We start from the raw sequence: 72,089 nt of genomic DNA on the forward strand, positions 1-72,089 counted from the left end.
TTGCTTTCATTCAATACAATTATAGCATGGATAATAAACGATTATCCTGAAACGGCAAATATAATAATAACTATTTTATCATTGCCTCTAGGGCACATTTCCAACACGAGTGGGGCCCTCACGCTCAGATATGGCGGGAATGAGACACGACGGTGCCGCCTGGCTCCATCACATCCTCGAGCTGATCTCTGTCCTTCAGAGAAGCATTTTTATCAATCTTTGACGGCACCGCCTGGTTGCATCACATTCTCAAGTAGACCTGTGTCCGACATGGCAGCAAATCTCCTTTTTGGTTGTGTAATGTACTTTTCATGCAGCAATAAAATGGTATTTCCTCAACTTTGTTATATACTTGGTTGGCCTTAGGAGCCTTTCACGCTTAGGGATGGCACCCGTCGGGTTTGGTTACGAAAGGAGCGACCCCATACCCTTAGCCATCATCCTAAACCTTAGCCATCACCTCTACTCATACCTATCGACAGTACAATTTTTCCCCATACCCATCACCCGTCAGGGTAAATGGGTACCCACGGGTAAAATTACCCAAATTGGCAACACATCAATTCAAGTATTATATAGTCATAAACAACAACTTGAAATAATAATGTATAAACAACAACACTTTATGCAACAACACATACTCCTAAACAACAACACATTCTGGACATGGAATAGTTGCAGGATTTTTGTATATATAATACATTTAATATGTCGATAAATAGTATTTGAGGTCTACTTTTTAGATTATATGTTGATACATGGGTACACGGGTATGGGTTATACTAAACTATACCCGTACCCACTATACCCGATGGGTTCCATATTTTCCCATTTATGTAAGCATGGGTATTTTTTGGCCCATACCCTTATCATAATAGGGTTTTACCCACTAGGTACGCGGGTAGTGGGTACCCACTGCCATCCCTATTCACGCTTGTGATTTACCTCATGTGTTGCTGGAGATGGTGCCTCTTCTCGGGTCAGTCTGAGCAGTGCTGCAAAACCCAAGTGACTGAGCTCTGACTCACGGGCCTGCTCCCGTGCACGTCACCACACCAAGGTTGTTGGTGGATTGTCTCCTCGCGTGATACCCACTAGCGAATTAACAAGAGTGCATGGCTCAACCATTTGATGGTGTGTTTCTGCCGCAGTATAAGGACTCAAGGAGCTTAACGAGCACTACTCCATGAGGCTAATTACAACGGCCGCCAGCAACAAGTTCCACCGAAGGGCTTGCAGGACCAAGCCTTGTGAGGCACCCATCCCGCAAGTCACTGCGCGTCAGGCATCAGGTTCCGAAGGAAGCTAAGTCCAAACACTTTGCAAATTCACTCCAATTTCTTGAGATTTTCTCCTTTGTTATCTTGTTGGGCACCTCTGTTTCTTCCTTGGAACGAGCCACCCACATGTCAAAGGGGGGTATTCTGAGCATCGCGCCTCAGGAGCTCTTACCACCCCGAGATCCCTACACCCTCTGGCCTTGTTGGACCATGCCACAACATACGAGCGACGGTCGTAGTACGCTCGAGGGCTGGGCCCAAGCGACGTAGAGCAATAAGGCAATGTAAAAAAGGAGAAACGAATATCACAAGAAAGCAGAGGATAAATAAAAAGGGATTAAAAGTTAAGGAACTTAAGGTTGCGATTACAAAATTAAATTGTCTTTACGCCCCCATGGGTCTGGGTGATTCATGGTGCAGCAGGAAAAGAAAGATAAATCTTCAAGCAGAGGACGCACCATCTTTGTCATCGTCGTCAAAGAGGTCCGCACCGGGGTTGTCGCCTTCTTCGGAGGGCTCGACCTGTAGGAATCACTCGATCACGGAGTCCACGTGCTCTCGCACCTCATCCGTGAGCGGGCCCTAAACCTCGCCAGGCACCGGCTCCACCACACGAGCAAAGTCGAAGGTAGGATCGTGGCGGCGAAGGTTAGAGAAGATACACGTCGCCGCATAGTCCAGGAGGTCGCAGACGCCTCCCTCGATGGCTTCATCCACCTTGGAGACTCCCGACTCCAGTGCCTCCACCACCTTGGTGAAGAAGTCGAGGTAGCCGCCGTCATAGTTCATGTGGGATAGGGCCAGGACATCTTCAACAAAGCGACTCAGAGATCCGCCGGCGCACATGGCAAGGCTCAAGAACAACTTGGCGCATTGCGCTTGCATCATATGCGCATGTGTTGGATCGTCATTGGCTTTCTGCATGACGTCAGAGGCTTCACCAACTTGCGCCTAGAGCGTCGTTAGCTCTTCTTCGACATCTCCTTTGCCCTTGAGGGAAATTTGGAGGCCCCCCTCGGCATCCTAGAGCTGGGACTTGAGCTCGCCGACCTCCTTCTGGAGCTCGTTGCGCTTCAGCTGGAAGCAGGTTTCCTGTCGCTCTATCTTGCTGTGGTACTCCTCCAGAGAGGCCTCCCGGTCCCTGGCAACCCTGGCGTCGGTGTTGGTGTTGACCGCAGCCTCCCTCCTCTCGAGCTGGGCATTGGCCTTGGCATGTGTTGTCTCAAAGGTGGACCTGTCGGCAAGGACCTTGCTCTCAAGGGTCGTGAGGTGCTTGGGCTCCGCCTCCTGGTCGGAAGTGGTCCGAGCGGCCTCTCGGTCATGGATGGACATGTCGGCCTCCCGGCCAGTGACGGACTCCTCCCACTTGGCTACGTGCCCCTCATGGGTGATGTACTGCTGCTCGTGCGCACCTGCTGCATCTTCCTATGCTCGAAACTCCTTCTCATGGAGGGTGATCTGCTGCTCCACCCTGCGAGAATGGGACTTGACCTCCACGCGCCGCTCCTCAGCCACCTCCACCTCATGGACGACGCTCTCACACAACTCCTCATCATGGGCGGTCTTGCTCCATTTCTCCTGGGTCGCTTCATCTTGTCGCTCGCCCAGCTTGACGGCCACCTCGAGCTGGCGCCACCCGACGGCTAGACTCAGGCACTTGGCCGCGAGGCGCCCCTCCGTTGCCTGGAGGTTGGCCTCGAGTGCGTCAAGAGCGGAGCGAGTGCTCCCAAAGGCTCCACGCCTAACCAGGGCGCTACCGCTGATCCTTTGAAGGACCGGGCATGAGGGCGCCCCGGACCCACCTCTTGGGGCGCCTGATACGTCTCCAACGTATCTATAATTTTTTATGGTTCCATGCTATTATCTTGTCAACTTTGGATGTTTTGTATGCATGAATATGCTATTTTATATCTTTTTTTGGACTAACCTATTAACTCAGTGCCAAGTGTCAGTTTTTGTTTTTTCCGTGTTTTTGACATTTTCCACAGAAGAATATTAAACGGATTCCAAACGGAATAAAACCTGCGGGAGGATTTTTTCCATAACAGAAGATACGCACGGAACTTGAGAACCAAGGCAAAGGACCTCGGGGGAGGTCACAAGCCCCCTAGCCGCGGCCTGAGGTCCGCGCCTAGCAGGCTTGTGGGCCCCAGTAGCTCCTTTGCCCTATTTCTTTCGCCTATAAATTTCCTAAAAATCTAGAACCACCAGAGAGAGCCACGAAAATACTTTTCCGCCGCCGCAAGCTTCTGTCTCCACAAGATCCCATCTAGGGACCGTTCTGGTGCCCTGCCGGAGGGGGATGCAAAGATGGAGGGCTTGTTCATCAAAACCGTTGCCTCTCCGATGATGCGTGAGTAGTTCACCACAGACCTTCGGGTCCATATATAGTAGCTAGATGACTTCTTCTCTCTCTTGGATCTTCAATACAAAGTTCTCCATGATCTTCGTGGAGATCTATCCGATGTAACCTTCTTTTGCGGTGTGTTTGTCGAGATCCGATGAATTTTGGATTTATGATCAGATTATCTATGAATATTATTTGAATCTCCTCTGATCTCTTATATGCATGATTTCATATCCTTGTAATTCTCTTCGAGTTGTGGGTTTCATTTGACCAACTTGATCTATAATTCTTGCAATGGGAGAAGTGCTTGGTTCTGGGTTCATAATGTGCAGTGTCCTCACCCAATGATAGAAGGGGTAGCGAGGCACGCATCGTGTTGTTGCCATCATGGGTAAATAGATGGGGTTTATATCTATTGCATGAATTTATCCCTCTACATCATGCCATCTTGCTTGAGGAGTTACTTTGTTTGTTATGAACTCAATACACTAGATGCATGCTGCATAGCGGTCGATGTGTGGAGTAATAGTAGTAGATGCAGAAAGTATCGGTCTACTTATCTCAGACGTGATGCCTATGTTGGGGCATAGTTTATGCCTAAGTAATTTTGGTGATTGATGAAAGTACCACAAAGGACTAACCGTGTGTATTAAGATTTCAGATAACACACGTCAACGTCACAAGACGACTCGCCCCCTCTTTCGTGGAACAGAAGCACGGTGTTCTCTATGATTCTCTTTATTTGAGTCATAGGAAAGCCGTACTACTAAGAGGGGAACCGTAGTGGAAAGGTTTGGGTGGAATCAATCTTGCACGCGCACACTTCACATATTTTCCCCCTTGCCGGCAAATTTGGAGTGGCTCCCGCCTTAGTGTTTCCTTCTTCTTTGCAAATGGTCCCCCAGCGGTACTACCGCTGGGCCTAGCGGTAGTACCGCTGGCCCTAGCGGTAGTACCACTGGAGTGCTAGCGGTAGTACCGCTGCAGCCAGTGGTAGTACCGCTAGCTGGCGGTAGTACCGCCCCGGGTCAGCGGTAGTACTGCTCCAGGTGCTTAGTACCGCCTGCCTAGCGGTTGTACATGGACGGACCTTTTTGCGAAGACTTTCTTGGCGGTGGTAGTTCTTATGCACTACCAGGGGCCCAGCGGTAGTATCGCTGCAGCCAGCGGTAGTACCGCTGGAGTGCCTGCGGTAGTACCGCTGCATCCACGGTAGTACCGCTAGGCACGAGCTGTGAGTGGGAAAACGGTTGGATTCCCCCCCCCCCCCCCCCGCCCCACTATATAAAGGGTCCTTCTCGCTGTGGAACCCTATCTCTTACCCTCCCAAGCTCCATTGTTGCTCCCTAAGCTCAAAAGTGACCGATCTCTCTCCCTAGCCAATCAAACTTGTTGATTCTTTAGGGATTGGTTGAGAAGGCCTAGATCCACACTTCCACCAAGAGAAAAGTTGATTCCCCCACCAATCCCTTGCGGATCTTGTTACTCTTGGGTGTTTGAGCATCCTAGACGGTTGAGGTCACCTCGAAGCCACATTCCATTGTGGTGAAGCTTCGTGGTCTTGTTGCGAGCCTCCAAGCTTTGTGTGGAGTTTGCCCCAACCTTGTTTGTAAAGGTTCGGTCGCCGCCTTCAAGGGAACCTATAGTGGAATCACGGTACCTTGCATCGTGCGAGGGCGTGAGGAGAATACGGTGGCCTTAGTGGCTTTTTGGGGAGCATTGTGCCTCCACACCGCTCCAACGGAGACGTACTTCCTGTCAAAGGGAAGGAACTTCGGTAACACATCCTCGTCTTCATTGGTTCCACTTGTGGTTATCTCTAACCTTTACTTTGTGTATGCTTATGTTGTTGTCTTTCCCTTACTTGTCTTAATAGCTATCGTTGCTAGCTTCATTACGGTTCACCCCATTGGTGTCATATTTGTGAACCCGTATGTTGTTTACCCTAACTTGCTAAGATTAATTAAAAAGTGGTTGTTGCCTATTCACCCCCCCCCCCTCTAGTCAACCATATCGATCCTTTCAATAGGTATCAGAGCCACGTCTCTTTATTAAGGGTTTCACCACCCGAAGAGTATGGAAGGCGAAGAGGGAATTAACCATGGGCAACCCGAGGCCATGGACTTGACTTCGGTCACAAGGGATGAGTTGAATACGGCTATGGCCGCCCTCAAGACGTGCTTGACCAACAAAGTCAAGACCATGCTTAAAGAGTTAATTGAGGGATTTAAAAGTCCACCCGAACCGGCGTTAGTGGTTAAACCCACCATCACCAATTCGGAGGCCAATTCCTCTAAGGAAGCGGCTAAAGGTATGCGACCTTCCTCATCTCACGAAAAGGATGGGACTGGAACATATGCCTCAGTTCCACCTCCATGGTTTATGGAGGATCCGTTCCCACACCGCGTCTTAATCCTGTTGGTCCTCCTCCTAAGCTTGTGAAAGGTGACTTTGCTAACTGGGTATTTTCTATTAAGTCTCATTTGAATCACAGCTCAACAAACCTGTGGAGAATCATCGAGCAAGGATATTATCCCCATGATCCAAGAAACCTCACTCCAAGAGAAGATGCAGACAATCAATACAATCACTCCGCCTTGTTTATTCTCCAGTCTGCAGTGCCACCTGAAGATCTTCCTCACTTGCGTCCCTTCACTTTGGCCAAGAATTGTTGGGAGCATATTATGGTATTGTACAAGGGAAGCTGAAGCATTCAACGATCCAACTATGAAGTGATCCTTGATAAGGCCGATGAGTTTGTGATGAAGGAAGACGAGGACCCTCGTGATCTCTATCGGAGGGTGACTGCTATTGCTGTGGCACTCAAGGATCATGGGAGCAAGGATGTGGATGATACATGGGTCAAGCGCAAGTTTTTCAAAGCCATCATGCCTTTCAACAAAGCCATGTCATCTGTCATTCGTCAGCGGCCAGACTTCCACTCCTTGTCTTCCAGTGAGGTGTTGGATGAATTCATTGCAATGTCAATCATGAACGAAACAACCGACAATGCGCTTGCTCGTGTTCGCTCAAAGACAACTTCACCCAACCTTGCACTAAAAGCAAAAGCAATGTTTGAAGAAGAAGAAGAGGATGAGGAAGAGGAGAGCTTCCCTGAAGACACAAAGTATGCCTATCATGAGCACATGGCTCTTGTGTCAAGGCAATTCTGGGGCAACAAGAGGAACTCAAGACCCACCTTCACCAAGAACAACTCGAGTGGTTTCAAACCCAAGCAACGAGTGAGTACATGTTATAACTGTGGTAACGTGAGCCACTTCGTGGCCGAATGTCCCTATGAGAAAAGGGAATACAACGGGGGAAAGCTCATTCGCAAAGACAAAACCAAATCATTTCCAATCAAGAACAACTTTGTGAAGAAACCCCACCCAAAAGGGATGGTGGCCCTTGAAGAGTACCCTTCCGATGATGATCATGATGATGATGTAGTGGCAACGGCAACTGTTGCTATTGCCACTACCTCTCCCCAGAAGGTGTCTCTCTTCAACGCCCCCAACGAGAACCACATCACCAAGTGCCTCATGGCAAAAGGTATCAATGAGGTAACTCCCATCATTAAGACCAACATCGCTACTGCTCCTTCATTGTTAAACTGTGTTGATGATAGTGATCTTGGGGAACTTAATGAGCATGATCTTGACAAGTTTCTGTGCACTATTAAGGGAGAATCCAAGAAGCACTTTGTTGCTCTCTTGGAACAACTGGGTGAGGCCACTGACCTCATTGAGTCTCATGAGGAGACCATCTCTGAGCTTCAGGGACACAGTCGTGACTATGCCGATGAAATTGCTGAATTATCTATTGCTCTAGAAAAGGAGCGCACTCTTCGTTTGGCTCTTGAGGAGTCATATAATGATGACTGCGCTAAAATGCAAAAGAAACTTGATCATGATGTCATTCTTACTCGTATGCTTAAGTCTAAAAAGTATGCTCTTGGGGTTGGCCATGACAGACTCAAAGTGGAGTTTGACACACTTGACAAGGCCCACAAGGTCTTGAAAGGTGTTCATTTCTCTCTGAAAGAGTCTCATGATCAACTCCAAGCAAAGCTTACCAAGGAGATCTCTACTTGTCCTCCCTTTGTGTTAATTGATAATGCTTGTGCAACTAATCCCTGTTGTGAGCATGTACATCTTGTGGAGGAAAATGCCAAGTTAAAGGAGAAACTTGAGAAGGGCCTTGTGGCATGCATACAAGGTGAGAAGAGCCTGAACGATCTCTTGAGCACTCAAAAAGGTGTTGTAGGGAAGGAGGAACTTGGACTTACCTCCAAGTCAAAAGGTAAAAGGAGAAACAGGAACAAACGATCTCCTACCCTCATGGACATCTTTGTCAAAGAGGGTGAGGGGACTCAGATGGTGAATAGGAACAAGGTGGACTATGGAAACCACAAGAAGGGAAACACCATTCCTACTAACACAGCCGACAAACTCAATTCTTCTTCTGTCTTATGTCGTGCTACTGATGGGCATGTTTATGCCAGATTTGTTGGTTCCTACGATGAGTACATTGAATGGGCTATCTGGGTTCCTAAGACCCTTGTCTCTAACATGAAAGGACCCATTAAAAATGGGTACCTAAAGCCAAGCCTTGATCTATTGCAGGAGTTTGCTTCCGGTGGGGTGTCATGGTTGCTCGATAGTGGAGCAACAAATCATATGACCGGAAGCAAGGACTTAGTGGTGGATGTGCATCCTTCTCCATCTATGCCCACCCATGTCCAATTCGCCGATGCATCCTCGTCAAAGGTATTGGGATTTGGTAAGGTGGTCGTCTCTCAAGATTTATCTATTGAGAAGGTCATGCTTGTTGAGTCACTTGCCTACAATTTACTTTCGGTTCGTCAACTTGCAATTATGGGTTTTCCACATTCTTTAATCTTGATACTATGGTCCTCCTGTGGAGCAAGACTCTTAAAATAGCCTATGTTGGATATGTCGACAATGGTCTTTATGTGGTGAACTTCTCAAAGCGACCCACTAAGACCGCGACGTGTTTAATGGCTAAAGTTGATGTGGGCTGGCTTTGGCATCGCCGTTTAGCTCATGTCAATATGAGATCTTTGCAAAGTCTTCTAACAGGGGACCATATTCGTGGACTAACAAATGTTAGTTTTGCTAAAGATCGTGTTTGCAGTGCCTGCATTGAAGGAAAGGTTCATGAAACTGCTCATCGTCCAACGACTCTCATCTACACTAAGAGGTCATTGGAGCTCCTTCATATGGATTTGTTTGGCCCTCCATCATTTGATAGTCTTGGAGGCAGAAAGTACTGCTTGGTGATTGTTGACGACTACTCAAGATACACCTGGGTATATTTCTTCAAAAGGAAGAGTGAAACTCAACAAACTGTCATCAACTTTGCTAATGAAGCTCAACGTCAACATGAAGCAACGATCTTGATGATTAGAAGTGACAACGGCACCGAGTTCAAGAACTACACGTTGGATGAGTTTCTAGGTGATGAGGGAATAAAACATCAATATTCAGCACCATATACCCCTCAACAAAACGGCGTGGCAGAAAGGAAGAACCGGACCTTGATAGACGCTGCAAGAACAATGATGGCGGAATTCAAATCTCCATATAACTTTTGGGCAGAGGCCATCAACACAGCATGTCATGCGTCCAATCGGCTCTATATCCGCAAAGGCTTGAACAAGACTCCTTATGAGATTCTAACTGGAAACAAACCCAATCTCAAGTACTTCCGGGTATTCGGTTGTAAGTGTTTCATTCTCAAGAAAGGTGCACGTTTAGCTAAATTTGATTCTAGAGCTCATGAGGGCATCTTTGTTGGTTATGCTACAAACTCTCATGCTTACCATGTCCTCAACAAGTCCACTGGACTCATTGAGGAGACGTGTAACGTGGAGTTTTATGAAAATAATGGCTCCCAAGTGGAGCAAAGTGGTCTTTGTGATGTAGGTGATGAAATTCCTCCCCAAGCCATAAGAAGAATGGGGATTGGTCAAATACTCCCCATTGAGGAACCCCTTGTGGCCGAAGGAGAAGGACAATGCTCTACTCAAATGGAGCCATCACCTCCACAATCCCCACACGCTTCCGATGAACAAAGAGAAGACTCTCAACAAAATGAACAAGCTCATGGTCAAGATCAATTGCCCAACAATGATGATGTGTCCCATGGTATTCAAGTTCTCACCCAAGGTTCCGAACCTGCTCATGATCAAGATCAAGTGCAACCGCGAGATCCAGACCAAATAGAAGCATGAGATCAAGACCAAGAGCAACCACAAATACAAGAACAAACAAGTGAACCTGCTCAAGTCGAAAGTCAAGATGATTAGGATATTGTCTCACAATTCCCTTCTGCAGCACCAACAGCCGGTGCCAAGGGAGGCTCAAGACTTAAGGGCAAGCAAAGTAAACAAGTCGATGCTCCCCCGTTATCCAATGAAGAACTCTTGGAGCGTCGAGCAGCCAAGATTGCGAACAAGCTGAGAGTCAAGTCACATCTTATGAAGAATGTACTTGGCAGTTTAAAAAGGGGAGTATCCACCCGTCAACAGATTTGGAATTATTGCGAGCATCACACATTTGTTTCGTATTGTGAACCTCAACAGGTACAGGAAGCGCTCGATGATGAGGATTGGCTCATGGCTATGCATGAAGAACTTAACAACTTCGAGCGCAACCAAGTCTGGGATTTAGTGCCAAGGCCAACGGAGGAACATAATGTCATCGGGACCAAATGGATATTCAAGAACAAGAAAGATGCCAATGGGATTGTGATTCGAAACAAGGCAAGATTGGTGGCTCAAGGCTACTCCCAAGTTGAGGGTATCGACTACGGTGAAACCTTTGCCCATGTTGCTCGTCTAGAATCTATTCGCATGTTGCTTGCATTTGCTTCTCATCATAACTTCAAATTACAACAAATGGATGTGAAAAGTGCCTTCCTTAATGGTCCTTTAAATGAGTTGGTCTATGTCAAACAACCCCCGGGATTCGAACATCCCAAGCTCCCCAATCATGTGTACAAACTTAATAAGGCACTCTATGGCCTTAAACAAGCCCCACGTGCGTGGTATGAGTATCTTACTGAGTTGCTACAAGATCGTGGGTTTGAAATTGGGAAGATAGATCCCACTCTTTTTACTAAGAGGGTTAAAGAGGATTTGTTCATATGCCAACTATATGTTGATGATATTATCTTTGGCTCTCCTAACATTTCCTTCAATGAAGAATTTGTTGCACTAATGACTGAGAAATTTGAGATGTCCATGATGGGAGAGTTAAAGTTCTTCCTCGGGTTCGAGATTAAACAAGGCCTAGAAGGGACCTTCATCAAACAAGCCAAGTACACTCAAGACATGCTCAAACGGTTCGAGCTTGAAGATGTCAAACCGGTCAAGTTCCCCATGCCAACAAGATGCAAGCTTGACAGTGATCCCAATGGTAAAGCGGTGGCTCAAAAGGTATATCGCTCCATGATTGGATCCCTCCTTTACCTTTGTGCATCTAGATCGGATATTATGTTGAGTGTAGGGATATGTGCACGGTTTCAATCCGCACCAAAATAAAGTCATTATATGGCTGTTAAGCGAATCTTTCGATATTTGGCTCATACCCCAAACTTTGGCCTTTGGTATCCCAAAGGAGCAAACTTCAATCTAGTTGGCTACTCTGACTCAGATTGGGCAGGAGATTGTGTGGAGAGGAAGTCAACTTCTGGAGGATGCCAATTCCTTGGTCGCTCACTAGTAAGTTGGTCTTCAAAGAAGCAGAATTGCGTCTCTCTATCATCCACCGAAACTGAGTATGTGGCAGCTGCAAGTTGTTGTGCACAATTGCTATGGATGAGGCAAACTTTAAAGGATTATGGTGTCACTTGTGACAAAGTGCCTCTTCTATGTGACAATCAAAGTGCTATCAAGATTTCCCTCAACCCAGTGCAACATCGCAAAACCAAGCATATTGATATTCGCCATCACTTCATTCGTGAACATATCAAGCTAGGTGATATTGAGGTTCACTTCATCCACACTGAAGAGCAACTTGCAGATATTTTCACTAAGCCCCTAGATGAAGCAAGGTTCCGGGAGTTAAGTCATGAGCTAAATATCATTGATTCAAGTAATGTGGATTGAAGCTAGGCACGTTGCACCTTACTATGCATTCTATCTTGTTCTAGATGTAGGCATGGACATAGGGGGAGTGTTGTTCTCTCAATGAACTTTTCCTCCCCCCATTATGCATAAATCGATCTAGTCTTTCACTTTAGCCATTGTCAAATGGCACTTGTGCTTCAAAGACGAGCATTGGTCATGAACCCAAGGATAATTCTTCGCGGTGTCATACCTTTGTCTCAAACATAGGTGGCCTCGGCCACCGCCCCCCCCCCCCCCCACCTTTCTCTCATATAGAAGAAAGGATATAAAATGACAAGTCAGTATATCTTGCTGGTACTATCTTCTTTTTCACTAACTTGTCATTTGCTCACGTTCTTCTCTTCTCCTAGGTCCCGTTATGACATTTGTAGCGGTACTACCGCCAGGGGTAGCGGTACTACCGCCAGGACCCCAGCGATACTACCGCCAGGGGTAGCGTTACTACCGCCAGGACCCCAGCGGTACTACCGCTAGAGATAGTGGTACTACCGCCAGGATCCCAACCTACCACGACCTAACTAGGACATTTTTAGGGCTGACTCAGGGGGAGCGGTACTACCGCCAGGGGGAGCGGTACTACCGCCAGGACCCCAGCGGTAGTACCGCTGCAGCCAGCGGTACTACCGCCAGGACCACGGTGGTACTACCGCTGGCCCGTACCCCTTGGGCTATATAAAGGAGGGGGAGCCCGTTTTTCCTACCTCTTTCTTCTTCCTCACGGCTCCTCCCTCCCCAACCCCGAACTCCCCCTATTTGGATCTCTATCTATGGAGCTCCTTCTCTCCGTTGAGTTGGAGGGTTTGCCCCACTTCTCCTTCCTCCTCCAAGTGTCATGGACCCCGGTAAAGCTCCTCCCCTTCTTCTCTTGGTTGATGTTCTTGTTCTAGGGTTAGGAGCATTGGTGGTTTGGATCCATGTCTTTGATTTTGTGCTTTGTTCTTGGATGGCATGAAGGAGGTATTCGAGGGGAGTGTAGGTCCTATGAATCTTTGCTTTTGTATTGTCATGCCCTAGGATTTACATGTTTTAGATCAAGCACTTGGACTATGTTTGGATTAGATCTCAAACTTGCATTCTCTTGAATAGGCATGTCCTTATTTAGATGGTACTTGTGATCCTCATATGGTTAGGGCTGTGGTGGAGTTCATAGTGATTATACACAACCCATAGCCCTCGTAAAATCCATGTAGCCATCTCTATGGGTTCTCTTCATATTCAGATCTGAAAAATCAAACCCCAGCGGTACTACTGCCAGGGGTAGCGGTACTACCGCCAGGAGGATTTTCTGTGTATTCTTTTCATTTGCTTGGCAATGTGTGTTTACATTTCTGCCTTCTCTTGTTCATTGCCTTGACTCCTTTTGTCGCTCTTTTTCGGTGTGTGTTTTGTGTCACAGGTGGTGCTCGCCGCTCGAACCCCCCACGGGACACGCAGTCAAAGCATTATCGCAACCCAGAGGCTCCAGAGGGCTCCGCCACTTCAGGTCTGCAACCCAAAAAAGCAGGCCTTCAAGAAGACCGCTCACAAGGACAAGGGGCTCAACGTTCGCACCATGCCCCCTAAGGATTTTCTGCGGTTCCGCAACCAAAACCACTATCTCCAAGAGCGGGCTGTGATCAAGGATGTCGAGCATGTTTGGACAAGGGATCACTGCAGGATCTACCGTGATATCATCAACCATTTCAAGAAGAACTTTGTCCCCATTCAGTGGATTGACCTGGCTCACCTTCCGCGGAACATGGACTACTTTGGTGATGCTCTCTCTCTCTGATTGACAAACTGGGCATCAAGGAGATCATCTCTTTCAAGACAGACTTTGACCCCAATGTTGTTGCCCAGTTCTATGTCACGGTTCACTTTTCTCCTAATGACGAGCGCTCCATGGTGTGGATGACTGGGACTCAGAAGATGACCGGTTCCTGGCGTGAATTCATGGCATTCCTCAAGGTTGATTTCCAGGGAGCTGACACTCCACTTGGGTCGCGTCCTCATGCTGCAGCTCCCACTGATAGGGCCTCCGCCAAGGACAGATTGCAGCAACTCTATGTGAAGAAAGGTGTGCTCCCCAGGCATCTGGACATCATGCATCGGATTTCCGCAACACCCTCTTTCCTCGCATTGTCAACTTCGACGAGGTACATGGCTCTCTGGCTGAGATGCTACTGCTCTGTGAGGAGGCTATGACTAAGGAGTCTGCCCCTCTTGATATTTCTGATGTGATGTTCACTGAGCTCTGGAACTGCATCATGATGTGCAAGGTACCCATCTACGGGCCCTACTTGTTTGCTTATATCCGTCAGAAGTGACAAGACACCTATCCACATGAGGAGTTATACATTCAGGCTGACTGCATTGTGCACGATCCTATCAAGCTTCGCGTCAAGGACAAATGGGCCAACCCATCAACTTCATCTCAGCACATGGACACTGACACAGAGACCGCTGCTGACAGAGGAACCGCCTCTCAGTCCCGCTCTTCTGCCATGCCATCTTGGGCCATGAAACTGCAGCATAAGATGAAGACTCTCTTCTGTATGCAGGCTAAGGCCCAGTATCAGACGCATGTGGCTCAGAAGGAGAACCGTCAGAGGCACAAGCGTGTCCTGAGGACACTTGATGTGGACATCTCCAGCGGATTAGAGGACGACATGACTCCAGAGGCTGCTTGGATGCGGGCTCAAGGTTACCAGTGGTCTGGCGCTGAGGAGGAAGAGGACAATGAAGAGGAGCAGGACGATCCGGAGGCTACGGACGAGTCTGGCGATGCTGAGGATGAGGAGTAACCACCTATGGCGTTAGGTGTGCCCCTTTTTGGTGTGTTGTGCCAAAGGGGGAGAGAGTCTAGGAGCTGGATTTGCTTTGAGAGCTGAACTTTGCTTAGCTTTGCTTATCTTTCGTGTTTTGCTTCGAACTTGGTTTGCTTCTTTTTTTCTATCTTTCGTGAGACATGAAATTGTGTGAGATTTATTTCCATCATATGCTCTGAGTCATATGCTCCTTATTTTCATATATCTCTATCTTTTTGGTCTCATATTATTCTCCGTGCAAATCCGGTATTGTCATCAATCCACCAAAAAGGGGGAGATTGTTGGGGCATAGTTTATGCCTAAGTAATTTTGGTGATTGATGACAGTACCACAAAGGACTAACCGTGTGTATTAAGATTTCAGATAACACACGTGAACGGCACAAGACGACTCGTCCCCTCTTTCGTGGAACAGAAGCACGGTGTTCTCTACGATTCTCTTTATTTGAGTCATAGGAAAGCCGTACTATTAAGAGGGGAACCATAGTGGAAAGGTTTGGGTGGAATCAATCTTGCACGCGCACACTTCACATATTTTCCCCCTTGCCAGCAACTTTGGAGTGGCTCCCGCCTTAGTGTTTCCTTCTTCTTTGCAAATGATCCCCCAGCGGTAGTACCGCTGGCCCTAGCGGTAGTACCGCTGGAGTGCTAGCGGTAGTACCGCTGCAGCTAGCGGTAGTACCACCCCTGGTCAGCGGTAGTACCGCTCCAGGAGCTTAGTACCGCCTGCCTAGCGATTGTACGTGGACGGACCTTTTTGCGAAGACTTTCTTGGCGGTGGTAGTGCTTATGCACTACCAGGGGCCCAGCGGTAGTACCGCTGCAGCCAGCGGTAGTACCGCTGGAGTGCCAGCGGTAGTACCGCTGCATCCAGCGGTAGTACCGCTAGGCACGGGCTGTGAGTGGGCAAACGGTTCGATTTTTCCCCACACTATATAAAGGGTTCTTCTAGCTGTGGAACCCTATCTCCTACCCTCCCAAGCTCCATTGTTGCTCCCTAAGCTCTAAAGTGCCCGATCTCTCTCCCTAGCCAATCAACCTTGTTGATTCTTTAGGGATTGGTTGAGAAGGCCTAGATCCACACTTCCACCAAGAGAAAAGTTGATTCCCCACCAATCCCTTGTGGATCTTGTTACTCTTGGGTGTTTGAGCATCCTAGACGGTTGAGGTCACCTCGAAGCCACATTCCATTGTGGTGAAGCTTTGTGGTCTTGTTGGGAGCCTCCAAGCTTTGTGTGGAGTTTGCCCCAACCTTGTTTGTAAAGGTTCGGTCGCCGCCTTCAAGGGCACCTATAGTGGAATCACGGTACCTTGCATCGTGCGAGGGCGTGAGGAGAATACGGTGGCCTTAGTGGCTTTTTGGGGAGCATTGTGCCTCCACACCGCTCCAACGGAGACGTACTTCATGTCAAAGGGAAGGAAGTTCGGTAACACATCCTCGTCTTCATTGGTTCCACTTGTGGTTATCTCTAACCTTTACTTTGTGTATGCTTATGTTGTTGTCTTTCCCTTACTTGTCTCAGTAGCTATCGTTGCTAGCTTCATTACGGTTCACCCCATTGTTGTCATATTTGTGAACCCGTATGTTGTTTACCCTAACTTGCTAAGATTAATTAAAAAGTGGTCGTTGCCTATTCACCCCCCCCCCCTCTAGTCAACCATATCGATCCTTTCAGCCTCTATGTATGATCATTGCCTTAGATATCATCATGAATTTGCGCGATTCTATCAATTGCTCGACAGTAATTCGTTCACCCACCGTAATACTTGCTATCATGAGAGAAGCCTCTAGTGAACACTATGGCCCCCGGGTCTACTTCACATCATATTTTCAGTTCCACAAGATTACTTTGTTGCACTTTTCACCTTCAAATCTCACCTTGCAAATAATCGTGAAGGGATTGACAACCCCTTTATAGCGTTGGGTGCAAGTTTGTTTGTTTTTGCGCAGGTACATTGGTGCCTTATCTTGATACTCCTACTCGATTGATACCTTGGTTCTCAAACTGAGGGAAATACTTACTGCTACTGTGTTGCATCACCCTTTCCTCTTTAAGGGAAAAACCAACGCAAGCTCAAGAGGTAGCAGCGCCCGCCCGTGAAGTCCCTGCAGAGGCCTCCTCCCCCGCACACCCCTTGCCCTTGGCAAGGGCAGCATCGCCAGCCACACGATGGGCGCTTGGTGCGGCCTCCTCCTCGCCTTACTGTGGCTATGCATACTCGGGGCTCGGTGCAGCCCCTATGTGGGCATCATCCTCCCTGTCAGGCGTAGTGCTCGCTTGGGGTCCGCCTCAGTCTCCACCATAATATTGGAGGCGCCCTCATCAATGAGTACCTCCGGAGGCATACCTCCCTTCCCAGATAGGGGATGGATGTCTTTGCGTGAGGCAGGAGGCACCTCGTGCTCCTCCTCCACCACCACTTGCTCTGCCTCAGCCTCTGGCTGGCGGGTAAGGTCTTCAAGCCCCACAAGATCTGACGAGGGCGTAGAGGCCTCCCCGGCAGGAGATGCGTGTGAGGGCGTCGCGCATTTGTCGGCCCTCTGCTTCTTGCGTGCGGATCGCCCTGTGGGATCAATAATTCAATCTACTAGCCTCAAGCACACCAAGAAGTAATGAACAAGAGAGGTTAGTAAACTTACTCATCGTTGGCGGGCCAGCGCCTCCTCTTTGGGAGGGAACTCGAGCGGCTGTTGTCGCCACTTCCATGGGCCCCTCTAGAGCTTCCTATGGAGGGTGCTCCACGAGTCTTGCTGGAGCTCGCGCCAGCTCCACCCGGCTGGCCCATCTCCTTCTTGGCCTGGAGGCTCCCTCAATCTCCCCCAGTGGGGGTCTATCACCTCCACCATCTCTTCATCCTCCTCTTCCACGCTCCTAGAGGGGGCGACCATGAACTGGTGGAGGGGGACATTGTCGTCATCGTCGTCATTGATGTTCGCCAGCAGCAGGCTACGGCGGTGTCCTCTTGCGCCCCCTCCTGCTAGTGGCGCCAATGCTGGAAGAGGGCCCGGCATCCTCAGAGCCCCCTGTGGTGGGCATCACGAGGATGGGGTTGTCACGGGCCCCTCCTGGCCTTAGGGGGTAAAGACCCACCGGTCGAAGGCCGACATCACAGCCTGGAGCGCCACGTCATCGTCGCTGGTGTACAAGGGCTCGTCTCCAAATGGTACCTCTGCATGCACGCTCTCGGCAAAGAGGACCTGTACAATAGCTTCCAGCACCTATAGGTGCAGAGAGTCAACACATAGCCTGGTGTGGTCCTGACGCCCCTCGTACTCCCAAACCGGGTGCGAGCGCCTCTGGAGGGGGCGATGCGGCAGAGCATGAATTCTCATGCCACCATGGCACTCGTGAGCCCTGCTGCATGGAGTGCCTGCAGCCTGGCGACGATTGGCCCAAGCTGGGCATCCTCCATCTTGGAGTGCCCCCAACCCGAGCTCCTCACGACGGGTCCCGTAGGCGGCACGAACAAGGGGATGCACTAGCTTACCTGCATGTAGATCCAACGTGTCGTGAGGTTCTCCACCTTGTTGAGCAGTGTCATAACGATGAACCGCTCAAACATGCGGTGCCTCATGCGTAAGGAGGCGCGCCCCATCGTCTATCCCTCCTTGCACCTCATGATATAGAAGGTGCAGAAGAGGGCCAGCGAGGGTATCACCCCCAGGAATCCCTTGCATAGGTAGGCAAAGGTGGCGAGGAGGAAGACGGAGTCAGGGTGGAGGTGGAGCACGTGGATCTGGTAGTGCTACAGAACCACTCTAAAGAAGTCCGAGAAGGGAGGGAGCGGACCTACGAAGACACGAAGGAAGAAGAAGGGGAACATCATCGTCGACAGCCCCCAAGCCGGCATCGTGCCCAACCAGATCTTGGTGACCCCGTTCTCATTGTGACCACTGGCCATCAGCGGGATGAGCTTCTGCATCCCCTTCAGATTCTTGATAATGGAGGGCAGCAGCACTGGCTCTACCTATGATCGGACAGCAACATCGCTCCTCTTCGGAACCATAGCAATGGAGCATCGATAGCGGAGGTGGGGAAGGAGAATGGCGAGCGGTACGTGCGCAAGGAAGGAGAAGTAGTGTGCAAGGGAAGCGTCTAGCAAAAGGCAAGTAATGATGGTTCCACCAAGCGCGTGCGACAGTTTTAAGGTAGAGGTGTAGTTCCCGAGGTGTCGTGGGAGAAGTGGGTACGTCCCATCCCATCGCAGCTAACACGCGTCACCTTCTGGCCCGACAGTTCGTCAGGACCCATGGCATTTCGACCCGTGCTGTTTCGTGCTTCACTTGTAGAACATGCACGCCGCAGGCCCGGGGGCTACTATCAGTCCAGTGGAACTAGGGTACCATGGCCCATCTACTGTCGGCCTAGTAATCCAAGTGGAAAAGGCCGAGTGCGGCGTCCAGCCCACTGTAGGAACTTGGAAGCACCCCATGAGGCTCCAGATTCACGAGAATCATTCTCTCCCTGCTAGGTTGTTACCCGCAAGTCTCTCTTCTTAGAGGGGTCGTTCAAATATTGCCTGACAACAGTCCTCACTCCACATGGATGACGTGCAACTCTAGCAGAGGAGGCAAGGATGGTGCCAGTAGGTGTCATAGAAGAATCTTTCCCATTTGGTTCTAAAAGGATGGCAATCGGCTGTCCTCCCGGAAGGCGATTTCCAAGGCTTACCCAATTGGTGCGAGCAGACCAATGTGACACCGGTCTCCATGAGGACATCACTTGCGAGCCCACGAGCCCGTCATGGGCGGCGCCTTTGGCGGGCCAAAGACCGTCTTTGTGAGGAAATTTTGCACGCTTGTCCCCCTTCAAATTGTCACCCTGTGGTCGCCCTTTTCCCGCCGATATTTTGGGATGAGAGGCCCATTGCAAGGATAGGAGGGGCATACAGCTACCATATAGAGGGATGGATGATGGAGCTCACATTTTTTTCCTCAGAAGAAGGCTTCTTCTTCCTCGTAGCTTGTAACACATGTGCAACACAACAAAGAGGAAAACACAAAGCAGGGGTAGGGTTTACACCGCAAGGTGGCCTGAACCTGGGTAAACTCTAATGTCCTTCTTGTGCTCCGCGTGTGTGCCTTGGTCATAGGAGAGAAGCGAGGTTGTAGGTGCACCCAGATCCCCATTGTTTGAACCGGGTTTTTGAGAGGTTTTCCCGTAGACACAAAACCAATCTCTGACACCAATTTTTGCAAGCTGCTACTGGGGAGATGTGACAACCACGACAATGATGTGGCAGTGGTGGAAGACCCCTGCATGGGGGTGACCAAGGGGGCGCCAAGCTCCCAAAGGAGATGGGCCAGCCCATCGGAGCTGGCGCGGCTACAGCTGGCCTTGCGGGGTGCCCTCACGAGGGAACTCAAACGGTCCTCACGGGAGTGGCAATGAGAGCCGCACCAAGCCCCTTCAGAAGAAGAAGCGATGGGTTGCCACGGATGAGTAAATGTTCCATGCTCATCTCTTTTGATTTCTGTTTGTTCTGCTTGGGGCCCAGATATTGAGTCGCTGAATCATCACGGCCCGTGCGTGCAAGAGGCAAAGGGAGACAACGTTTGGGTCACCCTCACCCACATCGTCTGTCGGGGGAGCCAGCGCGCCCCCACCATCCCGTGCGGGGCTTGAAGACATTGACTGCTGGCGAGAGGCCGATGCGGAGCATGTGGTGATGGAGGAGCACGAGGTGCCTCATGTCCCATATGAAGACCTGCATCCTCCTCGTGAGGAGGGCCAGCCTAGGGATAAGCCCCTAGAGTAGGAGGCGGCGGCTCTCAAGATGCCAAACACCAAAGGTGTCACCAATATGGAAATGGACACTAGGGGTCTAGGGCGGACCCCTAGGCAAGCTCCGCACCTGCTGGGGTGATGATGCCCACCGAGACGGCGTGGCAGGCTCCCCATAGTCGCGGTAGGTCAAAGAAGAGCATGTGCGCATCCCCCGGTGTGTGTCTGGAGAGGAGGACCTTGCCAAGGGAAAAGGGCCTACGGAGGAGGAGGCCTCCGCCTGGACTTCAAGTGTGGCGGTCTTAGGAAGCGGCGTCGAGATGCACCCATGCCTGGTCCTTCATAGTATCAGCAGAAGCGCCTTGGTCAGGCGTCGGGCCTTCGAGAATGCCCGCCCTACCCTCGACACGCTCGACGATGACCTCAAAGCGGAGGAGGTGTGCCTCGCGGTCAAGCGCCTAAGCCTGGCCATTGCATGGCGCCAACTCTAGGTAGCCATCAAGCTGGGCCACCAAGAGGACTAGGCCGTCCAGGAGAGGAGGAACAAGACCGCCCATGACGCCAAGGATCTTTGGGATAACGCCGCCCGCGATGTGGAGGCGGCTGACCTGCGGCGCCAGGAGGTCGAAGTTCACGCCCACACAGTGCAGGAGCAGATCTTTCTCCGGGAGCAGGAGCTCCGGGATCATGAAGATGCACTAGCGTCATTATGCCGCCCGTGAGGAGAAGCTAGCCAAGAGGGAGAAGGCCATTGCGGGACACGAGGGGACATGGCCATCCGGGAACGGGAGGCTGCTCGAACCGCCTCTGACCAAGAGGCGGAGTGTGAGCGTCTCATAACCTTGGAGAACCAAGTCTCTGCTGACACAACCGCCTACGACAAGGTACATGTCAAGGACAACGCCTTGCTCGAGAAGAGGGAGGCCAAGATCAAGGACAACGCCGACGCCCGGGTGGCCAAGGAGCACGCGGACCTCCTTAAGGAGCACCACGGCAAGATGGAGCGGCAAGAGGCCCACTTGCAGTCGAAGTGCATGAGCTCCAAAAGGAGATCACCCAGCTCAAGGAACAGCTCCAGCAGGTCAAGGCCAACCTCCACCTTGCCCTCAAAGGCAAGGAAGAAGCTTAAGGGGAGCTATACTCACTCCACGCACAGGTGGGCGACATCCATGATATTGTCAAGAAAGCCTGGGAGGAGGCGGAAGGCCGCGCGGGCGCGGACGATGGAGTCGCAGCGCACCTTTGTTTCTAGTCCTTTTCAAAGAAATTCATCGACGAGTACGTCTCAAATCAGCTATACGGTCAAGAGGCGAGGAAGGTACCCATACAACACCCAGTATAATTTTGAAGTCTTCCTCAAGAGGATGAAGGATGGGCGGGCAATCATCCACATGCACTCGCCTAAAGTTGCAAGGACCTTTGACATCAGTGAAGGCTCAATATTTGCCTTCCGCTTCAACAGTTTATGGTGCTTCTAGATGAGATTCATCTGTCTATTTACCGTCTATGGTGCTACTTTCCAAAGGTTTTAGATGTTGCATGTGAAACTTGGTCTTGTCATATAATTGGTAGCTAGGTAGTATATGTTGGGGAACGTTGCATGGGAAACAAAAAAAATCCTACGCACACGAAGACCTATCATGCTGATGTCCATCTACAAGAGCAGATTAGATCTATGTACCCTTGTAGATCGCTAAGCAGGAAGTGTTAAGAAACGCGGTTGATGTAGTGGTACAAGTTCGAGATTCAAATCACCGTCGTCCCACGATCCGTCCCACGATCCATTCCGATCTAGCGCCGAACGGACGACACCTCCACGTTCAGCACACGTACAGCTCGATCACGATCTCGGCCTTCTTGATCCAGCAAGAGAGACAGAGAAGTAGATGAGTTCTTTGAAAGTGTGACGGCGCTCCGGTGGTGGTGAGGATCTACTCCTGCAGGGCTCCGCCCGAGCTCTGCAGAAATCCAATCTAGAGGCAAAACTATGTGGAATAGGTTTGAGTTGCACGTGGCAAAGTTGTGTCTCAAAAACCCTAAAACCACCACTACATATAGGAGGAGGGGAGGGGCTAGCCTTGGGGCACAAGGGACCCAAGGGTGCGCCGGCCGAAGGGGGAGGAGGACTCCTCCTCCAATTCGGTTTGGGAAGGAGTAGTCCTCCTCTTCCTCCCCACCAGCCTCTTTCCTTTTTTTCTTTCTTTCCTTTCATTTTTTCACTTGTGGCGCCATAGCCTTCTTGGGCTGTTTCCACCAGCCCACTAAGGGCTGGTGTGCCACCCTAAGGCCATGGGCTCACTCCCGGGTGGGTGGGCCCCTCCCGGTAAACACCCGGAACCCATTCATCACTCCCAGTACTCTGTCGGTAATGCCCGAAACTTTCCGGTGACCAAATTAAACCATCATATATATCAATATTCGTTTCCGGACCATTTCGGAAACCCTCGTGATGTCTGTGATCTCATACGGGACTCCGAACAACATTCGGCAACCACACATATAACTCAACTATGCTAAAACATCATCGAACCTTAAGTGTGCAGAACCTGCGAGACATGACCCGAGACACTCCTCGGTCAATATCCAATAGCGGGACCTGGATGCCCATATTGAATCCTACATATTGTCCGAAGATCTTATCGGTTGAACCTCGGTGCCAAGGATTCATATAATCCCGTATGTCATTCCCTTTGTCCTTCGGTATGTTACTTGCCCGAGATTCGATCGTCGGTATCCGCATACCTATTTCAATCTTGTTATCGGCAAGTCTCTTTACTCGTTCCATAATACAAGATCATGTGACTTACACTTTAGTCACATTTCTTGCAAGGCTTGTTTGTGATGTTGCATTACTGAGTGGGCCATGAGATACCTCTCTGTCACACGGAGTGACAAATCCCAGTATTGATCCATACTACCTCAACGAACACCTTCGGAGATACATGTAGAGCACCTCTATAGTCATCGAGTTACGTTGCAACGTTTGATACACACAAGGTATTCCTCCGGTGCCAGTGAGTTATATGATTTCATGGTCATAGGAATAAATAATTGACACGCAGAAAACAATAGCAACAAAATGACACGATCACATGCTACGTTCATAACTTGGGTCTAGTCCATCACATGATTCTCCTAATGATGTGATCTAGCTATCAAGTGACCACACTTGCATATAGTCAGAAAACCTTCACTATCCTTGATTAACTGGCTAGCCAACTAGAGGCTTGCTAGAGACATTGTTTTGTCTATGTATCCACACATGTATCTATGTTTTCATTCAATACAATTATAGCATGGATAATAAACGATTATCTTGAAACAGGAAATATAATAATAACTATTTTATCATTGCCTCTAGGGCATATTTTCAACAGTCTCCCACTTGCACTAGAGTCAATAATCTAGTCCTCACATCGTCATGTGATTTACATTGTAATAAATCTAACACCCATATAGTTCTGGTGTTGATCATGTCTTGCACGTGGAAGAGGTTTAGTCAGCGGATCTGCTACATTTAGATCCGTGTGCACTTTGCAAATATTCATGTCCTCTCCTTCGACGTAGTCGCGGATGAGGATGAAGTGTCGTTTGATATGCCTGGTCTTCTTGTGAAACCTCGGTTTCTTTGCCAAGGCAATGGCACCAGTGTTGTCACAGAACAGAGTTATTGGATTTAGTGCGCTTGGCACAACTCCAAGATCCATCATGAACTGCTTCATCCAGACACCCTCCTTAGCTGCCTCCGAGGCAGCCATGTACTCTGCTTCACATGTAGAATCTGCTACGACGCTTTGCTTGGAACTGCACCAGCTTACCGCACCCCCATTAAGAATAAATATGTATCCGGTTTGAGACTTAGAGTCATCCGGATCAATGTCAAAGCTTGCGTCGACGTAACCCTTTACGACGAGCTCTTCGTCACCTCCATAAACGAGAAACATTTAATTAGTCCTTTTCAGGTACTTCAGAATATTCTTGACCGCCATCCAGTGATCCACTCCTGGATTACTTTGAAACATGTCTGCCATACTTATGGCCAAGCTGACGTCTGGTCTAGTGCACATCATTGCATACATGATAGAACCTATGGTTGAAGCATAGGGGACGGAACTCATTTGTTCTCTATCTTCCGCAGTTGTTGGGCACTGAGTCTTACTCAATTTTATACCTTGTAACACTGACAAGAACCCCTTCTTGGATTGTTCCATTTTGATCTTCTTAAAAACTTTATCAAGGTATGTGCTTTGTGAAAGTCCTATCAGGCGTCTCGATCTATCCCTATAGATCTTAATGCCTAGAATGTAAGCAGCTTCTCCTAGGTCCTTCATAGAGAAACTTTTATTCAAGTAATCCTTTACGCTCTCCAAAAACTCCATGTTGTTTCCAATAAGCAATATGTCATCCACATATAATATTAGAAACACCACAGAGCTCCCACTCACTTTCTTGTAAATACAAGATTCTCCAACCACTTGTATAAACCCAAATGCTTTGATCACCTCATCAAAGCGCTTATTCCAACTCCGAGATGCTTGCACCAGTCCATAAATGGATCGCTGGAGCTTGCATACTTTGTTAGCATTATTTGGATCGACAAAACCTTCGGGTTGCATCATATACAACTCTTCCTTAAGAAAACTGTTAACGAACGTCGTTTTGACATCCATCTGCCAGATATCGTAATCGAAAAATGCAGCTATTGCTAACATGATTCGGACGGACTTAAGCATCGCTACCGGTGAGAACATCTCATCGTAGTCAACTCCTTGAACTTGTGAAAAACCCTTTGCCACAAGTCGAGCTTTATAAACAGTCACATTACCGTCCGCGTCCGTCTTCTTCTTAAAGATCCATTTGTTTTGAATAGCCTTGCGGCCTTCAGGTAATACTTCCAAAGTCCACACTTTGTTTTCATACATAGATCCATCTGGGACTTCATGGCTTCCAGCCATTTGTTGAAATCCGGGACCACCATTGCTTCTTCATAATTCGCAGGTTCATTGTTGTCTAACAACATGATTGATAAGGCAGGATTACCGTACCACTCAGGAGTAGTACGTGATCTTGTCTACCTGCAAGGTCCGATAGGAACTTGATCCAAAGTTTCATGATCATCATCATTAACTTCCTCCTCAACCGGCGTCGCTTCGACAGAGGTTTCCCCCTGCCCTTCGCCACCATCTAGAGGGGTTAGAGGTTCGACAACCTCATCAAGTTCTATCTTCCTCCCACTCAATTCTTTCGAGAGAAACTCCTTCTCAAGAAAAGCTCCATTCTTAGCAACAAACACTTTGCCCTCGGATTTGAGATAGAAGGTGTACCCAACTGTCTCCTTTGGGTAACCTATGAAGACGCACTTTTCCGCTTTGGGTTCCAGCTTTTCAGGCTGAAGCATTTTGACATAAGCATCACATCCCCAAACTTTAAGAAACGACAACTTCAGTCTTTTGCCATACCACAGCTCGTATGGTGTCGTCTCAATGGATTTTGATGGTGCCCTATTTAAAGTGAATGCAGCTGTCTCTAATGCATAACCCCAGAATGATAACGGCAAATCGGTAAGAGACATCATAGATCACACCATTTCTAACAAAGTACGATTACGACGTTCGGACACACCATTACGTTGTGGTGTTCCAGGCGGTGTCAACTGTGAACCAATTCCACATTGTCTTAAGTGAGCATCAAACTCGAAACTCAGATATTCACCCCCACGATTAGAACGTAGGAACTTGATCTTCTTGTTATGATGATTTTCAACTTCACTCTAAAATTGCTTGAACTTCTCAAACGTTTCAGACTTGTGCTTCATCAAGTAGATATATCCATACCTACTCAAATCGTCAGTGAAGGTGAGAAAATAACGATATCCACCGCACGCCTCCACACTCATCGGACCGCACACATCGGTATCTATGATCTCCAACAAGTCACTTGCACGCTCCATTGTTCGGGAGAACGGAGTCTTAGTCATCTTGCCCATGAGGCATGGTTCGCACGTGTCAAATGATTCAAAATCAAGTGATTCCAAAGGCCCATCGGAATGGAGTTTCTTCATGCGCTTTACACCAACATGACCTAAGCAGCAGTGCCACAAAAACGTGGCGCTATCATTGTTAACTCTACATCTTTTGGTCTCAATGTTATGTATATGTGTATCATCGCTATCAATATTCAATATGAACAATCCTCTCACATTAGGTGCATGACCAGAAAAGATTTTACTCATAGAAATAGAACAACCATTATTCTCTGACTTAAACGAGTAACCGTCTCGCAATAAACAAGATCCAGATATAATGTCCATGCTTAATGCACACACTAAATAACAATTATTTAAGTTCATAACTAATCCTGATGGTAACTGAAGTGGAACTGTGCCGACGGCGATTGCATCCACCTTGGAACCATTTCCCACGCGCATCGTCACTTCATCCTTCGCCAGCCTTCGTTTATTCCGCAGTTCCAGCTTCGACTTGCAAATATGAGCAACAGAACCGGTATCGAATACCCACGCACTACTATGAGAGTTGGTTAAGTACACATCAATAACATGTATATCAAATATACCTGATTTTTCCTTGGCCGCCTTCTTATCAGCCAAATACTTGGGGCAGTTGCACTTCCAGTGACCCAGTCCCTTGCAATAATAACACTCTGATCCAGGCTTAGGTCCAGCCTTGGGTTTCTTCGTCGGATTGGCAACAGGCTTGCCACTCTTCTTAGAGTTACCCTTCTTGCCTTTGTCATTTCTCTTGACACCACTGGTCTTATTGACCATCAACACTTGATGCTCTTTCCGGAGTTCTGACTCTGTGACTTTTAGCATCGCGAATAACTCGTTGGGTGACTTGTTCATCCCTTGCATGTAATAGTTCAAAAAAAGCTCTTATAGCTAGGTGGCAGTGATTGAAGAATTCTGTCAGTGATAGCCTCTTGCGGGAGTTCAATCCCCAGCTCAGCTAGACGGTTTGAGTACCCAGACACTTTGAGCACATGTTCACTGACACACGAATTCTCCTCCACCTTGCAAACATAGAATTTATCGGAGGTCTCATACCTCTCGATCCGGGCATTCTTCTGAAAGATAAACTTCAACTCCTGGAACATCTCATATGCTCCATGACGCTCAAAGCGATGTTGAAGTCCCGGCTCTAAGCCATACAAGACTGCACATTGAAATACTGAGTAGTCCTCCTTACATGTTAACCAGGCGTTCAAAACATCTTGGCTAGACGTAGCGGGTGGTTCATCTCCTAGCGCAGCATTAAGGACATAATCCTTCTTCCCAGTTTGCAGGAGCAGCTTCAGATTACGAGCCCAGTCTACAAAGTTGCTTCCATCAACTTTCAACTTAGCTTTCTCTAGGAACGTATTAAAATCCAGGGTGACTGTTGCATGAGCCATTTATCTACAACACAAATATTGCAAAGTGGACTTAGACTGTGTTTAAGATAATTAGAGTTTAACTAATCAAATTATTGATAAACTCCCACTCAAAAAGTACATCTCTCTAGTCATTTGAGTGGTACATGATCCAAATTCAGTAACTCAAGTCCGATCATCACGTGAGTTGAGAATAGTTTCAGTGGTAAGCATCTCTATGCTAATCATATCAACTATACGATTCATGCTCAACCTTTCGGTCTCATGTGTTCCGAGGTCATGTCTGCACATGCTAGGCTCGTCAAGTTTAACCCAAGTGTTCCGCGTGTGCAACTGTTTTGCACCCGTTGTATGTGAACGTTGAGTCTATCACACCCGATCATCACGTGGTGTCTCAAAACGACAAACTGTCGCAACAGTGCACAGTCGGGGAGAACACAATTTCATCTTGAAATTTTAGTGAGAGATCACCTTATAATGCTATTGTCGTTCTAAGCAAAATAAGGTGCATAAAAGGATTAACATCACATGCAATTCATAAGTGACATGATATGGCCATCATCTTGTGCTTCTTGATCTCCATCACCAAAGCACCGGCATGATCTTCTTGTCACCGGCGCCACACCATGATCTCCATCATCGTGCCTCCATCGAGGTTGTCGTGCTATCTATGATATTACTACTAAAGCTACGACCTAGCAATATAGTAAACACCTCTGCAAACACAAACGTTAGTTTAAAGACAACCCTATGGCTCCTGCCGATTGTCGTAGCATCGACGTGAAGTCGATATTAACTATTACAACATGATCATATCATACATCCAATATATCACATCACGTCATTGTCCATATCATATCACAAGCATACCCTGCAAAAACAAGTTGGACGTCCTCTAATTTGTTGTTGCATGTTTTACGTGGTTGCTATGGGTATCTAGTATGATCGCATATTACTTACGCAAAAACCACAACGGAGATGTGCAAATTACTATTTAACCTCTCTCCAAGGACCGCCTCAGTCAAAACCAATTCAACTAAAGTTGAAGAAACAGGCACCCGCCAGTCATCTTTAAGCAACGAGTTGCATGTTAGTCGATGAAACCAGTCTCTCATAAGCGTACGAGTAATGTCGGTCCGGGCCGCTTCAATCCAACAATACCGCCGAATCGAGAAAAGACTAAGGAGGGCAGCAAATCGAACATCAACGTCCACAAAACCTTTTGTGTTCTACTCGAGATAACATCTATGCATGAACCTAGCTCATGATGCCACTGTTGGGGAACGTTGCATGGGAAACAAAAAATTTCCTACGCACACGAAGACCTATCATGGTGATGTCCGTCTACGAGAGGAGATTAGATCTACATACCCTTGTAGATCGCTAAGTGGGAAGCGTTAAGAAATGCGGTTAATGTAGTGGTACAGCTTCGTTATTAAAATCACCATCATCCCACGATCTGTTCCGATCTAGCGCCGAACGGACGGCACCTCCGCGTTCAGCACACGTACAGCTCGATGACGATCTTGTCCTTCTTGATCCAGCAAGAGAGACGGAGAAGTAGATGAGTTCTCCGGCAGCGTAACGGCGCTCCGGTGGTGGTGTTGATCTACTCCTGCACGGCTCCGCCCGAGCTTCGCAGAAATCCGATCTAGAGGCAAAACTACTATGTGGAATAGGTTTGAGTTGCACGTGGCAAAATTGTGTCTCAAAACCCCTAAAACCACCAGTATATATAGGAGGAGGGGAGGGGCTAGACTTGGGGCACAAGGGCCCCGAGGGTGCGCCGGCCGAAGGGGGAGGAGGACTCCTCCTCAAATTCGGTTTGGGAAGGAGGAGTCCCCATCTTCCTTCCCACCTCCCTCTTTCCTTTTTTTCTTTCTTTCCTTTGGTTTTTTCACTTGTGGCGCCATAGCCTTCTTGGGCTGATTCCACCAGCCCACTAAGGGCTGGTGCGCCACCCTAAGGCCATGGGCTCACTCCCGGGTGGGTGGGCCCCTCCCGGTGAACACCCGGAACCCATTCGTCACTCCCGATACTCTGCCGATAATGCCCGAAACTTTCCGGTGACCAAATGAAACCATCCTATATATCAATATTTGTTTCCAAACCATTCCGAAAACCCTCGTGACGTCCGTGATCTCATCCGGGACTCCGAACAACATTCGGCAACCACACATATAACTCAACTATACTAAAACATCGTCGAACCTTAAGTGCGCAGACCCTGCGGGTTCAAGAACTATGTATACATGACCCGAGACACTCCTCGGTCAATATCCAATAGCGGGACCTAGATGCCCATATTGGATCCTACATATTGTCCGAAGATCTTATCGGTTGAACCTTAGTGCCAAGGATTCATGTAATCATGTATGTCATTCCCTTTGTCCTTCGGTATGTTACTTGCCCGAGATTCGATCGTCGGTATCCGCATACCTATTTCAATCTCGTTATCGGCAAGTCTCTTTACTCGTTCCGTAATACAAGATCCCGTGACTTACACTTTAGTCACATTGCTTGCAAGGCTTGATTGTGATGTTGCATTACTGAGTGGGCCCCGAGATACCTCTCTGTCACACGGAGTGACAAATCCTAGTCTTGATCCATACTAACACAACGGACACCTTCAGAGATACCTGTAGAGCACCTTTATAGTCACTCAGTTACGTTGCGACGTTTGATACACACAAGGTATTCCTCCAGTGCCAGTGAGTTATATGATCTCATGGTCATAGGAATAAATACTTGACGCGCAGAAAACAATAGCATCAAAATGACACGATCACATTCTACGTTCACAATTTGGGTCTAGTCTATCACATGATTCTCCTAATGATGTGATCTAGTTATCAAGTGACAACACTTGCATATAGTCAGAAAACCTTGACTATCCTTGATCAACTGGCTAGCCAACTAGAGGCTTGCTAGGGACATTGTTTTGTCTATGTGTCCACACATGTATCTATGTTTTCATTCAATACAATTATAACATGGATAATAAAAGATTATCTTGAAACAGGAAATATAATAATAACTATTTTATCATTGCCTCTAGGGCATATTTCCAACAATATATGCCTATATGATCTTGTACTCTGATGATTTCAATTATGGAATCTTGGTTGCCGTAATATGAATATGAAATATATTGTGTGCTTGATATGAAGTGTCAATTTGATTACTAACTGGATTATAAATAATAGAGCAATTAGGTTGATTATTGGAGTTTCCTATTGCAGACGATTTCTTAGGAAACACCATGAGCGATGACCTTAGCAAACCCACACGGTTTCTGGAAGGTTGGCGTGTTGGATGAGTGAACAACCGCACACGATTTCCGACCGACAACTGTGTGCGTTAAGCCACCCTTTCACAAACGTTTTCACATAAAAAGTGTGTGTGATGGACAACCCTATGCCAAATAGTTTTTTCTAGGCACCATGTGTGATGGCCACCCCTAATAATGAGGATGTTATGCAGAAAATTGTGTGTGATGTACAATATGAATGGAGACATATCTTTGGAATTCCCTGTGTGGGATCCTAAGCACATCTCACATGACTTCGACAATATATCTATTTGTGATGGGCCTTCCAATCGCACACGATCTCTTTTTGCCGAGCATGTGTGACCAAATGGAGGCATCGCCGATGATTTATCCGTGTCGTGTGGGATAGCCCCCCCCCCCTCTATCACCCACACAGGCAAGGTGACGGTTTAAAACTGTGTCACCAAAAGGGGGTAAACCGTTTATATAGGAGCCGCTTGCACTAGTGCTTGTTTAGGAGATAAGCAAGGACTGGTTTGGCCCTCTCTGGGATTACAGACAAGATCTTCGCTCACGAGCCTCCGGGTTCTTAATACAGCTCTATTTTGATGGAAGGTTGATGGAGATGCTCGGGGAAGGTGTGTGACTAGACCGGGTCCCGAAGGGTGCCCATCCTTGTGAGAGCATCAACCGCCATGTTGTCAGAGCGCTTGACGTGATGCAGCTCGAGGTTGTCGAACTGGCCTTTGAATCGGTGCACCTCATCCAATAGATTGGCATCTTTCGATCCTTCATGTCGAAGGACTTCATGACTGGAGTCGTTGGGATAGACGAGTCGTCATATGCCCATGGAGACAGCGAGGCAGGGACCATGGAGGAGGACTTCATAATCGACTGCATGGTTGGAGGTTGGAAAGTGTATCTATAGCACATAGTTCATCTTGCCCCTTTCGAAGATATCATGACAACGCCGGCCCCAAGCCTCGAAGCACCATGGAGGCGTCAAAGTACATCGTCCAATGCTCAAGGGCGACAAACCTGGCAATTTGCTAGGTCTTAGTTCCCTTGACAAGAAAAATGGCCAAGACCTTCCTTCGCTAATGATGACGAGTCTCCTTGCCGAGTTGGCGACTAAGCTCAAGTAGCCAAGGGCGATCTTGGCCCCAGAGCAAAGACGTCAGTTTGGACCAGAAACCCCATGTAGATCGGTTTACTAGGCCACACAACCTTGGACCAGAGACCCCATGTAGATCGGTTTATTAGGCCACACAACCAGTTCCTGGCGCGCCACCTATCAGTGGGGCAGTACACGAAGATTTTATCCAGGTTTAGGCCATCATGTTGGAGGTAATACCTTACTACTGTTTGGATTGGATTGATGGTAAAGATGCCTTGTGAGAGGGGATTACAATCCGAGAATAGCAAGCTCTATCAAAACTATTAGATTGGATGTCTTTATTCTCCTCAAAAAAAAAAAAAAAAAAAGATCGGATGTCTTTATGCTAGCCCTTGCCCTTATCTCATAAAGGAGGAGGATGCCTATAATCTCAAAGAGATCCATTTGTTCCATTTATAATCTTCGGACTTGCCTTGTATGCTAAAATATTTTAACGTTTCAACATCAGGAAATGTCAACGCTCCTCAAAATAATTTAACGTCGACGTTTATTTGTACGAGCCCCCAAGGAAAACAATATAAATCTCGTTTATTAGAACATACAAATTGAAAAACAAATATATGTAGGCACGTCACCCTTATGTAGATTCCAAGGACATAATCCATCAACCAATTCATTCTACTCTCTTCATCCGGGTTTATAAGTCAAGCACAGATTTTTAGGTTTTCAGTTTGATTAGCAAAACATATGTAAATTTTCAACAAGACGTATATGTTCAGAAACTTCATTCAAGACGAATCTAAAGAAATATTTTTTATTGTTTTGCTGGTCAAATTAAAAATCTAAAAACCCATGCCCCACTTATAAACCCCGATAGGGGCATTATGCAATCTTGCTTCCTCTGTTTGTTTATATGTTCTTGGCGAACTACTAGTTTATGCAGAGGCAACTCCGGTTGATGTTCCCAGTAATTTAACTGCAAATGAACACCAAAGTCAAAGAGAGAAACAGCACACGAAGAAAGATGCTGGTAATAGACAACTTATCTGTCACAGCTGTGCGGATTTGCCTTGCAACTTTCAGTTTGACTAGTGGCACTATTGTTAAACGGAAAAGTCTTCAACAAGTATAATCCTACATAAGAGGGTGCAATTCAGTGCATCTCAGCACCAAAGAATCTAAGACCTTGTGGTGCCCCGCGGAATGGAGAAAACACCCCGAACCATCCTCTTCCTGTTGCTCTTGCTCCTTGGCGATCTCGGAGTAGCTCAGGACACCACCAGCAAAGCAGACGAGTTCCATGTCGGAGTGATCCTCAATCTGGGCTCGCTGGTGGGAAAAGTGGCACGGACCAGCATTTCTTTGGCCGTCGAAGATTTCTACGCGGCCCACCGGAATTACAGCACAAAGCTTGTTCTCCATGTCAGGGATTCCATGGGCAATGATATCCAGGCTGCATCAGCAGGTATGTGTCTGCAGTATGTCAAGGTCAAGTTGTCAGGATTCAGGAAAACGGAAGGACTTTGTTTTCCTACTTTCCATGGTTTGACACCTTAAACAAGAAAGACATATTTAAAGTACCATTTGACACCTTAAACAAGAGTTGCACTTAAACTATTTAGAGTTTTAAGAAAAGCATATTAAGCATTTGTAACCTTAACGAAGAGCCATATTCAGATTAGCATCTGATCAGTTCCTTTGTAGGGAAACCCTAATTATTAGGCCAAGCAGAATCTATAAAAATCACAGATGGAGAAAATATATATTTATCTTCCATTACAAACCATAACCTACAATGACATAATTCTCCAAATGAGTCAAATCAAAGCCCTTTTGATAGTATGAAAGAAGAACATGTAAACAGAGTCTGTCTAATCATTTCATTAAGGATAGAAGCAATCTTAGTTATAGGAGTCATATAAGGCTTAGGCAAACAGGCGTCAAATGATCAAGAAAAGAGAAAACGACACAAGCAGCACAAACACACAAAAACCTAAAGTCACCTTTTTAATACTATTATATATTATGCCTTGTTATGTGTTATGATCATGTTTCTACATTATTACACTAATACTATCTGATCAAAATTTCCTTATGCAATTTCAAAAGCGATTGAGTTACTGGATAATTACAAACTGCAAGCCATCATTGGTCCCCAGAAATCATCAGAAGCTGTACTCATCTCCAAGATCGGAAATATAACTCGAGTCCCCATAGTATCCTTCACAGCAACAAGCCCCTCTCTCACTTCAGATACTATGCCATATTTTGTGCGTGCAACATTGAATGACTCAGCTCAGGTGAGTAGCATTGCCTCACTTGTAAAAGCCTATGGATGGAGAGAAGTGGTGCTAGTATATGACAACACCGACTATGGTAGAGGCATTCTACCATATCTCATTAGTGCACTTCAAGAGAGTGATATCCATGTCCTGTATCAGAGTGTTATCACTTCATCAGCAACAAGTGAAATCATGATGCAAGAACTCTATAAGTTGATGACAATGCAAACAAGGGTGTTTATTGTTCATATGTCATCCAGGCTGACTTCCCTTCTTTTTACGAAGGCCAAAGAGGCAGGGATGATGGACAAGGGATTTGCATGGATTACTACAAATGGAGTAGCAAACATCATCGACTCACTCAATCCAAGTGTGATCGAGGTAATGAATGGTGTACTGGGAGTAAGGTATCATGTCCCCAAATCAAGAGAACTTGATAATTTCTCCATAAGGTGGAACAGAATGTACCAACAGGATAACCCAGATGAATCACCCTTCAATAAACTAAGCATTGTTGGACTATGGGCCTATGATACGATATGGGCATTAGCACAGGCAGCAGAAAAGGTTGGGATATCCAGTGCCACAAATAAGCAACCATGGCCCGTCAAGAACTCCACATGCTTGGAATCCATGGTTATCTCCACAAATGGTCCGGAACTCTTAACAGCAATTGTACAAAATAAGTTTAGAGGTATAAGTGGTGACTTTGACCTTACAGATAGACAGCTTAAAGTTTCTGTGTTCCAAATAATAAATGTGGTTGGGAGAGGTTGGAGAGAAATCGGGTTTTGGAGTGTAAAAAGTGGACTTTCACGGCAGTTGAATCAAAATAGCTTAAAAACAACAGGATCAGCCTCAATACTTGATCTAAATCCTGTAATTTGGCCAGGAGAGTCAACTGAAATACCGAGGGGCTGGGAAATTCCTATAAGTGGTAAGAAGCTTAGAGTCGGTGTGCACACCAGCAATTGCCCAGAGTTTATAAAGACATTCAGAGATCCTGTTACAAATGTAACAAGTGCGAGTGGCCTTTCAGTTGATATATTTGAGGAGGCAATAAAGAGGCTACCTTTTGCACTTACTTATGAGTATCTGGCATTTGACACAGCTGATACAGCAAGTACAGGAAGCTACAACGATTTTATTTACCAAGTTTATCTTCAGGTAAGAGAGACATTACGAAAGATTTAGTTTCATTTTCTTAATCTACCATTGCAGAAACTAGAAGCTGCATACATTCCACTGTTAAGAAGAAACTCTAGTAGCTAAAACATTTTACAAGATATTAACTATGTTCCACATTTTCCACCAGTGTTTTGTTCTGTTTTCAATTGAAACCAACCTCTATTTTATTTTACATAAAGGATGTCAGACAGAATGACTCATTATATTTTGTTTTTCTCGAAGAAATCAAAAGTCTATTGCATGCTAAAATATTTTCCTGTTGTTGAACAATTGATCTTCCAGTGTTTAATCATTCTTAAAAGTAGATCATCACTTTCTTATTCCTCAAATATATGAAGCCGATTCATGCCATTGCAGAAATACGACATAGCGGTTGGAGATATTACTGTAAGGTACAATAGATCATTGTATGTCGACTTCACTGTACCATACACAGAATCTGGAGTAGGGATGATTGTCCCAGTCAAGGAAAACATGATCAAGAACATGTGGATTTTCTTGAAACCATTGAGCACTGGAATGTGGTTTGGAAGCATCATATTCTTTATTTACACAGGAGTTGTTGCCTGGCTTCTGGAGTATCTGAATGGCAATCAACATGTACATGGTCCCTTTTCACTCAAACAAGTGGGGATTACAATATTCTTCTCCATTTTCGAAGAGAGTTGAGTAAACGTTACAGTTTCCTAGATCTTTGCTTAATTTTGAACAAGTATTTCAGTTGCATAGACAAAGTATACGTTGCACTACATGAAAATAAGAAGCGCCAAAAGATTCCTTCAAAAAAGATTACTAGAGTGAATCAGTGATATAACTAAACTGCAACTCCACAACTTTCAGTAAAGAAAATCCTCTGTAGGACTCTGCTTTATTAAACGTATCTTAATGTTTCTCAGCATAAGAACATAGATCTGTCTAGTCTAATTAGTACTTCCTCCATTTCGTAATTATTGTCATGGTTTTAGTTCAAATCCAACTGGGGACGAACTAATGCTAGTATGTATCTGCTTTAAAACCATGAAAGCAATACACCTGTTCTTCATAATTGCACTTCACTAAAGGAAAAATCTATAGCATCAGTTGAAACAATGATGGTAAGACTTGCATTTATCATATCAAGAAATAAATATTGAATATGCTTTCAAGCAAGTCCTGCAATGGCATGCATTGCAGTATCTCAATCAAGTCCTGAAATGGTATGCATTGCAGTATCCCAGCTTTCAGGTTTGTTTACTGTCTCAATAATATCTTCATCGTTATTGCAGAGGAGAAGCTGACACGCTTTCTATCCAGAATTGTTCTGCTTGTATGGATGTTTGTTTTTCTGGTACTTACATCAAGTTATACTGCAAGCTTTGCATCAATGCTGACTGTGCAGCAGCTTTCACCGACAGTGACTGACGTTCATGAACTCCAGAGGAAAGGAGAATATGTAGGGTTCCACCGCGGTTCCTATATAGAGGGTCTACTGGTGGATATTGGTTTTGAAAGATCAAAGATCAGGCCCTATGAAACACAAGAAGATTTCTCTGCTGCTCTTTCTAAAGGAAGCAAAAATGGTGGCATTGCTGCGCTTGTACATGAAGTCCCATACATCAAACTGTTTCTCGCGAAGTATAGCAAAGGTTACGCAATGGTGGGGCCTATTTACAAGAGTGCAGGTTTTGCATTTGTAAGTTTAACTACACCTACTAGGACGCTTTCTTTTAATCTCTTGAAACAAAAACAAAAATATCTGCCTTGAAGTTTGCTAGCAAGTCAAGTAAAATGTTATGTTCATGTGTCTCCTTCAATTCTACATACGATGTCCCCTAAGATTGATATTTACAAAATCAAAGTTAAAGTATATTGTATAATGTAAGTTACAGAATAAAAATAAAAATAGTAGGGCTATCTAATAGATATGATGAATAAATGTATTTTCTAGTGGTCTGATGAAAAGTTGAAAAAAGGGTCAGACCAGAGAGATAAATGGCAAAATGAACATGATGTCCTTTTCCAGTTTGTTTGTCCCCAATAATGAACTCTAGCTGACCGTGCCCTATGGGGTTTATCTATGTAAGTTTAACTACCATATACAACAACATGGAAGAGGCTAGCAACAACCATCACATAACAATAGATCCATCCATTTTCTATCAGGAAAATTATATGAGATGATATTCCCATTTGGCACTGAAGTGGATTATAATAAATAATCTCGGAGACCAAGCAATAGCTTGGATGGTAGCCATGCTGGTGGTCTGGCCACCAGCCTGGGATCTGTTAGAGTTATAATATAAGTCATGTACCCTTTTGTATTTATCCCTGCATATAGTCCATCACCTGTACATGTATATATACCGGCCTATGGCCTCATGGGAATACAAGTTGCTTTCCTAACATGGTATTAGAGCTTAGGTTCTTTTTCGCACGCGCAACTCGTGCTCTTCCAGATCCAATCTTCTAGCCGGCGCAGTTTCTTCTCCCGTGGCTGCCTCGGTCTCGCTGGATCTCGTCGCCAAGTCCTCCCGCCGCACAGTCGCTCGCGCGAGTCCCTGCCGTTCCCGCCCGCCCCGATCCAGTCTCCTCGATTTGCCCCGGCGCATCGCGGGACAAGGGTTGTGCCGCTGTACGATCCAGTCTCGATCTGCCCCGGCGCATCGCGGGACAGGGGCCGTGCCTGGCTGTATCGAGGGACCAGCCTCCCCACCAACCGCCTACGGGATCGCTCCCACCGCCTGGACCAGGTACCGCCTACGGAATCGCTCGGGATCGCTCCAACCGCCTGGACCGGGATCTCGCGGTTCCGACCCAGCCGACGTGGTTTCTGCCCTCGAGAACGATCGGCTCGTTCTCTCTGCTGTCCACGTGGTTTCTCATCCCGTTGACTAATTTCCTGTCCTAAAAAAAAGAAAAAAGAAAAAAGAATGTCTACTGCATCTGGCTATGTTGCTCTCCCTCGTCGTTCGGTGATCTTCGATGGTACTAACTACACCGAGTTCACTGGCTTCATGCGCATTCACATGCGTGGCATCCGTCTCTGGGGAGTTCTCTCTGGCGAGGTCTGTTGTCCGCCACGTCCGGTTCCTCCTGTAGCTCCCACTCCACCGACTCCACCGGTTCTTCCCGCGGATGCTTCTCAGGCTGCGAAGGATGCAACTAAGGTTGCTGATGAGGCTGCTATTCGCGCTTATGATGAGAAGGTTTTGACTTATGAGGAGGCTCTTCAGGTGTATCATGGTGCTCTGTCTGTTTACACCCAGTGGCTTGATGATGATGCCCGTGCTGCAGCTATTCTCACTGCCAGTGTTCTGCCTCAGTTTGCCTCTGAGTTTCTAGGACTTCCTACTGTGTTTGAGATGTGGACTCGCCTTCGTCAGCGCTATGAGCCCTCTGGTGATGCCTTATACCTCTCTATGGTCCGTCAGGAGCATGCTCTTCAGCAGGGTGACTCTACTGTTGATGACTTCTATGCACAGAGTTCTGCTATCTGGCGCCAGCTTGATTCTCTCCGCAGTGCTGGTTGTCGTACTTGCCCCTGTTGCCAGGTTGTCCAGGCCGACTTGGAGTTTCATCGCGTCTACGAGTTCCTGTCTCGGCTCCGTAAGGAGTTTGAGCCCCGGCGTGCTCAGTTGTTTGCTCGTGGCCGTATTTCTCTCATGGAGGCGCTTTCTGAGATTCGTGCTGAGGAGACTCGCTTACGTGGTGCTGGTTTGCTGGAGGTTCCCTCGGTGCTCGCTACTCGGACTTTTTCTCCGCCACCTGCTGCACCGACCCCTTCTCGCTCGAGTGCTCCGCCGCTCTTGCCCACTCCTTCTAGAGGCTCAGGTCGCCCCCGTCCACATTGTGACTACTGCAACAATGATGGTCATATTGAGTCCCACTGCTACACAAAGAAAAAACATTTGCGCAAGGCGCGATCATCATCTACAGCGACTTCGTCATCTACCTCGACAGCTTCAGCCATCGCTTTGACTGAGCAGGACATTCTGAGACTTAAGCGTCTGCTCGCCGCTTCAGGTTCTTCCTCGACGGGTACTGTTGGTTCTGTGACTGAGGCTTCCCGCACTGAGCAACCACCTTCTTCACAGTCAGGTAGATCCCCATGGGTTCTGGACTCTGGAGCTTCCTTTCATATAACTTCTAATTCTTCCACTCTGTCCTCCCTTCGATCGCTTGATTCTCCTGTTCATGTCCTCACCGCTGATGGTACTCCCCTTCCTGTCGTTAGTAGAGGCACTCTTACCACTCCTTATTTTGTTCCGGATGTTGCTCATGTTCCTCGACTTACCATGAATCTGTTTTCCGTTGGTCAACTTGCTGATTCTGGTTGTCGTGTCATCCTTGACCTTGACTCTTGTTCTGTCCAGGACCGTCGCACGCACACTCTGGTTGGGGCTGGTCCTCGCCGCCGTGATTCTGAGGGTCTTTGGGAGTTGGACTGGCTTCATGTTCCTTCCGCTGCCACCACTATCGCCAGTTCCTCCGCTTCGGTCGCCTCAGCTACTAGTTCCTTCCAGCAGTGGCATCATCGACTTGGTCATCTGTGTGGTTCTCGTTTGTCGTCGTTAGTTCGTCGAGATCTTCTGGGGTCTGTCTTAGGAGATGCCTCTTTAGAGTGTCAGGGTTGTCGTCTTGACAAGCAGATTCAGTTATCATATCCACATAGTGAGTCAGTGTATAAGCGTCCTTTTGATTTAGTTCCCGACGTGTGGGGTCCGGCTCCCTTCGCTTCGAAAGGGGGTCATAAATACTATATTATTTCATAGATGACTTCTCTCGTTAGACATGGCTTTATTTCATGACTTCTCGGAGTGAGGTGTTGTCCATTTATAAGTGTTTTGCTGCCATGGTTCATACTCAGTTCTCTTCTCCCATTCGTGTGTTCCGTGCTGACTCCGCTGGCGAGTATATCTCTAAGATGTTGCGTGGTGTTCTTGCTGAGCAAGGACTCTCTCTCAATTCTCTTGTCCTAGTGCTCACGCTCAGAATGGCGTGGCTGAGCGCAAGCATCGTCATCTTCTTGAGATAGCTCGTGCATTGATGATTGCTACCTCTCTCCCGCCTCATTTTTGGGCTAAGGCCGTCTCCACCTCCACCTATCTCATCAATTTCCAGCCTTCCGCTGCTCTACAGGGTGGTGTTCCTGTCGAGCGTCTTTTTGATCGTTCTCCTGATTATTCGATGCTTCGCTTGTTTGGTTGTGTTTGCTATGTTCTTCTTGCCCCCCGCGAACGCACCAAACTGACCGCTCAGTCTATTGAGTGTGTCTTCTTAGGTTATAGTGATGAGCATAAGGGCTATCGTTGTTGGGATCCTATCGGTCGTCGGATGCGTATCTCTCGGGATGTGACTTTCGATGAGTCTCGTCCCTTCTACCCACGCCCATCTTCCTCGACTTTTTCAGTGGAGGATATCTCTTTCCTCATTTTTCCTGACACACCTATCACACCCGTCGAGCCTTTGCCTATTCATTCCGCTCCCTCTGCTTCTCCACCTCCAGTCGATTTGTCACCACCATCTTCCACGGTCTCCTCGTCTAGCATGTCACCGGATTCTACACCTTCATCTCCGGTGACTTCTTCGTCGCCACTCCCCGATTCTACATTGGCGATTCCTCCTTCCATTGTTCCATCTTTTCCTCAGTGTTACACTCGTCATTCATGTTCTGTGGATGCCTCTGTGGATGTATCGTCATCCTCATCTCAGCCTACTTATGGCTTGCGTTCTCGTTCTCGTCCGCCTGTTGATCGTTTTGGATTTTCCACCGCTGGTGCTGCTGTTCTTGAGCCGACTACTTATCATCAGGCTGTTGTTCATCCTGAATGGCAGTTCGCCATGGCAGAGGAGATTGCTGCTCTTGAACGCACTGGTACGTGGGATCTTGTTTCCCTTCCTCCCGGAGTCCGTCCCATCACTTGTAAATGGGTCTACAAGGTTAAGACTCGCTCCGATGGTTCTCTTGAGCGTCACAAAGCTCGTCTTGTGGCTCGTGGTTTTCAGCAGGAGCATGGTCGTGATTATGACGAGACTTTTGCCCCTGTGGCTCATATGACCACTGTTCGTACACTTCTTGTCGTGGCCTCTACACGCCACTGGTCTATCTCTCAGCTTGATGTTAAGAATGTTTTTCTTAATGGTGAGCTGCGTGAGGAGGTGCACATGCAGCCACCACCTGGGTATTCTGTTCCTGATGGCATGGTATGTCGTCTTCGTCGCTCTCTCTATGGCCTTAAGCAAGCCCCCCGCGCCTGGTTTGAGCGTTTTGCCTCTGTGGTGACTGCCGCTGGTTTTTCACTCAGTGTTCATGATCCAGCATTGTTTATTCACCTTTCTCCTCGTGGTCGGACTCTTCTTCTTCTCTATGTTGATGACATGGTCATCACTGGGAATGACCCCGAGTATATTGCCTTTGTCAAGGCCCGCCTTAGTGAGCAGTTCCTTATTTCTGATCTTGGACCTCTTCGCTACTTTCTTGGGATTGAAGTCTCTTCTACCTCTGATGGCTTCTTTATATCCGAGGAAAAGTATATCCAGGATCTTCTTGCTCGTGCTGCTCTTACTGATGAGCGCATTGTTGAGACTCCTATGGAGCTCAATGTTCACCTCTCTGCTACTGATGGTGATCCCCTGCCTGACCCGACGCGTTATCGTCATCTTGTTGGCAGTCTTGTTTATCTAGCTGTCACTCGTCCGGATATCTCTTATCCGGTTCATATTTTGAGTAAGTTCGTCTCTGCTCCCACATCGGTTCACTATAGTCATCTCCTCCGTATTCTCCGATATCTTCGGGGCACGATCTCTCACCGTCTATTCTTTCCTCGCTCCAGTTCTTTACAGCTTCAGGCCTATTCAGATGCTACGTGGGCTAGTGATCCTTCAGATCGCCGTTCACTTTTTGCTTACTGTGTTTTTCTTGGTGGTTCTCTCATTGCTTGGAAGACGAAGAAACAGATTGCAGTTTCCCGTTCGAGTGCAGAGGCTGAGTTGCGAGCGATGGCTCTTTTGACGGCAGAGGTGACTTGGTTACGGTGGTTACTTCAGGATTTTGGTGTTTCTGTCACTACACCAACTCTGCTCTTATCTAGCAGTACAGGTGCTATTAGCATTGCGCGCGATCCTGTGAACCATGAGCTCACCAAGCATACTGGTGTTGATACTTTCTATGTGCGCGCTGCTGTGCTGGATCAGGTTGTTGCTCTTCAGTATGTGCCTTCCGAGTTACAGTTGGCGGATTTCCTGACGAAGGCCCAGACTAGAGCACAACATGGCTTTTATCTCTCCAAACTCGGTGTTGTTCATCCACCATGAGTTTGAGGGGGGGTGTTAGAGTTATAATATAAGTCATGTACCCTTTTGTATTTATCCCAATATATAAGGGGTTTCCTGCATATAGTCCATCACCTGTACATGTATATATACCGGCCTATGGCCTCATGGGAATACAAGTTGCTTTCCTAACAGGATCGACCCTTCGTGGTCAAATTTCCAGGAACCACATCCGTCTTTATTAATAAGCATCGAGGGACTTCACTCCTTTAAGCCATTCATTTTTGTGATAAATAATCTCTGTTGGATGGGTTGCTTCTAGATAACCTGGGTGTTTAGTTAATATGTTTTTCCTCTTCTAAAACGAATTGCACAATCTGCATTCGAGAACATATGAGATGTATGTGGGAGGTCAACCATTCGATAACACTATATCCAACACTAGTCTGATTTATCAAACAGAGTAATAGACTTTTCACAACTTCCTTCCTAAAACAACTTCAAAAATAAGTAGTCTCAGAATGAAAGACTACTGGATTACTGGATTTGTACTGCTTGAGCAACTTTTAGTACTATGGTTGTGTGAAAGTATGTTACTGCTGCTAAGCAAAACCATCATTGACCATCTTCCATTATATCTTGTTAGATAAGAATATTCAGCCCGATGGAAATTTTACTTTTCAGGCTTTTATAGTCAGATATTACGATGAATAGAATTATTTGTATGTTAGCTTGTGCAAGCTTATAATAATGATCTCTTTGGCATTTAGGCGCTTCCCAAGCAATCACCACTAAGAGCTGAAATATCAAGGGCAATACTCAACATAACAGGAGAAGATAGTATCAATGAAATTGAAAAGAAATGGATATATCAAAACAGCCATCAACATGAGGATAAAATTGATGGTTCAGGCGCTATCACTTTTGAAAGTTTTGGGGGGTTATTTCTCCTAACTGGGGTTGTGACAACCTGTTCCCTTGCTGTAGCCATGCTGATGAACTGGTACAAAAAATATCAACAAAATGCATGGAGCAAAGAAGATGACCAAAATGAATGTGGACACGGGAAACAAGGAGAAAATGGAGATTCACAGGAAGAACAAGGAGATCAGAACAGCAATGAACACGGAAATTGCAGTGATATAGAGAAGCAGACAACATTGACAGTGTCACTCAGTTCAAACACAGAGTGACCAGCTACCAGAGAGTAAGAACAACAATATAAGCTGTCGATTCACACATAATAACAAAGAAACGTCACTGACTCAGGGGAGACAAGAGTCGCATGTCATTAAGTGGATCAAGTCAGTTCCAAGCTCAAAGTACCACAACTAACTGCGGGAAAAGCCTGGCTGAACTTTGGGTGTGTGGAGTTTCCTATGGATGCAAAATCAAGTAAAGTTTCAGTCTGTTTTATTATGCTTCACCCTATTGGGCATCACCTGTCTCGTTATATCATGTGCTGTTGTACTTTTCCAGGAAAAATCAGGCTGTACACTCATTGTAGAGACTATTTCCTTAAATAATTAAAATTCAAGTTTGCGCATGGAAAGGAAGTGGGCGTGGATCATCCAATTATCATCGCTTCTTTTCGCGAGCAAGAAAATACGAGGCAGGCATTCTAACGAACACCTTGGCTGCCCTATTCGTCTGTCCTCATAAATTTTAGCGTACATCAAACTAGCATTCTGCGAATTCCCGTAGCATATTTGCAAACGCATATATGTAGTAGGGAATCGAAATTCGATCTTAAGGAGGGACGGGAAGAAAGAGTTCATTTCGGAAGTTTGCACTCGGCCGAACTGATCGAATCTCGACGTACCTTGCTGGTTACCCGCAGGGCCGCCGGGCGCCGGATGAGTTCCTTCATCCGTGGCGACGGCGGGTGATCGAACGCCTAGCGCGGCATGCGGAGGAGTCGTTGCGGTGGCAGGCGGACGACGGCGGCAGCGGGGCTCGAAGGTAGGGAAGGAGCACGGTGTCTGGCATGTGGGATTGATGAATTATTAGCCTCCTATTTAGTCACGTAGAAAATATTGTTTTCCTGTATTTTAATTTGTTGTCAACTATTCTACTCCTTAACGTTTTTGTTTGCTTGTTTGCTTCCATAAAATTTAGTTGTGCTTATGCCGATTGGATAATTAGCTTTCAGGGTGAATTAGATATGCTTCAATTTGGTGAAAAGAATCACAATATTGTTCCAGAAACCAAGTACTGTTTCATATATAATAGGAATTTGCTTCCAATTTGCTTCCATCAATTCACTATGATAATTACACATGCTTCAACCGAATCGGGAGTGTGCATCTAGTGAAAAGAAATTTTGCTCCCTTCGTAAGGTGAATTTTCTTCTTAAAGAAAATGCCTCAAATTATAATCACAACCTTTTTTGTTAGATTGAAAAAAGGCAATCACTAATATTTCTTTTGATTGTGTCACATGCTTCCTAATAGGGTCTCGTTTGCTTTCGTAAACATTGAAAATTGTCTATCTATGTCGTTTCATATTTCCAAGATACATATATGCTTCCTCTTTGCTTCATGGAGCTTGACGATGCAGCCGTGTCGCTTATTATTCCATGTGATGGGAAACAAGCAGGCCCATCGGCCATCATCTTGAGCTAAGTTGTCATGGTGGGAGAAGCCTTCATCGCCTTTGCCGCCAATTTTAATTGCCGACTCGTCTACTTGTGTCGTCATGACTCGTCTGCATGCCACTGGTGCCCCCTATCCTTGAGCTCCCCACGCATGTTGGCTAGCATGTCACCTGGCCGGCTTCGGCAACCTATAAGTACCTTTGAAGCATAAAATGTTTAGGCATGAGGCATAACAATAGAAGGTAAGAAGCAACAACAAGTACTAGAAAGAAGATTCAAAATACATGTTCTAAAAATGTTGGATGCTTAATAATAAATATTTCGAAGCATGATTCTATATTGTGGTCAGCTATGTGAACTGAAAAAATATAGGTCAGATTAGGAAGCATCGATATCTCGAAGCATCAATTTCATGTTATCTCAACATAAGCCCGGAAGCACAGAAATCTTAGAGAAGAAATTGGCAATGCTTGCTGCCAACATGCAGGCACATCATTTCGTGGTTGGCAAACCAATTCCATCCAAACTGTTTGGTTCTGTTTTTTATGCACGCATAAAACACAAGGCAAAACATGATCAAATCGTGGAATCAATTAGAATAAATTACCATCAATCAAAGGTAAACTTGGAATCAAATCAAGAAACAAAAGGGGAAGAACGAAGGTCAGGAGGCCACTGCTAGTTCACAATTCGAGGGGAGGGGTGGCGATGTCGGACACACCTTACATCCTCTGTCCAACCTGGTAATGCAACGACCGAGATGGCAAGCACAACCACCTACTGTAGGGATGTAACGGATGTTCCACTAGAGGTCTCATCGGTGGCAGCATCATGGAGGGCGGGTCACTCATGGGTTTAGGTTTGGATCTGGGCCGCATGTGGGAGAGACGAGGGAATGGAGCGGGAGAGACGAAGCAGACGAGAGAGGATATGCAATCATTTGTGCGTGATGTACGGGTGGTTAGCAACTGCTGAGAGGAATTATAGGAACAAGGGTTAGTGTTTAATTTCTCCATCGTGGGATTGAATCGGAATAGAAGGACATGGAGTGGTCTGACGTTGGCTTTCTACGAGACTACAGATAACAAGTGTTTCCCTATAAATTTTATTTCGCATTCTTTTACGGATAGGAGACCAATCCATAAAAATGAATGCATATGCAGGAGGACGATATCCAGTATTATTCTATATACATCCATTAGTAAATTTAAATCTAAATATACTTTAATATGATTCACACGACGCGTCATATTGCATGTCCGATCACAAAAAAAAAGGTAAATATGCTTATTTTTTACATGCCCGAATCCAAAAACAACATTAGTCCAATGGATCATGTATTTTTGTCCCTGTCTGATTGGTAATCCCAACCAACTATTTCTCGATTAAGGAGGTGTCGTCGCCTCCACGGAGGCAGCCTCCGTTGTGTCCTCATAGTGTGTCGTCGCCAATTCATCTTTCTAACGTTATAACATTTTGTAGCGGACGGATTGCATGATGATTCTTGTATTGGCATCCAAAGAGTCGAGATTCAAGGTCAACATATTGGCCTCCTCCGCATTGACGACGATCTTCACCCTCTTTTCCTCGAGTGTGACCTTCCTATCTTCGAGCATGGTCCTCCTCTCTTCAAGCTTAATGGGTGAGGTATGGTTAAGTGGTGAGGCATGGCGCCTTTGCTAGTCTTGATACCTTTGGAAATGAGATTGTTGAGTCCCTATGACTCACATATTACTACAACACCAGTTACAGGTACAAGTAAGGTGATATTATGACGTGAGCACGATGATTGTGCTATTTGGAGTTTCTCCTTCTTCTTCATCGATCTAGAATGGATTCCATGCCGGCAGCCTGGGATAGCAAGGATGACGTTGTTCTTTTATTGTTTGTTTTTCATCCGTAGTCAGACCCTGCTCTTCCACATGATGATTGAACATGTTAATGTATTGTTGTGAACCTGTTGTAGCCTGTGGCGAGTGTAAGCCAATTCCATATATTCATCTATTTTGTACATGTACTTGTAATGATATTCATTCTTGCAAAACGACGAGATGTGCTTCTATCCCTGTCGAGGCCCTCGTGCCAAAATAAGGATAGGATCGCATCTTGGGCGTTACAGCATGCCTTCTCCTTCCTCGCCAAGATGTCCTGGAACCTCTCCGTCAACTTGGTTGCCGCACCTTCTTGCTTAACCCTCTCCTCCTCCCACTTCTTCCCCTGTAGATTTCTTCTAACCTTCTTATGCGGTTGTTGGGTTGGGTCGGTAGGGTCACCGGTTTCTTCCTTGTTGGCTTGGATGGCGGTCTTGGCAATGAAAAGGTTCAACTTCGGTTGCCCATTCAACTTCAATCAACGATGAAGGACTTCTTCTCCAACTTCTTGTACACCAAACAAGCACTAGTATGGTACAAAGTGAAATAATGTCGAGAATGCATATCCGTCTAGTGAGCAATAAAAATAATACATGTCTGGCTAGTGATCAATAAAACTAAAGCATATCTGGCTAATGATCAACTTACTTGCTCTGTGATTTGTGCACCGCTAGGCCACCGTGCGATGATATGCTTCAAGTGCCTCCAATACTTGGACATGGCCTCTTGGATGGCGTACATCAATGGTTGAGGGATATTCGTTCACGGTTGCGTATGAGCGCGACAGAGTAGGGCACGAAATGCTTCTATTCATGGAACCATATGTGAATGTTCCTCCCAAAGGTAGTGCCATTTTGCTCCTGCCATGGAACGGATTGAGGTATGCCTCGCACATCAGCTCGTCCTCCCCGATGTTGAAGCTTTCTCCTCTTCCCTTCTTCTTTGGATCACCTCTTGTATCATTCGGATCATTGTCGTCGCTGTCGCCCTCCTCCTCCTCCTTCTCCCCATCGGGTTGCTACTCTCTGGCGACCCAATGTTGTTGTTGCTCTGTGCCATCGCCGATCTGGGTGTATGTCTGTTGCGTGGTCATCCGGGTGTAGGAATGTTGTTGGTAGTTGTCAGACTAGGTGGGGTATGAGTCTTTCACCTTCTCATCCTCATAGCCACCCCCTCCCTCGCCTCCGTCATGGATGATGTCGAGCATCTCCATGTCCGTGTCGTACGCCTGCTCCCCCACTCTAGGCATTGTAGTGAACAACGTGCGGGCACCCACTGTTCCCCGGGCGCCGGCCACGCCCGAGTGAGCTACAATGAAGAATGCCTGGAGAAGAGAGGCACTGCCTTAATGTTGGAAATATACCCTAGAGACAATAATAAATTGGTTATTATTATATTTCCTTGCTCATAATAATCATTTATTATCCATGCTATAGTTGTATTGATTGGAAACTCAGATACATGTGTGGATACATAGACAAACACAATGTCCCTAGTAAGCCTCTAATGGACTAGCTCGTTGATCAAAAGATGGTCGAGGTTTCCTGACAATAGGCATGAGTTGTCATTTCATAACTGGATCACATCATTAGGAGAAAGATGTGATGGACAAGACCCAAATCTTTGAATGTAGCATATGATCGTGTCAGTTTATTGCTACTGTTTTCTACATGTCAAGTATCTGTTCCTATGACCATGAGATCATGCAACTCCCGAATATTGGAGGAATGCCTTGTGTGTATCAAATGTCACAACGTAACTGGGTGACTATGAAGGTCTTCTGCAAGTATCTCCTACGGTGTTTATTGGGTTGGCGTGAATTGAGACCGGGATTTGTCACTCCGTATGACGGAGAGGTATCTCTAGGCCCACTCAATAATACAACATCACAAGAAGCTTCCAAGCAATGTGACTAAAGAGTTAGTCGTGGGATCTTGTATTACGGAACAAGTAAAGAGACTTGCCGGTAACGAGATTGAACTAGGTATGGAGATGCCGACGATCGAATCTCGGGCAAGTAACATACCGATGGACAAAGGGAACACTATACAGGATTGATTGAATCCTTGACATCGTGGTTCGATCGATAAAGATCTTCGTATAGTATGTAGGAGCCAATATGGGCATTCAGGTCCCGCTATTGGTTATTGACCGGAAAGTGTCTCGGTCATGTCTGCATAGTTCTCGAACCCGCACGGTCTGCACACTTAAGGTTTGGTGACGAATTGGTATTAACGAGTTATGTGTGGTGATAACCGAAAGTTGTAAGGAGTCCTCGATTAGATCCCGGACGTCATGAGGAGCTGTGGAGTGGTCCGAAGGTAAAGAGTGATATATGGGAAGTTGGTATTCGAGTTCCGGAAAAGTCCCGGGATTTACCAGTTTCGTGACGGGAGTGTTGGAAGTGTTCCGAGGGTCCACTGGAAGGGTCCACCTGCCCCGAAGGGCCCCATGGGCTGTGAGAGGGGGCGCACCAACCCCTGGTGGGCTGGCCGCCCCTCCCACCTAAGGCCCATGCGGTTGCGGCAAGGGTTGGGACAAGAGGGGAGGCGCCCCACTTGCCTTGGGGGGCAAGGCACCCCACTTGGCCGCCACCCAATCTCTAGGGGAAACCCTAGGGCGCCTACCTCCTCCTTTCCTCCTATATATATGTGAGGGGAGGGAGGGCTGCAGCAACACAAGCCACGACACAGCCTCTCCCTCTCCCTCTAGATTGTCTCCTCCTCTAGATACTTTGGTAGTGCTTGGCGAATCCCTATCGGGATAGCTACACCACCACCACCGTCACGCCGTCGCGCTAACGGGGAACTCATCTACCACTCCGCCCTCGCTTGCTGGATCAAGGAGGCGGAGACGTCATCAAGTTGTATGTGTGTTGAACGCGGGTATGTCGTCCATTCGGCACTAGATCAGGACGGATCGTGATGAGATCACCGGATGGATCGTGATGGTATCGCGGGTCGGATTGAGATTTGGATCGCAAAGACATTCGAATACATCAACCGCGTTATATACGCTTCCTCTTAGCGATCTACAAGGGTATGTAGATGCACTCCCCCTATCGTAGATGTTAGTCTCCGTAGATTGATCTTGGTGAGCGTAGATTTTTTTTTCCATGCGACGGTCCCCATTAGTGGCATCATGAGCCAGGTCTATGCGTAGATGACATCACGAGTAGAACACAAAGGTGTTTGTGGGCGTTGATATTCATATTGCTTCCCTCCTTAGTCTTTTCTTGATTCAGCGGTATTGTGGGATGAACCGGCCCGGATCAACCTTACTCGTACATGTACGAGAGACCGGTTGCATCAACTGACATGCAACTTGTTACATAAAGATGGCTGGCGGGTGTCTGCCTCTCCCACTTTAGTTGAATCAGATTCGACATAGGCAGTCCTTGTAGAAGGTTAAATAGCAACTTGCATATGACCGTTGTGGTTTTGCGTAGGTAAGAAGCGTTCTTGCTAGATACCCATAGCAACCATGTAAAACATGCAACAACAAATTAGACACTACTAGGAAAAAGCCTACTAGTAGTGCGGGTTAAACAACTAGTAGTTGCGCGGGCGCCCGCGCTACTACTACGGCGCTACAACTAACTCGTAGTAGTAGCGCAGTGCATCCCGCGCTACTAGTAGATGTGTTGGTAGTAGCGCGGGTGCCACACACGCTACTACTAACTATCTGTAGCGCTTGTCTGTGACCCGCGCTACTACTATTAATTTGAAAAACCAAAAAAAATCATGATCCATGCTGGAGAAGGGGGCTACTTCGAGGAGTAGGTCCTGTGCACCACCAACCGAAGATGGGGAGGAGATAAGGCGCCGGCGAGGCCGACGCTCTTGAGATCCAGGTTGTTGACCCGACCGTCGCGGTCGCAGGAGACGTGCGCCCATCTTCTGCCGCACGGGTCGGCACCCTTTGGCTAGGCGAGGACGTCCGGGTTTGTGAGCGTGCCACGCAGGTCCTCGAGCACGCCTAGGTCGCCCGGGTGGATCGATGCGCCGATGATGACCGCGGCCGCCACTGCTAGGAGGAGGTGCGGTTGCGCGTCCATCGCGTGCCCCTATGGGTCCGGGTGCACCGGTGGCAGCACGGTGAGGCAGCGAGGCAGCCGGCGTTGGGATGGGGAGGAAGGAAGGGAGGTATGTGGGTGGGGATAAGTGGCGAGGTGAGGGGGATTCGCCTTCGCCAATGCCTGAGTGGAGGGGATGGGAGAAATGAATCGGAGAGAGGGGGAGTGTGACGGGAGAGGGTACGGATTCAGGGGAGGATATACGGGGACTTCAGGGCTGGTAACCTACCTTGTACTTAGTAGTAGCGAGAGGTAAAAACCCGCACTACTACTAACAACTTAGTAGTAGCGCTGGTTTATACCCCGCGACTACTATTGCATGTCCTGCGGGGCACGGTTGAAACCAATTAGTAGTAGCGAGGGGTAGAAACCCGCGCTACTACTATCAACTTAGTAGTAGCGAGGGCTAAAAATCCACGCTACTAGTAAGTACCAGTAGCGAGGGGCAAAAAGTCGCGCTACTAATAAGCGTCTATCTCTAAGCTTTTCCCTAGTGGTGAGAGGATGTCTAACTTGTTTTTGTAGGGTATGTTGTGATATGATATGGCCAAAGACATGATGATATATATTTGATGTATGAGATGATCATGTTGTAATAGTTAATATCGACTTGCATGTCAATGCTATGGCAACCGACAGGTGCCATAGGGTTGTCTTTAATTATTGTATGACCTGTGTGTCAATCATTAAGGGCTATGTAATGCTTTACTTTATTGCTAAACGGTAGCAATAGTAGTATAAACATGGTTGGCGCGATAACCTTGATGGCAACATGATGATGGAGATCATAGTGTTGTGCCGGTGACGATGGAGATCATGTCGGTGCTTTGGAGATGGAGATCAAAAGCACAAGATCATGGCCATATCATGTCACTTATGATTTGCATGTGATTTTAATCCTTTTTATGCACCTTGTTTTTCTTAGGACGATGGTGTAATGACTAAGATGCGGTCCTTTCCGATTTAGGGGACGAGGCCCCGAATTGGAAAGAAGCGCATCTAAGTGTTTCGCAAGCACGGTAACATAGCACATACATGATAATAGAATGACAATTAGGGATTCAACTGCCATCTCATACATAATATCAGAGTTTACATCACGCATCCAAACAAGGTAGTTCCGCTACGGACTACAAAACATGAGAAATGGCTATGCTACCCTGTATGCTTGCCCACGATCACGACCACGTCTCAGTCTTCTGGATAGTTCACGTACAGGCGGTCGTTCTCCTCATCATACTGCCACGCCAGCTGCATGCCGACGAGATCACCTGTGTTGGGGGTACCTGTACCTGTTGGCGTGTTGAAGTAATCTGTGAGCCACAGGGACTCAACAATCTATGACCTCGGTGCCAGAACTAGTCAAGTTATTAGGTAAGAAAGGTATTGTGTTTAGGTTGCAGCATCCTAAGCTTTTATGGTGGCTAACTTACGTAGAACAGTATTGAAGGTGGTCTACACTAGCGGTCAATGACTAGATGATCATTAAGTGATCCTGAACACCTACTTACGTAAATCATAACCCCACCGTGTTCCCGGTCGAAGAGAGGTCTTCGAAGGGGACAGTCACGGTTACGCACACAGTTGGAAATTTTATTAGATTAGGTTCAAGTTATCTCTAACCGGATGTTAACAAATATTCCAAGTTGCCACATAACCGCGGGCATGGCTTTCCAAAAGATTAAACCCTGCAGGGGTGCTCCAACTAGTCCATCACAAACGGTCACGGGCCGCAAAGTGATCCTCTATCACGAATCTCGTGATCTCGTCGGATTCCTTAGAGGGAAACCTCAACTCTGGGGAGAACCAAAGCTTCACCGGGATTCCTATACGTAAACCTGAGAATGGTTTCATACTTGAACCATACTTGAACCATACCCATTCATTTATCTCTCAAAACCATACTTGAACCATACCCATTTAGTGTCATTTTTAGCCCAACCAAAACCAAACCCACTATTTTTTCCACCCAAACCAATTTAAACCCAAAACATAACCATGGGTTTAAACCCAGTACATAACCATGAGTTTGCTTTAATGTACATATGATTGCGTAAATTGACATGTTAAGAAACAAATAAGATAGAAAAGGCATAAGTGCATCTAGAACAGTTTAGAAACAAAGTAATCCTTGAGATACAGTCAACACACAGTAAGAGGCAAAAAGAACATGCTCATGGCTGATAAGCTCATTAACAAGTGTATTAAAAACAAATTGCTTAGCGAAAGCACAAGAAAACACTTCCGATTTTCAGCTGTTGTTTCCCCATAATACATAATTACATAGTGCATTACAGCCTGCACGCGGATCAAAGATACTCGTTCTCGGTCATAGTTGATTATTGCATATAACCAATGCCTAGAAACCGGTTTGGACCCATAGTTTATAACCGCTAATAACCAAACCGTTTAAACCCATAACCAACTATACCCAAACTGGTTTCTCCACATACCCAAACCAAAACCAAACTAAAAAAATCTCAACCCAATAAAACCTAAACCAATCAAACCCAAAGTAAGAACCGAACCGTTACACCCGGTTTTTTAATAATCATTCTCACGTTTACCTATACGCAAGATATATCGCTAAGGTAAGACAAGACTAGCAGGACCTCCCGTCGTGTCGACGACCCCGATAAGAGCCGCGTATCTCAGTCTTAGGACACGACGGATGACCGATGGTTACCACGCCAAAACACCGAGTTGCCCCGGGGAGCGTAATAAGCTGCTCTGGGTTGGACCAACACTCATGAGGAGCACTGGCCCGGGTTGTTGATTAAATTCCTCGGGGTAGCTACTCCCTATGCAGATTATTATTAAGAGATTTGCAAATTAACACCAATGTTGGGTCCTTCACGACAAGTCTTAACACTACACGATTTATCAAGGGGGTCCCCATAACAACCCCGAATGTGCTAGGAGTGATCAGTTATGGAATCAAACACCGGTAGCCGGTAACTATGGCGGCAATAACGGAACAAAACACCCAGCAAAAGGCTAGGCCTTCCGTTATTTACCAAGTATATAGGTGCATTAATTAAATAACAGATTTAACATATGATATCAAGCTCATGTTATCACATGAGACAAAGCACCTGCAACTAGCAACGCTAACATTAGTAGCTGAGCAAAGCCTACTTAGCCATTCAAGATTTGCTAGGAAGGGATAAGTGTTTTGGTTTCATGGCAATTCAGCAGGCAATTATTTCAGTGGTAGGCAGCGAGCATAAGACGAAGGAAACGTGAATCTAGCATAACAAGTCTAGAGATGGAATCAAGGTCATATCATCTTGCCTGTGATGTCCTCAGCTTGGAACTGCTCTTGTTCGTCCTGCACGTACTCTCCCGGATCCACGTACTCGTTCTCCGATCCCGGTGCTACCCAACATACAAATAGCATCCACTAAACAACAGCACCTCAAGATGCAACAAGCTCATGATGCATGAGATGAAAATGAACATGCACCTCTATTCTAGCTACTAGCACAAGCATGAGAAGAAAATACAAGTTCCTGGACAGAACTGTAATCCAAGCTATCTTGACATGCATTAGTATGACATTAACAGATGCATCACGTGAAAACGATGCAAAAACATATAAAGAACTTCACGATCGGAGCTACGGATCAACGGGAAACAACGAAACAAGAAATGAAGTCCTACGTATCAAAATCATCACAACACACTCCAATGGCATACTTTTGGTATTTCCAAGTTGCCAAGACATAAAACAAACAAGAATGGATGCGGTGGGGCAAAGAATATCACCACACCATCAACTATGCACTCACAAGCATCAAAACATCAAAACTATACAATCTGCCATAAACAGCATCATAGCAGTTTGAGGGCTACATGCAAAGCACCTACAACCACCTAAATATGCCATACAGGATATGTGGCAGAAGCTATCCAAGAGTAATACAAGCACAAGCAAAAAGATAATACAAAGGAGTTACACACATAAAGTTCTACAGCTCCTAACTTGGACAAAAATATCAGTTTTCAGGGACTTGGTGAAAATTCCAGATTCTCACTACCTGTTTATGCTCTGAAACATCATTTTGACAGCACCCAAAAAAATATCTACAGGATTCCAAATGGAATGAAAATTGACAGAGAGCTAGACAAACACAAAATCTACAACTTTCCAGTTGATAGCCAAGGTTGATTCCCAACACATGGACTTCTACAAGCACAACAACAGTAGAAGAAAATATAAGCAGATTCTCAGACAGTGAAAATCATAGATTTTCACTAAACTGGAATGTCAGACACATGCCTGCTTTGACTAAGCACCACTTGCACACATGAACTCCTAAGCATGAAACAAAACCAACATGTGGTAGAGGAGTTCACCCTCTACTGCCACAACAAAGAATCAACATCTTGGGCTCATCACATCACATGGAACCAAGCTCTAAACATGGAACAAAACTGAAATATGACATTCTCAGAAAGTATTTCAAAGTGGAAACTGAACCCACCATTGGATTCCTGGGATGATTCTACCCCCAAAAACATATATAATACCTATGTACTTGCATAGAATAATTGGGCACAAACTTGTACACATCTTGCCCTACATCTTAAACACACTAGTTGCCCTACAACTTAAACACACTAGCACAAGCTAGTGCATCAGCCCTACATCTTGCACACATGTATCACATACACACACATGCATAACTATTCTAGTGCAAACCCATAAGCTAAAACACACACACACACACATAGTATCTAGCTCACATGGCACATATGCATAACTTCTAAGCATGAACATACATCTACTAAGCTAGCAAAATACTATCAACACATGTTGTTTGTGAGGAGAATAAAATCCCACATGGTGTAGATCACACCATAGCAACACACATAACAAACAAAAAAAACAGCAAGAAAAACAAAAGAAAATAAAAAATGAATGGGGTGGGTTTCGAACCCTAGACCCCTGGTTACCAACACTGAACCAACACCATTCTGCCACTGACCACATGCTCGACACAGAAGGGAAGCCAAGCAGGGTAAGATGTCCTATGCACCATTGTGCTACTGTGCCGAAATAAACCCAAAAAACGGGGGTTGGCGCCGTGGGTACTCGAACCCAACACCACCTGCAACTACACACCTACAAACTACCACTACATTGCGCTTCGGGACTTGACAGAGAGGAGGATCTAAACAAGGTAAACTACTACGACGCCCTGCTCTGCTTTGCACAGCGAGCCGACGACAGAGACGTCGCTGGAGCATGCCTTCTACTCCTACTGCTGCGCGAGGGGGAGTACACCTACGCTTGCTCTCCTGCCGCGCTGTTGGACGCCCCTGAGCACCGACGAGCCGAGCACCCCACACACAAGAACAACCATGGCATGTCGTTCTCTTCCCTGATTAGAGAAGTACAGCTACGATCTCTCCGCCGCATCTACCGAGGGGGAAGGGGAAAGGAGCTAGGCTCACCTAGGGTAGAAGAAGGGGGCGATCTGATCGGAGAAGAAGCCCTGAACACGACGAAGACGATCTGAAGAAGACTGAAGGTGTTCTGTCGCCGAATTGAAGAAGACGAAGGAGATCGCCGGGTACAAGCCATGGATGATCTCCTGCCGGTCGTTGTGGTCGCTCCCCGACCTCAACGACGGCGGGAATGGAGTGCGGACATCCTCCCCGAGCCCCCGGACATGGTGGCTGTTGCCGGACCCGACGGACGCGTGGAGGACGACGACGGCTACTACCTATTGGAAATATGCCCTAGAGGCAATAATAAATTAGTTATTATTATATTTCTTTGTTCATGATAATCGTTTATTATCCATGCTATAATTGTATTGATTGGAAACACAATACTTGTGTGGATACATAGACAAAACACTGTCCCTAGTAAGCCTCTAGTTGACTAGCTCGTTGATCAAAGATGGTCAAGGTTTCCTGACCATAGGCAAGTGTTGTCACTTGATAACGGGATCGCATCATTAGGAGAATCATGTGATGGACTAGACCCAAACTAATAGACGTAGCATGTTGATCGTGTCATTTTGTTGCTACTGTTTTCTGCGTGTCAAGTATTTATTCCTATGACCATGAGATCATATAACTCGCTGACACCGGAGGAATGCTTTGTGTGTATCAAACATCACAACGTAACTAGGTGACTATAAAGATGCTCTACAGGTATCTCCGAAGGTGTCCGTTCAGTTAGCATGGATCAAGACTGGGATTTGTCACTCTGTGTGACGGAGAGGTATCTCGGGGCCCACTCGGTAATACAACATCACACACAAGCCTTGCAAGCAATGTGACTTAGTGTATGTCACGGGATCTTGTATTACGGAACGAGTAAAGAGACTTGCCGGTAAACGAGATTGAAATAGGTATACCGATACTGACGATCGAATCTCGGGCAAGTAACATACCGAAGGACAAAGGGAATAACATACGGGATTATATGAATCCTTGGCACTGAGGTTCAAACGATAAGATCTTCGTAGAATATGTAAGATCCAATATGGGCATCCAGGTCCCGCTATTGGATATTGACCGAGGAGTCTGTCGGGTCATGTCTACATAGTTCTCGAACCCGCAGGGTCTGCACACTTAAGGTTGGACGTTGTTTTATGCGTATTTGAGTTATATGGTTGGTTACCGAATGTTGTTAGGAGTCCCGGATGACATCACGGACGTCACGAGGGTGTCCGGAATGGTCCGGAGACGAAGATTGATATATAGGATGACCTCATTTGATTACCGGAAGGTTTTCGGAATTACCGGGAATGTACCGGGAATGACAAATGGGTTCCGGATGTTCACCGGGGGGGGGGGGGGCAGCCCACCCGGGGGAAGCCCATAGGCCTTAGGGGTGCCACACCAGCCCATAGTGGGCTGGTGGGACAGCCCAAGAAACCCTATGCGCAGGAGAAAGAAAAATCAAAGAAAAAAAGGGGGGGAGTGGGAAAGTGGAGAAGGACTCCACCTTCCAATCCTAGTTGGACTAGGATTGGAAGGGGAGGACTTCCCCCCCTTGGGGGTCCTTGAGCCCCAAGGCAAGGCCCCTCCCCTCCCACCTATATATACGAAGATTTTAGGGCTGATTTGAGACAACTTTTCCACGGCAGCCCGACCACATACCTCCACGGTTTTTCCTCTAGATCGCGTTTCTGCGGAGCTCGGGCGGAGCCCTGCTGAGATTAGATCACCACCAACCTCCGGAGCGCCGTCATGCTGCCGGAGAACTCATCTACCTCTCCGTCTCTCTTACTAGATCAAGAAGGCCGAGACCATCGTCGAACTGTACGTGTGCTGAACGCGGAGGTGCCGTCCGTTCGGCACTAGATCGGATCGGATCGTGGGACGGATCGCGGGACGGTTCGTGGGACGGTTCGCGGGACGGATCGAGGGACGTGAGGACGTTCCACTACATCAACCACGTTTGTTAACGCTTCTTCTGTGCGATCTACAAGGGTACGTAGGAAAAATTTTGTTTGCCATGCGACGTTCCCCAACAGTGGCATCATGAGCTAGGTTCATGCGTAGATGTTATCTCGAGTAGAACACAAAAAAATTTGTGGACAGTGATGTGCGATTTGCTGCCCTCCTTAGTCTTTTCTTGATTCTGTGGTATTGTTGGATCGAAGCGACTCGGACCGACATTACTCGTACGCTTATGAGAGACTGGTTTCATCGCTACGAGCAACCCCGTTGCTCAAAGATGACTGGCGAGTGTCGGTTTCTCCAACTTTAGTTGAATCGAATTTGACTGAGGAGGTCCTTGGATGAGGTTAAATAGCAATTCATACATCTCCGTTGTGGTGTTTGCGTAAGTAAGATGCGATCCTACTAGATACCGATGGTCACCACGTAAAACATGCAACAACAATTAGAGGACATCTAACTTGTTTTTGCAGGGTATGCTTGTGATGTGATATGGCCAACGACATGATGTGATATATTGGATGTATGAGATGATCATGTTGTAATAGTTAATATCGACTTGCACGTCGATGGTACGGCAACCGGCAGGAGCCATAGGGTTGTATTTAAACTAACGTTTGTGCTTGCAGATGCGTTTACTATATTGCTAGGACGTAGCTTTAGTAGTAATAGCATGAGTAGCACGACAACCCCGATGGCGACATGTTTATGGAGATCATGATGATGGAGATCATGGTGTCACGCCGGTGACAAGAAGATCGTGTTGGTGCTTTGGTGAAGGAGATCAAGAAGCACATGATGATGGCCATATCATGTCACTTATGGATTGCATGTGATGTTAATCCTTTATGCACCTTATTATGCTTAGAACGGCGGTAGCATTATGAGGTGATCTCTCACTAAAATTTCAAGCTCAAATTGTGTTCTCCCCGACTGTGCACCGTTGCGAAAGTTCGTCGTTTCGAGACACCACGTGATGATCGGGTGTGATAGACTCAACGTTCACATACAACGGCTGCAAAACAGTTGCACGCGCGGAACACTCGGGTTAAACTTGACGAGCCTAGCATGTGCAGACATGGCCTCGGAACACATGAGACCGAAAGGTCGAGCATAAATCGTATAGTTGATATGATTATCATAGAGATGCTTAGCACTAAAACTATTCTCGACTCACGTGATGATCGGACTTGAGATAGTGTATTTGGATCATGTACCACTCAAATGACTGGAGAGATGTACTTTTTGAGTGGGAGTTCTTAAGTAATATGATTAATTGAACTAATTGTCATGAACATAGTCTAATGGTCTTTGCGAATTACGATGTAGCTTGTGCTATAGCTCTACTGTTTTTATATGTTCCTAGAGAAAATTTAGTTGAAAGTTGATGGCAGCAAACTTTGCGGGCTGAGTCTGTAAAAACTGAGGATTGTCCTCATTGCTGCGCAGAAGGCTTATGTCCTTAATGCACCACTCGGTGTGCTGCACCTCGAGCGTCGTCTGTGGATATTGTGAACATCCGACATACACGTTTCTGATGACTACGCGGTAGTTCATTGCAAAGTACTTAATGGCTTAGAAGCAAGGCGCCGAAGACGTTTTGAAATGTCACGGAACATAAGAGATGTTCTAAAGAGATGAAATAGTGATTTCATGCTTGTGCCCTTGTTAAGAGGTATGAGACCTCCGGCAAGATTATTTGTCCACGAAGTAAAGGAGAAAAGCTCAATCGTTGAGCGTATGCTCAGATTGTGTGAGTACGATAATCGCTTGAATCAATTGGGAGTTAATCTACCAGATGAGATGGTGATGGTACTCCAAAGTCACTGCCAACAAGCTGTGAGAGCTTCGTGATGAACTATGACATATCAATGATAGACACAATGATCCTTGAGCGATTCGCGATGTTTGACATTGCGAAAGTAGAAATCAAGAAGGAGCATCAATAGTTGATGGTTAGTAAAACCACTAAGTTTCGAGAAAGGAAAGGGCTAGATGGGATACTTCGTGAAACGGCAAAATAGTTGCTGCACTAATGAAGAGACCCAAGATTAAAACCAAGACCGAGACTAAGTGCTTCTGTTATGAGGGGAATGGTCACTGAGGCGGAGCAACTCTAGATACTTGGTAGATAAGAAGGCTGGCAAAGTCGAAAGAAGTATATTTGATATACATGATGTTGATGTGTACTTTACTAGTACTCCTAGTAGCGTGAGGGTATTGGATACTAGTTCGGTTGCTAAGTGATTAGTAAAACGAAATGAAAGCTACGGTATAAACGGAGACTAGCTAAAGGCGAGGTGACGATAAGTGTTGGAAGTGTTTCCAAGGTTGATGTGATCAAACGTCGCACGCTCCCTCTATCATCGGGATTGGTGGTAAAACCTAAATAATTGTTATTTGGTGTTAGCGTTGAGCATGAACATGATTGGATTGTGTTTATTGCAATACGATTATTCATTTAAAGAGAATAATAGTTGTTCTATTTGCTTGAATAATTACCCTCAATGGTTTATTGAATCTCGATCGTAGTGTTACACATGTTCATAATATTAGTGCCAAAAGATACAAAGTAATAATGATAGTACCACTTAGTTGTGGCACTGCCACTTGAGTCATGTTGGTATAAAATGCATGTAGAAGCTCCATGCTGATGGATCTTTGTACTCACTCATTTTTGAAACGTTTGAGACATGCAAACCATACCTGTTGGTATAAATGCATGAAGAAACTCCATGAGAGATGGATCGTTTGGACTCGCTTTATTTTGAATCACTTGAGACATACAAAACATGCCACATGGAACAAGAGAGTAACTTGTTGGGAATAATACATTTTTTATGTGTGCAGTCCAATGAGTGTTAAGGCACGCAGTGGATATCGTTATGTTCTTACTTCACCGACGATTTGAGTAGATACAGGAGTATTTGCTTGATTTATCACAAAGTCTGAAATATTGAAAAGTTCAATTCTGTTTCAGAGTGAAGTTCGTCGTAACAAGAGGATAAACTGTCTACGATATGATCATAGAGATGAATATCTGAGTTACGAGTTTTGGTACGCAGTTAAGACAATGTGGAAATTGTTTCGCAGTTCATGCCACCTGGAACACCATAGTGTGATGATGTGTCTGAACGTCATAGCCACGCCCTATTTGATATGGTGCATACTATGATGTCTCTTATCGAATTACCACTATCGTTTATGGGTTATGCATTAGAGACAACCGCATTCACTTTAAATAGGGCACCGTGTATTTCCGTTGAGATGACACAGTATAGATTGAGGTTTAGAGAAATCTAGGCTGTCGTTTCTTGAAAGTTTGGGGCTGCGATGCTTATGTGAAAAAGGTTTCAGTCTGATAAGCTCGAACCCAAAGTGGATGAAAGCATCTTCATAGGATATCCAAAACAGTTGGATACATCTCCTATCTCAGATCCGGAAGCAAAGTGTTTGTTTCTAGAAACAGATCCTTTCTCGAGGAAAGGTTTCTCTCGAAAGAATTGAGTGGTAGGGTGGTAGAACTTGATGAGGTTATTAAACCATCACTTCAACCAGTGTGTAGCAGGGCGCAGGAAGTTGTTCCTGTGGCGCCTACACTAATTGAGTGGAAGCTGATGATGGTGATCATTAAGCATTGGATCAAGTTACTACAAACCTCGTAGGTCGACAAGGTCGCATACTACTACAGAGTGGTACGGTAACCCTGTCTTGGAGGTCATGTTGTTGAACAACAATGAACCTACGAGTTATGGAGAAGCAATAGTGGGCCCGAATTCCGACAAATGGCTGGAGGCCATGAAATCCGAGGGAGAATCCATATGTGGGAATAAAGTATAGACTTTGGAAGAACTTGATGGTCGTAGGACTATTAAGTAAAGATGGTTCTTTATAAGGAAGACAGACGATGATGGTGAATCGTCACTATTAAGAAAAGCTCGACTTGTCGCAAACATGTTTCCGACAAAGATCAAATAGTTGACTATGATGAGACTTTCTCACTCGTAGCGATGCTAAAAGTCTGTTAGAATTATGTTAGTAGTTGCTGCATTATTTGTGAAATATTGCACATAGGAAGACAAAACATTGTTTCCTCGATGGTTTCCTTGAGGAAAGATTGTATATGATACAACCAGAAGGTTTTGTCGATCCTAAGGATACTAGCAAGTATGCAAGCTCTAGCGATCCTTCAATGGACTGGTGCAAGCATCTCGGAGTTGGAATATACACTTTGATGAGATGATCAAAGATTTTTTGGGTTTGTACAAGTTTTATGAGAAACTTGTATTTCCAAAGAAGTGAGTGGGAGCACTATAGAATTTCTGATAAGTATATGTGGCTGACATATTGTTGATCAGAAGTAATGTAGAATTTCTGTAAAACATACAAGGTTGTTTGAAAGGAGTTTTTCAAAGGAATACCTGGATTGAGCTACTTGAACGTTGAGCATCAAGATCTATGGAGATAGATCGAAACGCTTAATAGAAGTTTCAACAAGATGCATGCCTTGACAAGTTTTTGAAGGAGTTCAAAATAGATTAGCAAAGAAGGAGTTCTTGACTGTGTTGTAAGGTGTGAATTTGAGTAAGACTCAAAACCCGACCACGACAGAATAAAGAGAATAGACGAAGGTCGTCTTCTATGCTTTAGCCGTAGACTCTAAAGTATGCCATGCTGAGTACCGCACCTGATGTGTGCGTTGCAGCAAGTCTGTTAAGAGGTACAGAGAGTGATCCAGGATTGAATCACTAATCAGCGGTCAAAGTTATCCTTAGTAACTAATGGACTAAGGAGTTTTTCTCGATTATGGAGGTGGTTAAAGAGTTCGTCGTAAAGGATTACGTCGATACAAGCTTTGACACTAATCCGAATAACTATGAGTAGTGAAACGGATTCGTATAGTAGAGTAGATATTTGGAGTATTTCCGAATAGCACGTAGTAGCAGCATCTATAAGATGACATAAAGATTTGTAAGGACACACGGATCTGAAAGTTTCAGAACCGTTGACTAAAACCTCTCTCATGAGCAAGACGTGCTCAGACCCCAGAACTATATGGGTGTTGGATTCGTTGAAATCACATGGTGATGTGAACTAGATTATTGACTCTAGTGCAAGTGGGAGACTGTTGGAAATATGCCCTAGAGGCAATAATAAATTAGTTATTATTATATTTCTTTGTTCATGATAATAATTTATTATCCATGCTATAATTGTATTGATTGGAAACACAATACTTGTGTGGATACATAGACAAAACATTGTCCCTAGTAAGCCTCTAGTTGACTAGCTCGTTGATCAAAGATGTTCAAGGTTTCCTGACCATAGGCAAGTGTTGTCACTTGATAATGGGATCACATCATTAGGAGAATCATGTGATGGACTAGACCCAAACTAATAGACGTAGCATGTTGATCGTGTCATTTTGTTGCTACTGTTTTCTGCGTGTCAAGTATTTATTCCTATGACCATGAGATCATATAACTCGCTGACACCGGAGGAATGCTTTGTGTGTATCAAACGTCACAACGTAACTAGGTGACTATAAATATGCTCTACAGGTATCTCCGAAGGTGTCCGTTGAGTTAGTATGGATCAAGACTGGGATTTGTCACTCCGTGTGACGGAGAGGTATCTCGGGGCCCACTCGGTAATACAACATCACACACAAGCCTTGCAAGCAATGTGACTTAGTGTATGTCACGGGATCTTGTATTACGGAACGAGTAAAGAGACTTGCCGGTAAACGAGATTGAAATAGGTATGTGGATACTGACGATCGAATCTCGGGCAAGTAACATACCGAAGGACAAAGGGAATGACATACGGGATTATATGAATCCTTGGCACTAAGGTTCAAACGATAAGATCTTCGTAGAATATGTAGGATCCAATATGGGCATCCAGGTCCCGCTATTGGATATTGACCGAGGAGTCCCTCGGGTCATGTCTACATAGTTCTCGAACCCGCAGGGTCTGCACACTTAAGGTTCGACGTTGTTTTATGCGTATTTGAGTTATATGGTTGGTTACCGAATGTTGTTCGGAGTCTCGTATGATATCACGGACGTCACGAGGGTTTCTGGAATGGTCCGGAGACGAAGATTGATATATAGGATGACCTCATTTGATTACCGGAAGGTTTTCGGAATTACCGGGAATGTACCGGGAATGACGAATGGGTTCCGGATGTTCACGGGGGGGGGGGGGGGGCAGCCCACCCGGGGGAAGCCCATAGGCCTTAGGGGTGCCACACCAGCCCTTAGTGGGCTGGTGGGACAGCCCAAGAAGCCCTATGCACAGGAGAAAGAAAAATCAAAGAGAAAAAAAGGGGGAAACGGGAAAGTGGAGAAGGACTCCACCTTCCAATCCTAGTTGGACTAGGATTGGAAGGGGAGGACCCCCCCCCCTTGGTTCGGCCGAACCCCTTGGGGCTCCTTGAGCCCCAAGGCAAGGCCCCTCCCCTCCCACCTATATATACGGAGGTTTTAGGGCTGATTTGAGACAACTTTTCCACGACAGCCCGTCCACATACCTCCACGGTTTTTCCTCTAGATCGCGTTTCTGCGGAGCTCGGGCGGAGCCCTGCTGAGATTAGATCACCACCAACCTCCGGAGTGCCGTCACGCTGCCGGAGAACTCATCTACCTCTCCATCTCTCTTGCTGGATCAAGAAGGCCGAGATCATCGTTGAGCTGTACGCGTGCTGAACGCGGAGGTGCCGTCCGTTCGGCACTAGATCGGAGCGGATCGTGGGACAAATCGTGGGACGGTTCGTGGGATGGTTCGCGGGGCACTAGATCGGAGCGGATCGAGGGAATTGAGGATGTTCCACTACATCAACCGCATTTATTAACGCTTCTGCTGTGTGATCTACATGGGTACGTAGATCTGAAATCTCCCTCGTAGATGGACATCACCATGATAGGTCTTCGTGCGCATAGGAAATTTTTTGTTTCCCATGCGACGTTCCCCAACACTACCTCTCTCTCTCTCTCTGCAACTGGACTACAGAGCTTACCTTGGAGAGGAAGAGAGAGGTGGAGGGAGGTGTGGTGGCGCTAGATGGGGAAGCGTGGAACCCTAGACCAAGAGGCACGGACGCCAAGGCTTTATGAGCCGCGGGAGGGACGGCGCCGTCATCTATCTCTCTCTCTCTCTCTCTCGGTTGCACTGACGGAAAGCAAGCACTAGGGAACGTCGTCTGAAGAAAGGAGACGGAGGTCGCATGCTGGGCTGCCGCGGGGACACAGAGGCTGGCCCTGCTAGTGGGAGGAGGCCCACTAGTTGGCGCCAGGTAGAGGGAAAATAATTCTCTCGGGTTTTCCAATTACCAAAAGAACAGAGAAAAGAAAAATAAGCCAAGGCAAAACTGAAGATGCTAAAAATAAAGCAAGCATACCCCTGGTCATAAGGAATTAAGACCTATTTAAATAAAATAGAAAAGAAATATTTGGAGCAATTAAATATTTACAAAACAACATTTATATGATCTGTTTTGGGAATATTTGCACCTTTAAAATATAGATTCGAAACAGCCAGTTCACATCTTCACATCCACCACAAAATATACTAAATCATGGACATTTTTAAAACACGGAAGGATCAAGTAAAAATTGGGCTTGAGATAAAAGAGAGGGGGGAAGTTTTAAACCCTAGGGGAAATCCACATAGTGCTTACTACTAACACTTGCACTCCATCATTTCACATAACACCATCACACCATCACATATTCATCACACCACATACACACATGGATTAACAAAGACACAAACACAAGACATGGGTGAATGATAGATGCATGCATGCAAAGGAAGAACAAAATAAGGTGACACATGAAATAACACATGCATAGGCTCTCATTGCAATGACAAGGTGGACCCACATAGAGAAGGTTCCAATTATGGCAAGTACACAATTGGGGCATTACAAACTCTCGCACACTACAAAAAGATCTCGCCCCGAGATCTAAGACTGAAAGAACTCCGGAAATTCAGAACGGAGGTGATCCTCGCGTTCCCAAGTAGCCTATTTATTGAAATGGTGTGACCACTTCACTTTGAGAAATTTGACAGTATTGTTGCGGGTCTTGTGCTCAGTCGCCTCGAGAACCGCAACTGGATGCTCACGATAGGATAGGTCGGGTTGAAGGTCGATGTCTTGAAGATGAACAGTGTGCTCGGGAGTCTTGAAGCATCTCCGGGGCTGAGAGACATGGAACATGTCATGCACATTTGCAAAGTTTGACGGGAGCTCGAGCTGGTACGCAAGGTCGCCTCTCTTGCCAACAACTCTGAAAGGGCCAACGAAACGAGGCGCAAGCTTGCCTTTGATGCCAAAGCGCTGTGTACCCTTCATAGGCGACACCTTGAGATAGACGAAGTCATAAAGCTCATAAGACATGTCACGATGCTTCCTATCATAATAGCTCTTCTGACGGGACTGAGCTGCTCTGAGATTATCCCGAATGACCCGACACATCTCTTCAGCTTCTTCTATCAAGTCATTCCCAAGAATCTGACGCTCGCCGATCTCGGACCAGTTGAGCGGGGTACGGGACTTCCTGCCATAGAGAATCTCAAACGGAGCTTTGCCCGAACTAGCTTGATAACTGTTGTTATACGAGAACTCAGGGAAAGGCAGGCAATCTTCCCACTTCTTGCCAAAAAAGATAACACAGGCTCTCAGCATATCCTCAAGAACTTGATTGACTCGCTCCACTTGACCACTAGTCTGAGGATGAAAAGCTGTGTTGAAGCGTATCTTCGTGCCAATCGCAGACTGAAAAGAGTCCCAGAAATTGGAAGTGAAGATACTTCCGCGATCCGAAGAAATCATCATAGGCACGTCGTGCAAAGACACTATTCTGGAAGTGTACAACTGTGCAAGCTGAGCTGCCGAAATGGATTCCTTGACTCGAAGAAAATGAGCCACTTTACTCAACTTGTTGATGACGACGAAGATGGCATCATTACCCTTCTTGGACTTCGGAAACCCGGTGACGAAATCCATCTCAATGTGGTCGAACTTCCACTCGGGAATGGGCAATGGATGCAAAAGACCTGTTGGACGTTGATGCTCTGCTTTCACCCTTCGACATACATCACATTCATTTACGAACTGAGCAATCTCACGCTTCATGCCAGTCCACCAGAAGGTCTGTGTCAAGTCCTGATACATCTTGGAGCTTCCAGGATGTATTGAGAGCAAGGAGTTATGAGCTTCTTCCATGATTACCTTTCTGAGATCACCTTTCGGAACGACAAGACGATCCTCAAAGAACAACGTGTCTCTGGCATCAACACTGAAGCACTTATATTTGGGAAGTCCCTTTGCCACGCCAATCTTGACTTTCTTCACCATTGCATCAAGGAGCTGTGCTGCTCGGACCTGATCTTCCAAGGTAGGAGAGATCTGAAGATTTGCAAGAAATCCCTGAGGTACTAACTAAAGGTTGAACTTCCTGAAAGACTCACAAAGGTCAGGCTGGAGAGGCTCCAGAATGAGACTATTGCAGTAAGCCTTCCTGCTCAAAGCATCTGCCACGACATTAGTTTTGCCTCGCGTGTACTCAACACTTGGATTAAAATCTTGGAGCATTTCCACCCAATGAGTTTGTCGGAGATTCAGGTTAGGCTGGGTGAAGATGTACTTGAGACTCTTGTGATCGGTGAAGACTTCAACCTTTCGTTCCAACAAGAGGTGTCTCCAAGTCATCAGAGCGTGTACCACAGCTGCTAGCTCAAGATCATGCACATGATAATTCTTCTCCGTTGGCTTCAACTGCCTGGAGGTATAAGCAACCACTTTCTTCTCTTGCATCAGAACTGCACCAAGACCTTGAAGAGAGGCGTCGCAGAACACCTGGTAAGGCTTGGAATCATCAGGAGGAACCGAGACTGGAGTAGAGGTGAGCTTCTCTTTGAGTGTGTCGAAGGCCAACCGACACTCTGGAGACAAAGCATACTTCACACCTTTCTGAAGAAGATTTGAGAGAGGCTTCGCAATCTTGGAGAAGTTCTCAATGAACCTTCTGCAATAGCTTGCAAGCCCGAGAATGCTTCGAAGCTGTGTCACATTCTGCGGAGGCTCGCATCCAACAATGGCCTGCACCTTCGACGGATCAACTTCGATGCCCTCGCCAGAGATGATGTGCCCAAGATAGACGACTTCTTTCAACCAGAACTCACACTTGGAAAACTTGGCTTACAATTTGTACTCTCTCAGCTTATCAAGCACCAATCTGAGATGTTCTTCATGCTCTTCCTCAGTTTCAGAAAAAACCAGAATATCGTCGAGATACAACAAGGCGAAGTCATTCTTGAACGGAGAGAATATGTAGTTCATCAATCGACAAAATGTCAGAGGAGCATTTTCCAGACCAAAAGACATGACCGTATACTCATATGAGCCAAAACTAGTCCTGAAAGCAGTCTTCGGAATATCCTCTTCGCGAATGCAAATTTGATGATAGCAAATTCTGAGATCGAGCTTGGAGAAGATCTTAGCCCTTTTCAACTGCTCAAACAACTCATTTATGTTCGTAAGTGGATATTTGTTCTTGATTGTGTTCTTGTTCAATGGATGGTAATCGACACACAACCGGTCCGTGCCATCCTTCTTCTTGACAAACAGAACTCCACAGCCCCACGGAGACGAGCTCGGTCTGATCAAACCCAAACGCTCCTGCTCATCGAGTTGCCTCTTATGTTCCTTCAATTCTTCTGGACCCAATTTGTACGGCCGTTTGCACACAGACTCAGTACCTGGTTCAAGCTAAATAACAAATTCAACTTCTCGGTGCGGAGGCATTCCTGGCAGTTCTTCCGGAAACACGTCTTCATATTCGCAGACCACTGGGACTTGCGAAATAGGATTAATCTCACCCTTTTCATTCAAAGAGAACAAACGGATTGTATCATCGCGCGCCGCGAATATAATCACGTCCTCCGAAGAGTGAGTAAGCTTCACTTCTTTAGCTTCACAATCAATCGATGCCTTGTTCATGGCTAACCAGTCCATACCAAGGATCAAATCAATGTCGGAATTGCCCAAGACAATAGGAGACACCAGAAAAGAATAACTGCCTATCTTGACAGAAGCATCTGGAACCAACATGTGAGAACTCATGCGCATGCCCGGAGAAACCACACGGAAGCGATTATCCAAGTGAATTGCAGGAATATCATGCTTAGCAATGAAAGGCTTAGAGATGAAGCAATGCGATGCACCAGAATAAAATAACACTTTAGCAGGAATATCATTAACGAGGAGGTTACCCATGATCACATCTAATGAGTTTTCTGCCTCAGCCGCATTCACCATGTTGACTCGAGCAGACCTGGGGTTGAAATTCACGAGAGCATTGCTTGGTGGTTTGCCTGGAGGAGGAGGTGGAAGACGGAGCTGAGAAGTGCACTTTTTGGCATAGTGACCCTTCTACCCACACTTGTGACAAGTAACATCTGCTGGCTGACGGTACTGTGTCTGAGGAGGCCCTTGCTTCTGCTGCTGGAACCTCTGCTGGAAAGCTGGGTTGGGTGGGTGGGAAGAACCACGGCCACCGGAATGCTTGAACTGCTGCGTGTTTCGAGGAGGAGGAGGAGACACCCAAAACTTATGTTGCTTCTGAACCACCTGAGTAGAAGACGAGCTGGAATCTCTGAAGCGCTTCTTAGAATTCTCCACCCTGAGCAAAGCTACCTCTGCCCTAAGAGCTAAGTTGTAGAACTTATCAAACTCCTCAGGATCGTGCAAAGCAAGAGCTAACTCCAAATCTTCTTTCAAGCCACCTCTGAACTGATAAATCTTGCTCTTCTGATCAGGGATATCCTGCAAGGCGTATCGGGCTAGCTCGTGGAACTCGGCGTTGTACTTGTACACGAAGTTACCACCCTGCTTCAAGCACATGAACTTCTCATGCACTTCCTCCACGAAGCTGGACGGAATGTAGTGGGATCTGAAGTCACGGCAGAACTCATCCCAAGTGATCACTCTAGCACCTCTGGAATCCTTCAACTGTTGCCACCAGATAGAAGCTTGCCCCCTTCAGCTGGAATGTAGCAAACTTGACGAAATCCTCAGGACGAACATTGTTGTATTCAAAGTGCTTGTTCATGTCACGGGTCCAATCCTCCGTATCAAACGGCCGGTCACAGGAAGTGAAAGTCTTCGGCTGATTTGACAGGAACTGACTCAGATTAGCAAACTGATTGCCACCATGCTAGAAATTCCCTTGCTGCTGATTAGCCCTCTCTTGCAACAACTGTAGCAACATCTGAGTGTTTGCATTTGTAGCAGCCATCACTGCTTGCCGAGCCTCTGCAGGAGGAGGTGGCGGCGGAGGAGGATTCTCCGGAGGAGGAGGTGGTGGTGGCTCATCCTCACGCCCTGGATTCTGACGAGTTGGTGGAGCCATCCTGAAGACGGACAACACGTTAGCCCACAGAATAAATTGACGGTATAGCTGAATCAAAATGGCGGGAATATCTGAACAGGAATATTAGCAATTGCACTCGAACAAAATAGTAAGAATGCTTCCTCAAAGTGACGGTTGACAAAATTCTGATTAAGACAACTTGCAAACAAGTATGAGCTAGAATTGCTTGGAACAAACATATGATCGAGATTTCATCCGATATCTTAGTGGATAAGATCGCACGGGCTCGAATTTACAGTAGCCATCCTGTGCAAGGTAGTGCACACGACTTACGAAGTATCCCCGAGTCGTAGCGAGCTAAAAGGTCTCTTTAAGACACAACGAGAACCGTTGTAAGACGACCGTGAACAAACATACCGACTGAATATCGAATCCCAACCTCACATCATGCATCTGTAGGAAGATTGTCCTATAAGTCACTACTTGATATCCCACCTATGAATTCCCGAAATATCTGGTCATGCAATTTGGTACACGGATACAAGGAGTAATAATCACACAACTCCTATACTAACTCGTCCACTGTATCACATCCGTCAACACATAACCAGAATCTCGGACCTTCATCTACAACAGACCCTCGTGATCACAATGATACAAAGTATGGCAGTACTCCCGAACAATCTGCACCAGTACTGGGGACATCGGGGTTATCTCGCCACTACTAGTATTGAAGCAATAACGAACATCCTTCATTCTTAGGTACTCAGAAATATGAATGATGGTGATGTGCGCAAGAATCCCCTCGAGCTCAACTCCCCGGAAGAAATCAAGGCAGACAAGAAGCACCAAGATAGAACTCCTTCACATCGAAATCATATAGATTTCAAAAATACCCGCGTGATCCTAAATTTTTTTTGAGCGAGAAGA

At 46.4% G+C, this 72,089-nt stretch overlaps 1 protein-coding gene and 1 long non-coding RNA gene across 2 annotated transcripts; one reads left to right on the forward strand and one right to left on the reverse strand.

Annotated features, from left to right (window-relative positions):
- Window positions 1–33,106: 33,106 nt before the first annotated feature.
- LOC123398829 lies at window positions 33,107–44,858 on the reverse strand. The gene is made up of 2 exons (XR_006610266.1): window positions 44,635–44,858; window positions 33,107–33,564 (listed from the first exon to the last, which is right to left on the reverse strand). It is a non-coding gene; the product is annotated as an uncharacterized LOC123398829 (long non-coding RNA).
- On the forward strand, window positions 33,295–44,364 carry LOC123398827 (glutamate receptor 2.8-like). The gene is made up of 5 exons (XM_045093275.1): window positions 33,295–33,556; window positions 34,201–35,540; window positions 35,919–36,225; window positions 36,827–37,233; window positions 43,583–44,364. Exons 1-5 carry the CDS (start codon window positions 33,295–33,297, stop codon window positions 44,003–44,005), a joined length of 2,739 nt encoding a protein of 912 aa, XP_044949210.1. The 3' UTR covers window positions 44,006–44,364.
- Window positions 44,859–72,089: the final 27,231 nt, after the last annotated feature.

The sequence above is a fragment of the Hordeum vulgare genome, chromosome 5H (genome assembly GCF_904849725.1).
Source record: "Hordeum vulgare subsp. vulgare chromosome 5H, MorexV3_pseudomolecules_assembly, whole genome shotgun sequence".
Classification (NCBI taxonomy): Eukaryota; Viridiplantae; Streptophyta; class Magnoliopsida; order Poales; family Poaceae; genus Hordeum; species Hordeum vulgare.

What these genes read in the sequence shown, in the direction of transcription:
- LOC123398827 (XM_045093275.1), top strand. Translation starts at nt 33,295, where the DNA reads ATGGAGAAAACACCCCGAACCATCCTCTTCCTGTTGCTCTTGCTCCTT. An exon ending in CTTCTCCATTTTCGAAGAGA is followed by an intron (nt 36,226 to 36,826) that starts GTTGAGTAAACG and finishes TCGTTATTGCAG; the next exon opens with AGGAGAAGCTGACACGCTTT. An exon ending in AGAGTGCAGGTTTTGCATTT is followed by an intron (nt 37,234 to 43,582) that starts GTAAGTTTAACT and finishes TTTGGCATTTAG; the next exon opens with GCGCTTCCCAAGCAATCACC.